The sequence below is a fragment of the Triticum urartu genome, chromosome 7A, assembly GCF_056163025.1.
Source record: "Triticum urartu cultivar PI428250 chromosome 7A, HENAU_Tu73, whole genome shotgun sequence".
Classification (NCBI taxonomy): domain Eukaryota; kingdom Viridiplantae; phylum Streptophyta; class Magnoliopsida; order Poales; family Poaceae; genus Triticum; species Triticum urartu.
In genome coordinates, this window is record NC_141879.1 from 717,536,508 (window position 1) to 717,608,596 (window position 72,089).

The window sequence follows — 72,089 nt, forward strand, 5'->3', positions numbered from 1 at the left end:
CTGGAAGCACCGCTGGGTGCCAGGTCTGCTGCTGGAGCAACACCGGATGTTATGAACGTCTAGCAGAGCAAAGCTGATGACTACTCGATAGTTCAGTGTGCCATGCTTTACGGCTTAGAATCGGGACTTCAACGACGTTTTGAACGTCATGGAGCATATGAGATATTCCAAGAGTTGAAGTTAATATTTCAAGCAAATGCCCGGATTGAGAGATATGAAGTCTCCAATAAGTTCTATAGCTGCAAGATGGAGGAGAACAGTTCTGTCAGTGAGCATATACTCAAAATGTCTGGGTATAATAATCACTTGATTCAATTGGGAGTTAATCTTCCAGATGATTGCGTCATTGACAGAATTCTCCAATCACTGCCACCAAGCTACAAGAGCTTCGTGATGAACTATAATATGCAAGGGATGAACAAGACTATTCCCGAGCTCTTCGCAATGCTGAAAGCTGCGGAAGTAGAAATCAAGAAGGAGCATCAAGTGTTGATGGTTAACAAGACCACTAGTTTCAAGAAAAAGGGCAAAGGGAAGAAGAAGGGGAACTTCAAGAAGAACGGCAAGCAAGTTGCTGCTCAGGAGAAGAAACCCAAGTCTGGACCTAAGCCTGAAACTGAGTGCTTCTACTGCAAGCAGACTGGTCACTGGAAGCGGAACTGCCCCAAGTATTTGGCGGATAAGAAGGATGGCAAGGTGAACAAAGGTATATGTGATATACATGTTATTGATGTGTACCTTACTAGAGCTCGTAGTAGCACCTGGGTATTTGATACTGGTTCTGTTGCTAATATTTGTAACTCGAAACAGGGACTACGGAATAAGCGGGCACTGGCAAAGGACGAGGTGACGATGCGCGTGGGAAACGGTTCCAAAGTCGATGTGATCGCGGTCGGCCCGCTACCTCTACATCTACCTTCAGGATTAATATTAGACCTAAATAATTGTTATTTGGTGCCAGCGTTGAGCATGAACATTATATCTGGATCTTGTTTAATGCGAGACGGTTATTCATTTAAATCAGAGAATAATGGTTGTTCTGTTTATATGAGTAATATCTTTTATGGTCATGCACCCTTGAAGAGTGGTCTAATTTTATTGAATCTCGATAGTAGTAATACACATATTCATAATGTTGAAGCCAAAAGATGCAGAGTTGATAATGAAAGTGCAACTTATTTGTGGCACCGTCGTTTAGGTCATATCGGTGTAAAGCGCATGAAGAAACTCCATACTGATGGACTTTTGGAACCACTTGATTATGAATCACTTGGTACTTGCGAACCGTGCCTCATGGGCAAGATGACTAAAACACCGTTCTCCGGTACTATGGAGAGAGCAACAGATTTGTTGGAAATCATACATACCGATGTATGTGGTCCGATGAATATTGAGGCTCGTGGCGGATATCGTTATTTTCTCACCTTCACAGATGATTTAAGCAGATATGGATATATTTACTTAATGAAACATAAGTCTGAAACATTTGAAAAGTTCAAAGAATTTCAGAGTGAAGTTGAAAATCATGGTAACAAGAAAATAAAGTTTCTACGATCTGATCGTGGAGGAGAATATTTGAGTTACGAGTTTGGTGTACATTTGAAAAACTGTGGAATAGTTTCGCAACTCACGCCACCCGGAACACCACAGCGTAATGGTGTGTCCGAACGTCGTAATCGTACTTTACTAGATATGGTGCGATCTATGATGTCTCTTACTGATTTACCGCTAACGTTTTGGGGTTATGCTCTAGAGACGGCTGCATTCATGTTAAATAGGGCACCATCAAAATCCGTTGAGACGACGCCTTATGAACTGTGGTTTGGCAAGAAACCAAAGTTGTCGTTTCTTAAAGTTTGGGGCTGCGATGCTTATGTGAAAAAGCTTCAACCTGATAAGCTCGAACCCAAATCGGAGAAATGTGTCTTCATAGGATACCCAAAGGAAACTGTTGGGTACACCTTCTATCACAGATCCGAAGGCAAGACATTCGTTGCTAAGAATGGATCCTTTCTAGAGAAGGAGTTTCTCTCGAAAGAAGTGAGTGGGAGGAAAGTAGAACTTGACGAGGTAACTATACCTGCTCCCTTATTGGAAAGTAGTTAATCACAGAAAACTGTTTCAGTGACACCTACACCAGTTAGTGAGGAAGCCAATGATAATGATCATGAAACTTCAGATCAAGATACTACTGAACCTCGTAGATCAACCAGAGTAAGATCCGCACCAGAGTGGTACGGTAATCCTGTTCTGGAAGTCATGCTACTAGATCATGATGAACCTACGAACTATGAAGAAGCGATGGTGAGCCCAGATTCCGCAAAGTGGCTTGAAGCCATGAAATCTGAGATGGGATCCATGTATGAGAACAAAGTATGGACTTTGGTTGACTTGCCCGATGACCGGCAAGCAATTGAGAATAAATGGATCTTTAAGAAGAAGACTGACGCTGATGGTAATGTTACTGTCTACAAAGCTCGACTTGTCGCAAAAGGTTTTCGGCAAGTTCAAGGGATTGACTACGATGAGACCTTCTCACCCGTAGCGATGCTTAAGTCCGTCCGAATCTTGTTAGCAATTGCCGCATTTTATGATTATGAAATTTGGCAGATGGATGTCAAAACTGCATTCCTGAATGGATTTCTGGAAGAAGAGTTGTATATGATGCAACCGGAAGGTTTTTTCGATCCAAAGGCAGCTAACAAAGTGTGCAAGCTCCAGCGATCCATTTATGGACTGGTGCAAGCCTCTCGGAGTTGGAATAAACGTTTTGATAGTGTGATCAAAGCATTTGGTTTTATACAGACTTTCGGAGAAGCCTGTATTTACAAGAAAGTGAGTGGGAGCTCTGTAGCATTTCTGATATTATATGTGGATGACATATTGCTGATTGGAAATGATATAGAATTTCTGGATAGCATAAAGGGATACTTGAATAAAAGTTTTTCAATGAAAGACCTCGGTGAAGCTGCTTACATATTAGGCATTAAGATCTATAGAGATAGATCAAGACGCTTAATTGGACTTTCACAAAGCACATACCTTGACAAAATTTTGAAGAAGTTCAAAATGGATCAAGCAAAGAAAGGGTTCTTGCCTGTGTTACAAGGTGTGAAGTTGAGTAAGACTCAATGCCCGACCACTGCAGAAGATAGAGAGAATATGAAAGATGTTCCCTATGCATCAGCCATAGGATCTATCATGTATGCAATGCTGTGTACCAGACCTGATGTGTGCCTTGCTATAAGTTTAGCAGGGAGGTACCAAAGTAATCCAGGAGTGGATCACTGGACAGCGGTCAAGAACATCCTGAAATACCTGAAAAGGACTAAGGATATGTTTCTCATATATGGAGGTGACAAAGAGCTCACCGTAAAAGGTTACGTTGATGCAAGCTTTGACACTGATCCGGACGATTCTAAATCGCAAACCGGATACATGTTTACATTAAACGGTGGAGCTGTCAGTTGGTGCAGTTCTAAACAAAGCGTCGTAGCGGGATCTACATGTGAAGCGGAGTACATAGCTGCTTCGGAAGCAGCGAACGAAGGAGTCTGGATGAAGGAGTTCATATCCGATGTAGGTGTCATACCTAATGCATCGGGTCCAATGAAAATCTTTTGTGACAATACTGGTGCAATTGCCTTGGCAAAGGAATCCAGATTTCATAAAAGGACCAAACACATCAAGAGACGCTTCAACTCCATCCGGAATCTAGTCCAGGTGGGAGACATAGAGATTTGCAAGATACATACGGATCTGAATGTTGCAGACCCCTTGACTAAGCCTCTTCCACGAGCAAAACATGATCAGCACCAAGGCTCCATGGGTGTTAGAATCATTACAGTGTAATCTAGATTATTGACTCTAGTGCAAGTGGGAGACTGAAGGAAATATTCCCTAGAGGCAATAATAAAGTTATTATTTATTTCCTTATAATCATGATAAATGTTTATTATTCATGCTAGAATTGTATTAACCGGAAACATAATACATGTGTGAATACATAGACAAACAAAGTGTCACTAGTATGCCTCTACTTGACTAGCTCGTTAATCAAAGATGGTTATGTTTCCTGACCATGAACAATGAGTTGTTATTTTATTAACGAGGTCACATCATTAGTTGAATGATCTGATTGACATGACCCATTCCATTAGCTTAGCACCCGATCGTTTAGTATGTTGCTATTGCTTTCTTCATGACTTATACATGTTCCTATGACTATGAGATTATGCAACTCCCGTTTGCCGGAGGACTACCAAACGTCACAACATAACTGGGTGATTATAAAGGAGCTCTACAGGTGTCTCCAAAGGTAGATGTTGGGTTGGCGTATTTCGAGATTAGGATTTGTCACTCCGATTGTCGGAGAGGTATCTCTGGGCCCTCTCGGTAATACACATCACATAAGCCTTGCAAGCATTACAACTAATATGTTAGTTGTGAGATGATGTATTACAGAACGAGTAGAGAGACTTGCCGGTAACGAGATTGAACTAGGTATTGTATACCGACGATCGAATCTCGGGCAAGTAACATACCGATGACAAAGGGAACAACATATGTTGTTATGCGGTCTGACCGACAAAGATCTTCGTAGAATATGTAGGAGCCAATATGGACATCCAGGTCCCGCTATTGGTTATTGACCATAGACGTGTCTCGGTCATGTCTACATTGTTCTCGAACCGTAGGATCCACACGCTTAACGTTACGATGACAGTTATTATGAGTTTATGCATTTTGATGTACCAAAGGTTGTTCGGAGTCCCGGATGTGATCACAGACATGACGAGGAGTCTCGAAATGGTCGAGACATAAAGATTGATATATTGGAAGCCTATGTTTGGACATCGGAAGTGTTCCGGGTGAAATCGGGATTTTACCGGATTACCGGGAGGTTATCGGAACCCCCCGGGAGCCATATGGGCCTTATTGGGCCTTAGTGGAAAGGTGAAAGGGCTGCCCATAAGGGCTGCGCGCCTCCCCCCTTCCCCTAGTTCTATTAGGACTAGGAGAGGTGGCCGGCCACCCCTCTCCCTCTTTCCCCCTTGGGAGTCCTATTTGGAATAGGATTGGGGGGGAGTCCTACTCCCGGAAGGAGTAGGACTCCTCCTGCACCCTCCTCCAGGCCGGCGGCCCCCTCCCCCTTGGCTCCTTTATATACGGAGGCAGGGGGCACCTCTAGACACACAAGTTGATCATTGAGATCGTTCCTTAGCCGTGTGCGGTGCCCCCTGCCACCATATTCCACCTCGATCATATCGTTGTAGTGCTTAGGCGAAGCCCTGCGTCGGTAGAACATCAAGATCGTCACCACGCCGTCGTGCTGACGGAACTCCTCCCCAAAGCTTTGCTGGATCGGAGCCCGGGGATCGTCATCGAGCTGTACGTGTGCTAAGAACTCGGAGGTGCCGGAGTAACGGTGCTTGGATCGGTCGGATCGGGAAGAAGACGTATGACTACTTCCTCTACGTTGTGTCAACGCTTCCGTTGCGATCTACAAGGGTACGTAGATCATACTCCCCCCTTGTTGCTATGCATCACCATGATCTTGCATGTGCGTAGGAATTTTTTTTGAAATTACTACATTCCCCAACACTATGAAGAAGTGATGGTGAGCCCAGATTCCGCAAAATGGCTTGAAGCCATGAAATCTGAGATGGGATCCATGTATGAAAACAAAGTGTGGACTTTGGTTGACTTGCCCGATGATCGGCAAGCAATAGAGAATAAATGGATCTTCAAGAAGAAGACTGACGCTGACGGTAATGTTACTGTCTACAAAGCTCGACTTGTCGCAAAAGGTTTTCGACAAGTTCAAGGGATTGACTACGATGAGACCTTCTCACCCGTAGCGATGCTTAAGTCTGTCCGAATCATGTTAGCAATTGCCGCATTTTATGATTATGAAATTTGGTAGATGGATGTCAAAACTGCATTCCTGAATGGATTTCTGGAAGAAGAGTTGTATATGATGCAACCAGAAGGTTTTGTCAATCCAAAGGGAGCTAACAAAGTGTGCAAGCTCCAGCGATCCATTTATGGACTGGTGCAAGCCTCTCGGAGTTGGAATAAACGCTTTGATAGTGTGATCGAAGCATTTGGGTTTGTACAGACTTTTCGAGAAGCCTGTATTTACAAGAAAGTGAGTGGGAGCTCTGTAGCATTTCTGATATTATATGTAGATGACATATTACTAATCGGAAATGATATAGAATTTCTGGATAGCATAAAGGGATACTTGAATAAGAGTTTTTCAATGAAAGACCTCGGTGAAGCTGCTTACATATTGGGCATTAAGATCTATAGAGATAGATCAAGACGCTTAATTGGACTTTCACAAAGCACATACCTTGACAAAGTTTTGAAGAAGTTCAAAATGGATCAAGCAAAGAAAGGGTTCTTGCCTGTGTTACAAGGTGTGAAGTTGAGTAAGACTCAATGCCCGACCACTGCAGAAGATAGAGAGAAAATGAAAGATGTTCCCTATGCTTCAGCCATAGGCTCTATCATGTATGCAATGCTGTGTACCAGACCTGATGTGTGCCTTGCTATAAGTCTAGCAGGGAGGTACCAAAGTAATCCAGGAGTGGATCACTGGACAGCGGTCAAGAACATCCTGAAATACCTGAAAAGGACTAAGGATATGTTTCTCGTATATGGAGGTGACAAAGAGCTCATCGTAAACGGTTACGTTGATGCAATCTTTGACACTGATCCAGATGATTTTAAATCGCAAACCGGATATGTGTTTACATTAAATGGTGGAGCTGTCAGTTGGTGCAGTTCTAAACAAAGCGTCGTGGCGGGATCTACATGTGAAGTGGAGTACATAGCTGCTTCGGAAGCAGCAAACGAAGGAGTCTGGATGAAGGAGTTCATATCCGATCTAGGTGTTATACCTAGTGCATCGGGTCCAATGAAAATCTTTTGTGACAATACTGGTGCAATTGCCTTGGCAAACGAATCCAGATTTCACAAGAGAACCAAGCACATCAAGAGACGCTTCAATTCCATCCGGGATCTAGTCCAGGTGGGAGACATAGAGATTTGCAAGATACATACGGATCTGAATGTAGCAGACCCGTTGACTAAGCCTCTTCCACGGGCAAAACATGATCAGCACCAAGACTCCATGGGTGTTAGAATCATTACTGTGTAATCTAGATTATTGACTCTAGTGCAAGTGGGAAACTAAAGGAAATATGCCCTAGAGGCAATAATAAATTTATTATTTATTTCCTCATATATCATGATAAATGTTTATTATTCATGCTACAATTGTATTAACCGGAAACATAATACATGTGTGAATACATAAACAAACAGAGTGTCACTAGTATGCCTCTACTTGACTAGCTCGTTAATCAAAGATGGTTATGTTTCCTAACCATGGACAAAGAGTTGTTATTTGATTAACTAGGTCACATCATTAGTTGAATGATCTGATTGACATGACCCATTCCATTAGCTTAGCACCCGATCGTTTAGTATGTTGCTATTGCTTTCTACATGACTTATACATGTTCCTATGACTATGAGATTATGCAACTCCCGTTTACCGGAGGAACACTTTGTGTGCTACCATACGTCACAACGTAACTGGGTGATTATAAAGGTGCTCTACAGGTGTCTCCGAAGGTACTTGTTGGGTTGGCGTATTTCGAGATTAGGATTTGTCACTCCGAATGTCGGAGAGGTATCTCTGGGCCCTCTCGGTAATGCACATCACATAAGCCTTGCAAGCATTACAACTAATGTGTTAGTTGTGAGATGATGTATTACAGAACGAGTAAAGAGACTTGCCGGTAACGAGATTTAACTAGGTATTGGATACCGACGATCGAATCTCGGGCAAGTAACGTACCGATGACAAAGGGAACAACGTATGTTGTTATGCGGTCTGACCGATAAAGATCTTCGTAGAATATGTAGGAGCCAATATGGGCATCCAGGTCCCGCTATTGGTTATTGACCGGAGACGTGTCTCGGTCATGTCTACATTGTTCTCGAACCGTAGGGTCCGCACGCTTAATGTTACGATGACAGTTATTATGAGTTTATGCATTTTGATGTACCGAAGGTTGTTCGGAGTCCCGGATGTGATCATGGACATGACGAGGAGTCTCGAAATGGTCGAGACATAAAGATCGATATATTGGAAGCCTATATTTGGACATCGGAATAGTTCCGGGTGAAATCGGGATTTTACCGGAGTACCGGGAGGTTACCGGAACCCCCCAGGGGGTTATTGGGCCTACATGGGCCTTGAGGGAGAAGAGAAAAGGAGGCAGGAGGTGGCCGCGCGCCCCTCCCCTTCCTAGTCCGAATAGGACAAGGGAAGGGGGGCGGCGCCCCCCCTTTCCTTTCCCTCTTCCTCCTCTTTCCCCCCTTCTCCTTCTCCAACTAGGAAAGAAGGGAGTCCTACTCCCGGTGGGAGTAGGACTCCCCCCTGGCGCGCCCCTCCCTGGCCGGCCGCCCCCTCCCCTTGGCTCCTTTATATACGGGGGCAGGGGGGCACCCTAGAACATACAAGTTGATCATCGTGATCGTTCCTTAGCCGTGTGCGGTGCCCCCCTCCACCATATTGCACCTCGGTCATATTGTAGCGGTGCTTAGGCGAAGCCCTGCGACGGTAGAACATCAAGATCGTCACCACGCCGTCGTGCTGACGGAACTCATCCATGAAGCTTTGCTGGATCGTAGCCCGGGGAGCGTCATCGAGCAGAACGTGTGCTAAGAACTCGGAGGTGCCGGAGTAACGGTGCTTGGATCGGTTGGACCGGGAAGACGTACGAATACTTCCTCTACGTTGCGTCAACGCTTTCACTTCGGTCTACGAGGGTACGTAGACAACACTCTCCCCTCTCGTTGCTATGCATCACCATGATCTTGCGTGTGCGTAGGAATTTTTTTGAAATTACTACGTTCCCCAACAAAACCATCCTTTGAGGGCTTTGTTCCGGGTATCTTCACCTCGACCGGAAGCACAAAGAGTTGCCCCTCAACCTACTGCACCTAGTGAAAATATTTATTATGAAATTCCTTCGGGTATGATAGAGAAACTGCTAGATAATCCTTATGCAGGAGATGGAACATTACATCCTGATATGCACCTAATCTATATGGATGAAGTTTGTGAATTATTTAAGCTTGCAGGTTTACCCGAAGATGAAGTGAAGAAGAATGTATTCCCTTTATCTTTCAAGGGAAAGGCATTGACATGGTATAGGCTATGTGATGATATTGGAGCTTGGGATTGGAATCGGTTGAAATTGGAATTTCATCAAAAAAATATCCTATGCATTTAATTCATCGTGATAGGAATTATATATATAATTTTTGGTCTCATGAAGGAGAAAGTATCGCTCAAACTTCTGGAAGGATTAAATACTTGATTTATACATGCCCCAATCATGAGCTCTCAAAAGAAATTATCTTACATAATTTTTATGCTCGGCTTTCTCATGATAATCAAAACATGCTTGATTCTTATTCGACTGACTCTTTTATGAAGAAAGCTATTGAGTTTAGATGAAATCTTTTGGAAAGAATTAAACGCAACTCTGAAGATTGGGAACTCAACATAGGTAATGAGTCACGTATAACACTTAAATTCGATTCTGTTAAATCTTTTATGGATACGATGCCTTTCACAAGTTTAGCACTAAATATGGACTTGACTCTGAGATAGTAGCTTTTTTATGAATCTTTTCCTACTCATGTTGATCTCCCTAAGGAGAAATGGTTTAAATACCATCCCCCTGTTAAAGAAAAGATTGAGGAGCCAGTTATAGTTAAAGATGAAACTATTATTTATAATGTTGACCCAATTGTGCCTACTGCTTACATTGAAAAACCATCTTTCCCTGTTAGGATAAAGGAACATGCTAAGGTTTCAATCGTGGTTAATAAAAGTAATATTAGAGCACCTAGACTCTATAAACAAATTAAAGTTTGAACCTAATTTTGCTATGGTTAAAGATCTCTTAGTTGATAATATTGATGGCATGTTATTTATTTATGTGGCGATGCTGCTAGAATTGCTAAACCTGATGATAAAGATAAGAATAAGCCTATGGTTGGCATGCCTGTTGTCTCTTTTAAAATAGTAGATCATTGTTATCATGGCTTATGTGATTTGGGTGCTAGTGTGAGTGCTATCCCATTTACATTATATCATGAAATTATTAATGATATTGCACCTGCTAAGATACAAGACATCAATGTTACTATTAAGCTTGCTAATATAGATACTATCACACCACTTGGGATTGTCAGAGATGTTGAAGTCTTGTGTGGGAAAATAAAATACCCTAACGATTTTCTAGTTCTTGGTTCTCCACAAGATGATTTTTATCTCGTAATATTTGGTAGACCTTTCTTGAATACTATTAATGCTAAGATTGATTGCGCTAAAGAAACTTTTAGTATTAACTTTGGTGATATGTCTCATGAGTTTAATTTATCTAAGTTTCATAGACAACCTCATGATAAAGTATTGCATAGTAAAGATGAAATTATTGGTCTTGCTTCTATTGTTGTACCTGCTACTGATCCGTTAGAACAATATTTGCTAGACCATGAAAATGATTTGCAGCTGAATGAAAAAAATGAAACTGATAAGATGTTCTTTAATCAATAACCTATTCTTAAACACAATTTACCCGTTGAAACTCTAGGAGGCCCTCCTCCACCTAAAGGGGATAATGCGTTTGAACTTTATTTTGTAAGTTTAATACTTTTATAATCTCTTCCCGAACCAAACATGAATCTTTCGATTCATTTGGCTCTCACACTCCTTTTTTCTTTTTTTGCTAGAGCTATTTCCATATTTTCTTAAGCAATGAGCCTATCCTATATCTTCTTTTTTTATGTTTATATTTCAATATACCGAAACCTATATAAGAATAGATAAATATTAAGAGGGCTCTTCCGCCTAGATAAAAATATATCATGGTCAGCAAAGTTGTTTCTTTATTTTTATTTGCCCTTTAGTTAATAATTTCAATTTCAGTAAGAAAACCTAACTAAATAAATGGAACATGAAAATTAATATAATTTTTTTCTTCAAATCCAAAAATTCTCTTTTTTATACATAGGTCGTCGATTCGGCATTGGTTAAAAAAGGGCAGGGTGCCTCCTTTTTTTCTAGTAAATAGTTCAAACCATTTTATCGATATGAGTGTTCTATATCAGATAAATTTTACATTAGCTATTTCCCGTTTAAATTCGGTATTAATAGTAATATAGTTGTATAAAGAGTACCTCCTTTTGCCTGGACCTCAAGTAGTTTAGCTTAACCGTGTTAATGGTCTCGCATTCTTGGTTTATAGAGAATCAAAGGTGATTTACCAATGAGTCGTGAAATGCTATGGTTCTTCCATATGATTTCTGAATTTATTCAGAAATAAATCATGGAAATCGTGCAACCTTTTCTTATTTATCCAAAATATACTAAAAAATATTATGAAGTGCAGCCGGATAGATCCAATCTATTCTTGAAATAGACAACTCGCACACACTCCCTTTTCAAAAAAAAAATCAAAACACCAACCACTATAGGTAGATTTATTAGATTTGTTGATAAAACATTTGTATTAAGCCCGAAACTACCAGCGGATGGCCAGTGAGCTAAAAAAATGAAAGAATGGGTTACATTTTTCATATGCCCTCCTCTTATATATAGGACGAACGAAGAACAAAGTTTTTCGATCACTTACTTCGCTCACCACTTTTTTATTGGTTTTTTAATGCAAATAGATTCGATCTAGTAATTTATTTTAGATTAAGTCTTATGTCTTGTTTGACCGGTGAAACACTTCCTTTGTTGAAATGCTATGTTCCCAAAATTCCGAAAATAAAAGGAAAAAACTTTCCACTTCTCTAAACTAAGGACGAGAAATAAGAAGGTGGGCATATCTTCTAAATTAATAATACTAAACTCGGCCCTTCCTAGAATGGGGTATTATATGTCCCGATAAATAGATAATTCCAGGAGTAACAAATAGGAGTAACTTAAATAAAGTATTGATATAATTGGAATTGCGGAAGCAAATACCAATTTACTAAAAAAATAAAAAAAGTATCTAATCAAAATCAAAAGATTTTTTTAAGATTAAACAAAAGGGTTCGCAAATAAAAGCGCTAGTGCCACAACTAGTCCACAAATTGTTAAAGCTTCCATTAAAGCTAGACTAAGCAATCAAGTACCTCGTATTTTACCTTTTGCTTCTGGCTGTCTCACACTACCTTCTACAGCTTGTCCTGCAGCAGTACCTTGACCAACTCCAGGTCCAATAGAAGAAAGCCCTACGGCCAATCCAGCAGCAATAACAAAAGCAATAGCAATTAGTGGATTCATGGTGAGTATCCTCGTGTCAAAAAGAAAAGAAATGGTTAAGGATACAATCAACCAATAAATTCTTACTTCTAAGCTCTATTGGGGAGAAGTAAAGTAACTAAAAAGTACAAATTGAAATGATAATGTGAATTGTCCGAACTACATAGAAGGGAATCCCATATCCATATATCAGATTATATAACGAATCTAACTTGGGAATATATAATATAATATCATACACACACACACATTTGTTTCTTCTATTTTGTTTGCATACTTTCTCATTTTATATTGAATCGGATTCTAAAATCATTGCTTAAAGCGGAAACCCGCATAAAAGAGGACTCCACTTATAGACATTTAGGATATTATACTATAGATCTAGCCTGACTCCACCCTCCTTAATGCATATCTACTTACAAAATTCCATAATATAGTCTATTCTATTTTCTCTCCTACAACTCTAGGCTATATATTCATATGCATTTCTAACTATTTGTTTGCAACCAAGAAGATTATCTGGAACCATGCATGAATTGAGCTAAGCTGCAAAACAATACTATTTCCAAAACTAGTCCCTCCATGGATTCACCTATATAGGTCATGGCTAATGTTGCCAAAAAAGATCTTGAATACCGCTTGTAAATAATCCAAGAAACATGACCGGTATAGGGATTACTAAGGGGACTAAAGAAATAAGAACAACAACGACTAATTCATCCGCCAATATATTCCCGAAAAGTCGAAAGCTAAGCGATAATGGTTTTTTGAAATCTACTAGGATGTTAATTGGTAAAAGTATTGGAGTTGGTTTAATATATTTCTCGAAATAGATCAATCTTTTTTTGCTAAGACCATCATAAAAATATGTTGCTGACATGAGTAGAGCTAAAGCAAAAGTAGTATTTATATCATTCGTGGGCGCTGCTAATTCCCCATGGGGTAACTCTATAATTTTGCAAGATAAAAGAGCACCTAACCAGTTCAAAACAAAAATAAAAAGGAACATAGTTCCAATAAAGGGAACCCAGGGACCATATTCTTCTCCAATCCGAGTTTTGCTCAAGTCTCGAATAAACTCAAGGACATATTCAAAAAAAGTTGACCGTCGATCGGGATGGTTTGTGGATTCCGAACAGCTATGACAACTGAACCTAGCAAGATAGTAATTACGACCCAAGAAGTGATGAGTACTTGGATATGAATTTGGAAACCTCCTATTTGCCAATAGAAGTGTTGGCCTACTTCTACACCCGATATATCATATAATAATTTGCCCTTTGATTTTGATTGAATATACTCCCTCCATTTTTGTATACAAGGCCATTATGAAAAACACATTTTGCATCTATACAAGGCCACCAACAGTAATCGAGGCAAATATTGTCAGGACCCCGATTCCAAGTCACATCGATCTAGCTGGTGACACCTCATATCACTTTGCGGCCTCACGCACGGTATTCCCACGGGTGTCGCCTTACCATGGCCCGGGACCGTTTGTGCCTTTTGGCTCACGTATATGATAGTGTCGCTAGCATCCATATGACAGAGAACCCGGGCCGACATGGCTAGTCGTGAACCCAAAGCGGCACTAACCCATGGAGACAGGCATACTTGAATCAACTTCGAGCGTGTCGATCAGCAGCGTGTGAATCCGGGCTGTAGCACTGGGCTAACAGGACTCCGGTAACCCGGGCTGTAGCAGGCTAGGCAGGACTCCGGATGTCACCGCGTGACATTTCCCCGAAGGGACAGACACAGGGACGAAGTGAAACACATGCCGGCCAGTCAAGTGTCCTGAGCAGTAGTGCTGGGCTAGCAGGACTCCGGTGAACCGGGCTGTAGCGGACTACTATGGCTCAAGGAAGCACTAGACTACATTTCCCCATAAAAGAGGCTGCCAAGGATAAAAAAACTAGATTGTCGGATCCCACACATACCAAGCATTTCAATCATACACACGATATGCTCGATATGTGTAAATACAACATGGCATCACAACAAGACTCTACGACTCAAGTATTTATTCAATAGGCTCCGAGGAGCGAGATATTACAAACATGGATTTCATGACCCAACATTCAGAGCATACAAGTCAAAGCACATGCGGAAGCTTAACATGTCTCAGTACAGACATCTACAAATGGAAAGGGCTGAGAAGCCTGACTATCTACCAGATCCTGCCGAGGCACAAGATCGTAGCTGAGGTAACAAGCTAATCATCGAAGTCCACACGGAACTACTAGCGAGACTGACGTCTCTCTGCAAAACATAAAATAGGCAAACGTGAGTACAAATGTACCCAGCAAGACTTACATCAGAACTAACTACATATGCATCGGTATCAACAAAGGGGGTAGACTACAGCAAGCCAGCTTTGACTCAATGGCTAACCTGAACTACGACTGCAAGTAACTCTTTTGAGGTGGCGTACACGAGTCCACATATTCACCATATCAATACACCACTATGGATCCGCTCCCGTCTACCTACGAGAACGCCATCCATAGCACTCACGCTTATCTTGCGTATTTTAGAGTATCCACTTTCACTTGTCTATGAACTGTTATAGGCAACCCAGAAGTCCTTTACCGCGGACACGGCTATTCGAATAGATGATGTTAACCCTGCAGGGGTGTACTTCTTCACACACGCTCTCACCACTTATCACCGTTTACACGACATGTACTCGAAAACCTTCAAGCGGAAGCCCAGCGAGGGTGTCGGCCACGGCCTACCTAAACACTCAAGTCTCTAGTCCAGGTTTATCGCCTATTCAGGTTCCATCCGTAGGGAGTCCGGCCGAGGTTTCCACATACGGCCTCGAACGATGTGTACAGGGTTCCGAGACACCAAACGGGCGCCCGGCATGCCCGGCCACGTGCCTACCACAACATAGCCCACCCCTTAGGTCAGCGCTGCGCACGGCCCCCAACATACTACAAACACCAGAAACTACTTGCAACTCCTGAACAGAGGACAAGGGTGATTAAGAAGCCGAGAGAGTCAATTAAGGATCCAATGTGTGGTAGTAACTGTTTCATGGATCACAAACACAGAACTCAGTTCCTGAGGACGGCTTCAATGAGACAACCCACCATGTACTCTTACATGGCCTCTCACCGCTACCTTTACCAAACCGTGTTCACACACTTAGCTCACACACAGTAGGACATGTTTACACACCTGCAATTCATCCCCGATGAATCAGACCTGACTTAACTCTAAGCAGTAGCAGGCATGACAAACAAGCATGAATGAGTAGGCACATCAGGGCTCAAACAACTCCTACTCATGCTAGTGGGTTTCATCTATTTACTGTGGCAATGACAGGTCATGCAGAGGAAAGGGGTTCAACTACCGCAGCATGTAACAGTTGAATCGTTGTTGTCCTAATGCAGTAAAGAGAGCAGGAGCGAGAGAATGGGTTGTATCGGAATGAACAAGGGGGTTTTGCTTGCCTGGCACTTCTGAAGATAATATAGTTCTTCATCAGTGTCATCGAACGCATCGCCGAAATCACATCTATCGAGAGGGGACAGATAGCGGCAAACAAAGAGGAACACAATCAATGCAATGCAACAATTATGATGCATGATAATGTCATGGAAATATGCTGTTGATTGAGCTAATGCAACTAGCAACCATATTAAATGAAGTTGGTTTGAACCAAGGGTTCAAATTCAAACTCCATGTTAGGCATTTCAAATGCCATTTATTCAAATTGTCTTATACAGCAGCTTTAAGTTGTTCAAACATGCATGAAAATGGTACAGATGGAAATATTGAATTTTTCTGATCATTTTTCATATATAACTTGTTTCAATCTGAGCTACGGTTGAATTTATATGATTTTTAGAAGTTAGCACTATTTTCTGAAATTTCCTGAATAAGAATAAATTCAGAAAATAAATAACTGCGTTAACATGACATCACTATGATGTCAGCAGTCAACAAGGCCAGTCCAGGTCAAACTGACCAGTGGGACCCACTGGTCAGTGTCACAGTTAGCTAGCTAACTAAATTAGTGTTAGATTAACTCCTAATCTAGGTTTGACCAGGGGGCGGGCCCACATGGTCAAATGGGTCAAACCCACTGGCGACATGACGCCGGCGGGGCCAGACGCGACGGAGGGGCTCGGGTTTTCTGTTCCGACGACCAAAAGGGACGGCGGAGGCATCAGCGTGAAGCTGGGAGTGCCCCGCGTCTTTCTGTGCGGTTGGGACGGGCTGAGATGGCCCGAGCTCGCCGGGGCGAGGCTCGCGGCGGTGGCCGGAGTTCGGCCGAGGTCGGGGTTGGCGCTAGGGGGCACAGCAGGTCAAACGGGTGGGCGCGCCCGGCTCCTGGGAGAGTGCTGAGCACGGGGCAAAGCTCGGGCGTGGGTGGCGGCAGCTGTGGCCGCGGCGGCGATGAGGCACGGCGCCGGCGAGCTTCGGCGTCCGCGCAACTACGACCTAGAGGAGGCGGCGAGCAACGGGGTTTGGGGGAGGAGGAAGAGAAGCTCACCGCAAGCATGATGGGAAGGTCAGTGGGCGCGGGGGAGGTCCGGAGCAAGCAGGGCGACGATGGCGATCTCGGCGACCCGAGGAGGAAGAAGAGGTCAGGGCCGGCGCTTCGGGGCATTTGGCGTCACGTGAGTCGACAGAGAGACGTCGGCGATGGTTCCGGAGCTCCTGGGCATGTCGAAGAGGCGAGGGGGAGGCGGTGGCGACGGCTATGGCGGTCGGCGGCGGCGAGCACGCTCCGTTGTGGTGGGGAACGGCGAGGGAGAGGCGTTGGGGGCGAATGGAGGGGTCCAGGAGGTCGAGGCGACGACGTGGAGGTCGTCCAGACGTCGAGGGGCGCGGGCAGCAAGTAGGTGGCGCTGTGGCGAGCTCAGGCACGCCGGCGCTCACCTCTCTTCCTGGCTGGCGAGAGGAAGCAGCTGACTGGCCATGGGCCAGCACAGTGCTGGGCCGCCAGGTAAGCCCAGGTGAGGTTTCTCTCCCCTCTGCCTTTCCTGTTTTTGTTTTCTATTTTTCTGCTGCTGTTTTGGCTTTAGTAGAAATACTAAAGCATTTTGTAAAATGCTGCAATAATTTGTGGACACTCTTTGGATTATTCCAGTGGCCCACATTTAAATTCAGCATTATTTGAGCATTTAAATTATTTATAGTGTTTAAATGCCCAAATTCAATACGATATGATTTAATTCAAAAATCCATGAATGACCTTGAAACATGTGCATCATTTTTGTCAGAGGTTTTAACCTTTTCTAAAAATGATGAACATTTTTGAAGGCATTTTGGGTTTATTGAAAAGACTTATGGTTGACCCTATTTGATTTAATTTTTGGTGCTAGGGTTTGTCATCCCCATTTCAACTTTCTGAGAAATTTAAACATGATGACATGAATTCCTTAATGCAACTAATGACAAGCAAATTCTAGGGCTGTGACAACTCACCCCCACTAAACAAGAATCTCATCCCGAGATTCAAGTCGTGAGTTAGAAGACACAGGGGACACTAGCTAACACGATCTTCACGATCCAGGTTGCACTTCATAAGAATGTTGATACGATCACCATCTTTGTCTCGATGTCTTGCTCTGAGAACGCCAGCTAACATGACAACGAGAGGAAAGGGAAAACTCTAGGAAGATCGATCTTCTCGAAGATCGAACAACTGACGATCAACTCACAGAACGAGACATAGCGACAACTGTCGAGATGAGACACGATACACACATCAAGAATGATGTAAATGAGCATATGACAAGGTTTAAATAAGTAGCGGAATTCCCACACCTAGGAGGGTGGTGAACGGTGTCAACGTAGCGAGGAGTTGGGTTGCCATGATACCACAACGAGACACCTTAAGGAAGGTGACTCACAGAAATATTCCTTTAAGTGGCAAAAAGAATTACTTTTGATTCAGAGATCATTGACACTCTTTGTACCAGCCTAAGGCAAACCACAACAATCGTTTGGCGGAGTACAAAGGGATGGCATACCCGGACTAGAATGGATGATGTGGACTACCTTGTTGAAGACAACGCAATGAATGATTTTTACTTTATCATCGGAAATGGATGGGACCCATGGTAGGACCAGTTTTGAAGATGATCCTGACCAGAGGTTACCGAGAAGGGTAGTCCATGGTAGAATGGCACAATGGTGGTGCAAGCTAGGAACAAAATGCTAATGCTGGGAATGATTCTAGTAACGGGGGAGAAAACTCAACAAACGAGAGTGATTCCACTGTTTGAATGGTTATGGTATAATCGAGGAAACTGAGAGCACAAGGATCCCTAAGGAGCAACTTCGAGAATAAGTCGCACGAAATCCTCATGGAGAAGATGGTCAAATAGATAAATAAAGATACTACAATGATAGATCTTCCGGCTAGGTGTGTCGGCCAGACATCAACCTTGTCGGGACCTACATCATAGATCTTGGAAAAGTTCCAACCATCATATCTGCCTGAGATTCAGATCTGGTTGGTAACGGAATATTTCAGACAGCCTGTCTGGAAAAAGAAAGTTTGCAACACAAATCGATGAGATGGCGTTGCGAGATTCTCGGGAAATGAACTACGATAACAAGCTCCAAAACATGAGCTGATTCTGCTACATACATGTGAACATGGTGTCCAAGACAAGCATGATCATGTAGAAGTCTTACAACAAAAACACTACCGAGTTCAGGTGGGGAACCATCATCGAGGATATCGAAGTCCTCGTATAAGTCTTGCTCTTAAGAAGGAGCTTCTTTTCCTTGAACAAATCAATCAGTGGCTTGGTGTGCTAGGGACACATATAGAACGAAGGTTGCAAGTCTCCGAACCATGGAATACTTCGCACGTATGCATGACCGATTTGGGATGATTCCAAAAGAAGCGACATTGACTTTCTCGAATCCACGGCGGCGACTTGCATCAGATGCACATGAATTAGAGGAAGTCACTACTTTCATCCAAACATATGCTTCATGAACGAAACACGAAGAAATGCTTACACAAGTTTCCAACACTAAGATGATGTTCAACACGAATCATGGGGGAGACAAAATGCTGCTGACGGGCTCAACAACAACTCATCGGAATTTCCATATCACTGGACTTCCACCATCATGTGAACACGGTGATAGCATTGGTCAAACCAAAGGATGTAATGGTTGCTCGAGGGATCAACCACGAGTAAGACAATATTACGAACATCGTTGGTTCTGATATGATTTGACGATAGCCCATACTCAAATCAAAGATTGGTTACGACAATAGCACCGACAATTGATCACGAGGACCAATCGATGGAGATATCATCTTTCTTCAACACACACACACACACAAAAGGATATCCCTTAACATGAACTAAGTCAGACAAGCTTTTATCTTCCAACTCTCCAGGTTGTTGTCTAGCTCAACCAACTAGCTCAGGGATATCCAACACAGATTCTTGGAGAAGGGGTGATTTAAGAAAACCAACTTGATCACGAGCTCAACATAGCGGTCAGGTGACAACCAGGTAATACTTCCGAGAAGATCTTCGGAGAATCATGAACCACCGATATGTTACTAAGCTCGAGAACAATCTTACTTTTCAGGGTGATTATAGAAAACCAACTTGATCACGCTCGGTTGTGTTGGGGAACGACGAGGGAGAGGCGTTGGGGGCGAATGGAGGGGTCCAGGGGGTCGGGGCGACGACGTGGAGGTTGTCCAGACGTCCGGGGCGCGGGCGGCAAGCAGGTGGCGCCGTGGCGAGCTCAGGCACGCCGGCGCTCACCTCTCTGCCTGGCTAGCGAGAGGAAGCAGCTGACTGGCCATGGGCCAGCACAGTGCTGGGCCGCTAGGTAAGCCCAGGTGAGGTTTCTCTCCTCTCTGCCTTTCCTGTTTTTGTTTTCTATTTTTCTGCTACTGTTTTGGCTTTAGTAGAAATACTAAAGCATTTTGTAAAATGCTGCAATAATTTGTGGACACTTTATGGATTATTCCAGTGGCCCACATTTAAATTCAGCATTATTTGAGCATTTAAATTATTTATAGTGTTTAAATTCCCAAATTCAATACGATATGATTTAATTCAAAAATCCATTAATGACCTTGAAACATGTGCATCATTTTTGTCAGAGGTTTTAACCTTTTCTAAAAATGATGAACATTTTAAAAGGCATTTTGGGTTTATTGAAAAGACTTATGGTTGACCCTATTTGATTTAATTTTTGGTGCTAGGGTTTGTCATCCCCATTTCAACTTTCTGAGAAATTTAAACATGATGACATGAATGCCTTAATGCAACTAATGACAAGCAAATTCTAGGGTTGTGACAAATATTAATGACGTTTCCTCGTACTAGTAACTCATCATTTAATTACTAGCATGCATGTAGTGGATGATAATGACATGCTCACCTACTTCCTCCATCACGGCCACTAAGTTTCCTCTAATGTGCATGCACCCTATTAATTAACCCGGTAACCGAGAAAACAAATTGGCATGTAAAGCACGCTTTAATTTTTACCTTGATACCTGTTATTTGAGTTTGTGGCCTTGTATATGAAAATGGAGGGGGTACTATTTTTCCGCCTTTACCACACATTATTGTATGCGCTTGTAGAGAAGTATCTATCCAGGAAGTAAATTCTAACCGGTTTCTTTTGAATCCAACTTCAAATCTATTATATATAAAAAGTATTTGACGGGTTAACCGGAAAAGGATAAATACGCTAGAAATTACCACAATAATTAGAAACATCCAGCCGTTAATTTCAATAGACTTTCTTTTATGGCCATTAGATAGGATTTTAACTTAAAAAATTACCCACCATTGCCAATATAATTATAGTGGAGAAAATCAGACTGAAAAAAGGAAAATAAGACAGCAAAAAATTAAAAGAAACCCTAACCATCATCCTCTCACGTTGCCGCCGCCGTCCAAGATTGTAATTGATGCGATCTCACTAGCAATCCCAATCAATCCTCACTGGCGTGAAGTCCCTGGCCGGTGCTTTTGGCCGTGATGGACGTATCCAGCAAGAAGTACATGTATGTAGCTTGCTTGTTTCTTGGGGCCGGCCAGAAACGGACACACCTCAACTCAACATCAGCGGGTCAGAAGATCATGTCAATAATTTATTGGTAATCCTGCATGCACATTAGAAGTTTCAGATTAATGGACTAATCCTTCATGCACATCGTTAGTTTCAGGTAAATTAAGATTTGATGCATGCACATCTGCGTGGTCGGCCAGGATGACTTGCAGCACGCATATGGCCAGCTGATGGAGCTGCTCTATGCATTAGCTGCTCTATGGAGCTGCTCTATGCATGGCCAGTTGTTCCGCAATGGATGTAAGCAAATCAGGTGCAGGTTGGGCAATAGTAAATAAATTCCCTTTAGTACAGCAGCTAGGAGCGATCACCACATGCTATCTTTATTTTTTCTGCATCGCCAGTTGTTCCGCAATGGATGTAATCAAATCAGGTGCGGGTTTTGGCAATAATAAAATAAATTCCCTTTAGTACAACAGCTAGGAGCGATCACCACATGATATCTTTATTTTTCCTGTCATATTATATTCAGAAACTATGCATAGAAGAAAGGTAGGTATGAAAAAAATTGATTTGTGGCTGGAGTATTTCCAGCACTTCGCTGTCAACCTATTCTTTTTATTGAAGTATTTGGGTTTCCTCCACTTCAGGCCATGATTGACTATGGTACCTCATGGTATAAAACCTTTTCACAGATGGATGAAGGCTGAGAGTGAGATGACACAAGAGTCTGTGAAAGATAAAACATGACGAATAAGATACCATGCAAGTGTCATGCGGCAACCCATGAGTCAAGGTCTAGACAGGGAGACAAGGTTCCTTGAGGAAGCCATTCCTCAGACATGAAGTCTTCACACTATCAAAAAATGTTGCGGACTGAGGAGGGGGAGTTCATACGTGGCGTTGTTGTTTGAGGTGATGACGGGTCAATGACAAGGGATCCAACTCAGGCTTGGTTTGAAATTAGCAACAAATTCAATGTTTTTTAGGCAAATACAACAATATCAATTTTACTTTCCTAATCTAGATATTTTTCATAAGATTAGTGGCTAAAGTTTTAACGTTGCGACAACAAATGTACTTATCACCCTAAACATCAGAGGTACTTGAGAATTATGAGAAAAATCACGTTTCAAACTTTCATGGAGAACCAGTTGCAACATCGCTGAAAATTAACAGCTTTGTAGATTGGATGTGTGAGGATGTTACATCTGGATTGGTCTAAAAAATAATATGATACACATATCTTTGATTCAAATAATACATTAAGGCACTACCCAACAAAATAATATGTGTTGATCATTGTGTCCTGTTTGACTTCCACGTGACACTCAAGGGTGTGGACGACGGTACCTACATAGGTGCCAACATCCTTCACCATCGGATTTCTATAACTGGAAATGTAAATATGATACACATATCTTTGATTCAAATAATACATTAATTATATCAATATATAGTCCCATTTTCGTAACAATTTAATGCTAAAATAATATGTTTTAGAGGTAATTTATTTTTATATTAGAGAGGGTATCGAAACATGTACTATATTTCAGTGGGAACTCATAGAGAAAAAGCAATATATGGTGATATACTTGGCCTCTTCCACATAGTTCACTAATTAAATATATGGTGATTATTACTTTTCACTGAAAAATGACATTTATTTTTTAATCAAAGAGATATATTATCAGAACGTCAAGTTATCAGTTACCAAAAGATTTTGCCAAATTTAAAATCATTGTTCCCATGACTAAGTAAATTGTAATTACTCCTATGTATTTCATATACCAATCAAATGTCATATAGCATGTTAAAATTAAATAATCATTCACCATTGTTATATTATTGTTAATATGAAATCATGTTTCTACATGATCACACCTTCATGTAATATGTACTAAAGCACACAATAATAAAATATTGGTATGCTCAAAATTCTCACGGAAAGTCAATCAGTTTTTTTTTCATTTGTACTAATGCAAAATTGCATAGAATTCTAACTTGAATTTGGTTCTTAATATTTAGTTTTTTCAAATGGTAAGCATGAGTGGCACAATTTTATATAAAAAAGGTGTCATTCAACAAGGAAAGGAAAGAGATAAGGTAAATTTTCTGAAAAAGCAAACAAACTATTCAATTGTTAATCAAGTGAATCTTTTATTAACTAAAGGATCAAAACCCATACTTCTTCATTTTCATATTAAATACGTTAGCAAGTCCCTGCATATGACCATCATAAATCTATCAAAGTGGATGGGAACATAAGTCACTACCAATATGCAATCATGGTTTGCACGTGACTGGATAAAGATCTTAGCATCTAGCAACCAACACACCTTCACAGTTATACAGAAAATAATTTTCATATGATAATCAGAACAAATAAATAGAAAACATTGAGCCTTTTAAAGAACTACCTTTTTTTAATTATACTACATTATTTTTATGATTAGAATCACAATACCCATAATATGTATCAAACAGATATATTTCCATGAAAATATTTATACTCATTTGAGATTTTTGGGTTCCAAAAATGATGTTTCCCATCACAAATGATATAATCGCAGTATAAACATTCAAAAATTCCAACCCGCGCATCGAGCGGGCCACTTTGCTAGTTAGATTAGAAAGATAGAAAGGCCCTGAGGGTGAAAAAATCAAAATAAATTTTTTTACAGAATCTTTTTCAAACTCAAAAATACAATACAATAGCGAAAATCCAATTCGGTGCCCAGGCTCATCCGCACTCGGTCAGAAAAAATCAAAACAAATACTAAAAAAATTCAAAAAATACATTTTTTGTGTGATAGACAATTGTATGCGCGAGGTTCTCTCCAAATTTCAACTTATTTGGACATCTGAGCAGCTCTCAGCAAAAAAAACAAATCAGGTCAAAATAGTTTGTTAATAGTAAACTTTTTTACAGACACTGAATTTGTCTTTTTTGCTGAAAGCTACTCAGATGTCCAAATGAGTTGAAATTTGGAGCGCACCTCACGCATAAACTTACCTACCACACAAAAATAATTTGGAATTTTTTGAAGAATATTTTTAGTATTTGTTTTGATTTGTTTCGTCAGAGGGGGTGAAGATGAGCTCAGGAGCAGAAACGCCGCACTCATACAGTAGTCAATATACCTTATAATCGATATACTTAATTATATCATAATAATCTTAATATATTTTGAACTAGATATAAATAGTAAATTTGAACTGAGAGACCTATTCCATGACGGATTTAAACTTACCTTCTATTTTCGTGCCTTTAGTAGGCTTAGTATTTCCGGCAATTGCAATGACTTCTTTATTTTTGTATGTGCAAAAAATATGATTGTCTAGTATTTTTTAATGTAAGTAATATAATATGGTAGGGCATGTGGCTTTTTCTACACACAATTGCTACACACAAATGAAAAACAGTTATGGATGCAGATATAGCCTACGAGCATAAATGCATGCATATGCAGAGCCAGGTATAGCACGATTTTATTTTATTTATTTTAATTGAATCAACGAATATTTTTTGAATAGAAAGTCAATGTATCTAACCTATTATTTCACAGGAGTACTAGTTGCTGAAGGCGATTTCAAAATGAAAAGAGTAAAGTCAAAAATATTTAGCTTATTCTCATAATTTCAATCGACCGCGGTTGGATTTAGTATATCTAATATGAATTGGCGATTAGAACACATATGGGTAGAATTTCTTAAAGTTTCTCGAAAAAGGGGGTAATTTTTTTCTGGGCCTGCATTCTTTTTCTAGGTTCACTAGGATTCTTATCGGTTGGGATATCCAGTTATCTTGGTAAGAATATTATATCTATAATTCCATCTCAAGAAATTATTATTTTTCACAGGGGGTCATGGTGTCTTTCTACGGAATCGCATGCCTATTCATTAGCTCCTACTTGTGGTGTACTATTTTGTGGAATGTAGGTAGTGGTTATGACGGATTGGATAGAAAAAGGGAATAGTGTCCATTTTCCGTTGGGGATTCCCTAGAATAAAACGTCGCATATTCCTTCGATTCCTTATGCGGGATATCTAGTCAATTAGAATTCAGGTTAAAGATGGTCTTTATCCTCGTCGTATTCTTTATATGGAAATCCGGGGCCAGGGGATAATCACCTTGACTCATACTGATGATAAATTTTTTACTCCATGAGAAATTGAACAAAAAGCTGCCGAATTGGCCTATTTCTTGCGCATGCCAATTGAAGTATTTCGAGGTATCCTTTTTGAGCCGAGTTGAATGAAGAAAAGAAGAATTGGAAGAAGAAAAGTTTTCTCAACACGGGGAGGAAGTCCCTTCTAAATTGGATTTGTTATTGTAAGGGGATTTTTAAGTATTTATCTAAAGGAAGGAACAAACGAGGATAAGAGAAATTTGCTTTTAATCTTTTTATCCAAGTGAGATATATCACATACTATACTTCCTTTTTCATCCAAAAGGGCCTTCTTTAATTCTATTTCACTATTTCATCCCATCTAGATCTAAGAAAGAACCCAATGCACTGAAATTCCACTAATATACAAAAAAGAAGAATAGATACAGAGTATCAAACCTATAGAGTTTTTGCTTCAAAGAAATAGTAATATCATGAAATAGAAATATCATCATATAGAGTCAGGGAATGGAATAGAGTCAAGAATGACACATACTCATTAACAACTCTATTTACAGATAAAAAATAAAAAATAAAGCATTGCCTTCTTTTATTATATCTTGTATTTATCGTACTTTTGCCTTAGGGGTCTCTTCCTCATTTAACAAATGTATGGAATTTGGATTAGGAATTGGCGGAATACCAGGCAATTCGAAACTCTCTTAACTGATATTCAAGAGAAAAGGATTCTAGAAAGATTCACAGAATTAGAAGAACTTTCTCTCTTGGATGAGATGATAAAAGGGAAACTAAAGACACATGTATAAAAACTTCCTACAGGAATACACAAGGAAATAATACAATGGGTCAAAATAAATAATGAGGATCATCTCCATACCATTTTGCATTTGTCGACAAATTTAATTCGCTGGCTATTCTAAATGGTTCTTTTTTTCTGGGTAAAGACGAACTTGTCATTTTGAATTCTTGGGTTCAGGAATTCTTCTATAATTTCAATGACTCGCCAAAACTTTTATTCTTTTTATTAGTTATTTTTTGTTGGATTTCACTCCACCTGTGGTTGGGAACTAGTTATTCATTGGGTCTACAACGATTTTGGATGGGCTCCTAACGAGGTTATTTTCACTATTTTTGTTTGTAGTTTTCCAGTAATTCTAGATACATGTTTGAAATTTTGGGTCTTTTTTTGTTTAAACCGTCTATCTCCTTCGCTTGTAGTCATTTATCATTCAATTAGTGAAGCATAAATTCTTTTGATCTCCCTATATTAATATTAATCAAATTAGCAAGCATCTTTTTTAGAAAGAAAGCCCTTTTCCATTTTAGCAAAATTCTTTCTATTTATACCTACTTTAAGGTATTCATCATTGCAGTACGACTGTTGCAGTAGAATGACAACAGATTCATGTATACGGAACTAGATTAGCTTAGCTACCTATCTAATTTATTGGAGAAATTCTGGGATCTGCGATTGGACATGGAAAATAGAAATATTTTTTCTTGGGTAAAGAACAAATAACTTGATCGATTTCTGTATCGATCATGATATATGTAATAACTCAGTTATCTATTTAATTTATATCCCATTTTTGCGCAGCAGGGTTATGAAAACTCACGAGAAGCAACTGGAATAATTGTATGTGCCAATTGCCATTTAGCTAGCAAGCCCGTCGATATTGAAGGTCCCCAAGTTGTGCTTCCCGATACTTTATTTGAAGCAGTTCTTCGAATTCCTTATGATATGCAATTGAAACAAGTTCTTGCTAATGGAATAAAGGAAGGGTTGAATCTAGGTGTTGTTCTTATTTTTCCCGAGCGATTCGAATTAGCGCCGCCCGATCGTATTTCCCCGGAGTTAAAAGAAAAAGATAGGAAATCTTGCTTTTCAAAGTTATCGTCCCGATAAAAAAACATTCTTGTGATAGGCCCTGTTCTTGGTAAGAAATATAGTGAAATTGTCTTTCCCATTCTTTTCCCCTGATCCTGCTACGAAGAAAGATGCTCATTTCTTAAAATTTCCCATATATTTAGGGGGAAACCAAGGGAGAGGACAGATCTATCCTGATGGTAGCAAGAGTAACAATACAGTCTATAATGCTACGTCAACAAGTATAGTAAGAAAAATACTACGTAAAGAAAGGGGGGGTATGAAATATCCATAGTTGATGCATCAGAAATATGCTTATCTTAATGAAAAGAAGATATATCCTGTTATTATTAGTGCTAACCTTTCAGAGCATGAAGAAAAGAGATTATTAAAAGCTCTGAGGAAGCACTGTGCTGCTATTGGATATAATCTTGATGATCTTAAAGGCATTAGTCCCACTCTATGTCAGCATAAAATTAATATGGAACCTGATACTAAACCAGTTGTTGATCACCAACGGTGATTAAATCCTAAGATGAAGGAAGTGGTAAGAACTGAAATAATAAACTCATGAGACATTTCATTAGAGTGGTAGTGGTAGTGGTAGCGCTACCGCTGTTCGTCGTAGCCGCACTACTGCTATTAGTTTAGCAATAGTGTGTTTTACCCGAGACACAGTACTGCTACGGGTAGCCCCGGTGGGTTAGGTCGGGACGACTTAGCAGCAGCGTTGGGCGGGCGACCAGCACTACTGCTATTTGGTTACCTGTAACATTTGTTTACACCCTGCGCTACCACTAAGTAGCAGTAGCGGTTGCCATGTACCCCGTTCTACTAATAAGGTCCTACCTATAAGGTTTCTCCTAGTAGTGCAAGGACTAAGATCCATCACGAGGATGCCACTACCACGTCATCCTTACTTAAACAGACCGATTTCCAAATCCATACTCAACCATAGGACATATCGCCTTGTCGGGGAAGGATCCGAAAATTTTTTATTCAGTGTCGTCATCGCCACGCGGAAGTCAAGACGACGAACAATCTAAAAACCTAGACTATAAGGGACTAAAAATGATTCACATGCATGGCCGACGACCTTGAGCCGCCGAAGGACAACGACGGAAGAACTCTCCTAGTGGCCGGAGATCGCCTTTCTTTCTTGGGGTGGAAACCCCTGCGTTCCGACTTGGTTGTAATGATGAAGTCATGAAGATGCTCATAGGGGTAGGGTATGTGTGTGTGTTTATACAGGAGAATGTATGCGCCTATATATGAGCACTTGCGTCTGTACTATGTTAAAAAAAGAAGTCATGAAAAAGACGCTGCCGCGATCGATGGAGTGGACCTACGCATGAAGGATCTGCATGCATGACGTCAGATACGCCATACGTATGACGTCATATGCCGAACGAAAATCGTTTCCTTGTTTCCCTATAATAACACGCCTTGGTATGGGTCTGCATGCATACGCGCCCGGGTTTTTTTAAACACAGTATAGACACAAGCGCTTATATACACGTGTATACACTCACCCCTATAAATGTACACACGCACACCCTATCCCTATGAGCACCTTCGAAAGACGGAGCCGGCATATCATCTTGAAATTTATGAAGTCACCGTAGGCACCTCGTCATCGACGGGAACATCTCCTCCATTGAATGTGCATCACCGAAAATTTTAAAATAAATTCAGGAATAAATGCGAGCAACAGGATTTGAATCTTAATGGGCTAGGAATACCACGGTCCCTCTAACTATCCAACCACAAGTTGGTTCGCTGCGCGCCCAGGTTAGCAGCTCCCCATCTTTGCATGTCCAACCAACATACGTGTCTATACCAAATATCTGAATACAATACGGACCGTGTTTCCATCACTCCGATACACGAAATATGCATGACAAAAATCTATACAGGCGTCGCAAAATCTATATATATTTCAGATTTGCTATTTCACATCTAGATGTGAAATAATATCTCACATCTAAATCTTCCACCATTCAATCTATTTTGTCGCTTGTTTCTTTCGTGCGAGCGCCTGATTCCCGTCGATGGCTGCGTTGCGCGTCGTTGTTTCGTTTCTTCGGCCCATTACGTGTCTTGTGTGTTGTTTTGTTCCTTAGCAGTTGTTGTGGGCCTGTTATCCCCTGAGTCAGGGCTTGGGCTTGTTTTTTTTCTATTTCTGCCGTTTGTCTCTTATGCTCGTGCAGTCTCAGTCGTTCCGTTCGGTCGTGACTGAGTTGTGTGTGCAGATCTCTGAATGTATCACGGTCTTTTCTCACTTTGTTGTGGGCTTATCCATCTATTTGTACGTGTATTTTTTTGTACATTTACTTGGATCCCACAAGAAGGTTTGGAAGAGAATAAAACAGTGAGAGAGAGAAAACACATTACCTTGTGAGCTTATCCATTCCTTTTGTCTCTTCCTCCCTTTCTTTTTTTCCTTTTTTTTTTGATTTTGCGTGTCCATGGCCAGTTTGTGTTCTCCGCTGCCACTTTTTTTTTAAGAATTTCGTACTGCTTTTATATCTTTTGCTATTTTTTTTATATTTTCCATTTTTCGTGCCTTTTTTCTTTTCTTTTTTTCCCTTTTAATTCATGATAGTTTTAGTACGTGAACACTGTTGAAAGGGTACAAACGCTTCTTGAACAGGAATATTTAACAAAAATTGTGAACACTTTTTGAATTCATGTTTTTTTAATTCATGAACATTCCTTAAATTCATGAATAATTCTAAAATCTGTAATATTTTTTATGAACATTTTTTAAAATTGGATTAACTATTTGCTAATTCTCACCACATGAATTAATTGTTGTAAGATTCATCAAATCCACCCTTCGATAAGCAACATTTTGGTTCTAGTTGCATGCCCACCACCGACATGCAACTAGACCCGCTTTTTTTAATCAGAATAGCTATTCCACATCTACATATTATATACTACCTCACATCTAAGTTCAGGACTGTTCATCTTTGTTTGTCTTCAAAATTTGCACAACGTGATTGTCTCCCACATGCTCGTTCATCGCGTTGACGCGACCTGGGTTCACGTCCACGTGAGTTGGGATGGGCCGTTGTTTGGTTTTCTTTTTTGCAAGCCCAGGCTGCCGCCGTTGTTTGTGTCGGTTGTGAGCTTCTTTTTATGCATTTTTTTGCGGATGATCTGTCCTTGTGGTTTGGCGGCTGTATATTTTTGAAGCAATGTAATTGAGAGCGGAGAGAGGCAAGACAAAGTATATGTACACTACGCGAGTTATAGGACACTAGGGCGCCAACTTGTAGTTTTTGTTCGGTCTTTTGGAACAAGGCTCTTTATTTTTTTCCTTGTTTTTCTTTTCCGATTTTCTTTCTGTTTTTAAACTTTTGTTTTTTGTTTTCTCTTTTGGTCGTTCTAAATTCCATGATTTTAAAATTTTCATAAGTATATTTTAAATTCACAACTAATTTTTAAACGATGTCTCATCTAAATTTGTCACTGTATGATTTAGTTTTCATAGTTTTCGTACAAATGCTTTATCTTTCGCCTCGTTTGTCACTTTTAATTGTTGTGTATCATGTTTGTTTCCCTAAGTCTGTTTGGACTTTCTTTTGTCGACCCATTATCACAGCCACTAACAACTTGTTCCCCGTGTTGTTTCTAAACGTAGAATTGGAACAGACAAAAAATCTCCATCGTGGTCGCTGCTTTCCGGTTTATTTTAGCATTGTCTCTTATTCCTTCTAAATTTCAACAAGATGAGATTTAGCAATGTCTCATCTAAGTTGATGTCTGTTGGACCTTGTTGGTGTAATTTTTCACACAAATTCTCGATCTCGAGTCATCGTCTAATGTATTCATGTATCACATTTTTTATTTTCTCCACTTGTCCACCTATTCACGGTGCATGTCTGTTTTTTTGTCGGATTTTTTTTTGCTTGCACCCATTTTTTATCTGGTCTGTATTGTAGAAGTGGAAGAGACAAGCTAAGTCGCTTGTCATTGCCGTTTTCTATTTTCATTCAAGTTCGATGTCGAAGAAATATGCTTTATAGAAAGAACAGACTCTGCTTTTGCGGTCAATTTGCAACTAGGCCCAGCCAATTTTTTTGTCCCAATTGCAAATTCATCCTCAACACAAAACGTGGGCCATCTACTTTTTCTCCTAGTTGCAACTTCAGCCGTAACATGTAATTTTCCGGTTTCATTTGTAAGTCTACCTTCGATAGCAACTGGCCCGACCAATTGTTCTCTCATTTGAAAGTCCACCCTCGATACACGATTAGGCCGATCCATTTTTGTCCTATGCAAATCAACCCCCAAGATACAATTGGGCCCGCCTTCTTTTATCCTACTTACAAGTCCATCCATGATATGCAACTAGGCCCAACTCATTTTGTCACATTCGCATGTCTAGCATCGACACGCAACAGGGAGGCCAACCGTTGTTTGTTAGAGTTGCAACTCCACCCCCAACATGCAATTGAGGAGCCGCCTTTTCTTCCTAGTTGCAAGTCCACCTCGACTTGCAACGGGGGCCGATCTTTTTTTTTTCCAGTTGCAAGTTCACGCTCGACTCGCAACTGGGGCCTGACCTTTTTTTGTCCAGTTGAAAATCAACCTCGACTCGCAACTGGAGCCCGAACTGTTTTTCCCAACTACGATCCCACCCTCGACTCGCAACTAGGGTCTGATCATTTTTTTTCACAGTTTGCAAGTCTACCCTTGACTCGCAACTGGGGCCCAACCTTTTTTGTCCCAGTTGCAAGTCCACCATCGACTCGCAACTACAGCCCGATCTTTTTAGTCCCAATTGCAGGTCCACCCTTAACTTGCAACTAAGTCTTGACCTATTTTTGTCCCAGTTGCAAGTCCACCACCCAATCGCAATTGGAGTCCGACCTTTTTTCCGAGTTGTTAGTCCAACCTCAACTCACAACTAGGGGCCAACCTATTTTTCCTAGTTGCTAGTCCAACCCTGACTGATAATTGGGACCCTCCCTTTTTTGTCCTAGTTGCAAGTCCACCTCGACTCGCAACTAGGGCCAAAATTTTCTTGTCCCAGTATCAAGTCCACCCTCGAATCGCAACTTGGATGCGACCTTTTTTTACTTCCAGTTGTAAGTTCGTCCTCGACTCACAACTAGGGCCTAACCTATTTTTGTATCAGTTGCAATCCCACCCTCAACTGGCGCCTAGGGCTCGACCTTTTGTTTTGTCTTAGTTGCAAGTCCAACCTCGACTCGCAACTAGGGCCGACATTTTCTTTGTCCTAGTTGCAAGTCCACCCACGACTCGCAAGTGGGGCCTGACTCTTTTTGGTCCAAGTTGCAACTCCACCCTAAACTCGCAACTGGGCCGACCTTTTTTTGACCCAGTTACAAGTCCACCCTCGACTTGCAGCTGGGCCCATAGCTTGTCCATTTCCTAGTTGCATGTCCATCCTCGACTCGCATCTGGGCCTGTGTTTTGTTTTTCATCCCAGTTGCAAGTCCATCATCGACTCGCAACTGAGCTCATAGTTTACTCGCAACTGGGCCGACCTTTTTTGTCCCAGTTACAAGTCCACCCTCGACTTGCAGCTGAGCCCGTAGTTTGTTCGTTTTCCAGTTGAATGTCCATCCTCGACTCGCATCTAGGCCTGTGTTTTGTTTTTCATCCCAGTTGCAAGTCCATCATCGACTCGCAAATGGTATCATAGGTTTGTGTAGTTGTCTCAGTTGCATGTCCACCCTCGACTCGCAACTGGGCTCGTAGTTTTTAGCTGTCCCAGTTGTAAGTCCACAGTTGACTCAGAACTAGGCCCATAGTTTTGTAGTTATCCCAGTTGCAAGTTAACCTCTCTTCTCACAACTTGGTCCATAGTTTATTTCCAACCCAGTGAAGTCCACCCTCGACTTGCAACTAGGTCCTTTGTACCAGTTGCATGTCAACCCTTTTTTCGCAACTAGGCCCATATTCGTTTTCATCCCAGTTGCAAGCCCATCCTTGATTCATAATCGGGATTGTAGTTTATCTTTTATCTTGGTTGCAAGTCACCCTCGACTTGCAACTAGGGCTCGTAGATTGTAGTTATCCTAGTTGCAAGTTTACCGTTGATTCACAACTGGTATCGTACTTCTGTTTAGTTGTTTCGGTTGCAAGTCCATCCCGGCTCGCAACTGGGCCTATAGTTTTTTCATCTCAGTTGTAAGTCCACCCTCAACTTGCAACTAGACTCATAGTTGTACGAGTTGCAGGTCCACCCTCGACTCGCAACCGGTCTCGTATTTTTTGTGTGTTGTCCCAGTTGCAAGTCCGCCCTCAACTCACAACTTGGTACGTAGTTTGTTTTTATCTGAGTTACAAGTCCACCATCAACTCACGAATAGGCTCGGTTTTTTTGTTGTTTCAGTTTGTAAGTCAACCCTCGGCTTTCAATTAGCATTGCCCATTTTTTTTATCTGCGCTCCTAGTGGCATGCCCACTCTTTACTTGCAATCATGCTTTTTTCCACCCTTTTTTTGTTGCCTTAGTTACAAGCCCATCCTTCTTTTGTGAGTAGGCCATACTTTTTATTCTTTGTCCCATGTGCAAGTCCTACACCGACTTGTGCAATTTGACACCAAGTGGTTTTTGTCGTAGTTACATGTCCATCATCGACATGCAACTCGCCCCGACCCAGCCCAATTGCATGTCCAACCTTGACACGCAACTCATCCCGTCCCAATTGCATGTCCACCCTCGACATGCAACTCGGCCAACCCGGCCCATTTTCATGTACATCCTCGACACGCAACTCACCCTCACAGAGTTGCATGTCCATTCTTAATATGCAATTTTTTATATATATATTTGATTTTTTTCACTCATGCGAATTTAAACAACTTTCTTTTTTAGCCAAGACTCTCTTGGGAGAGACCTACAGCAGGGCCGACCATTTTATTTAAGGATCAACCCTTTTGACATGAAACTGGGCTCTTTGATCTTTTTTCCTCAGTTTGCAAATCCATCCTTTGACTCACAACTAAGTCTATATTTTTTTTGCCTCAGTTGTAAGTCCACCATCAACTCGCAAATATGGCTGATTTTTTTGCCTCTTATGTGACTAAGCCCAACAATTCATTTTCTGAACGTGGAATTTTCTTTTTGTTATGCGCATGTCATCACACTAATACTTGCATTAGTTGATCCTTAGATGAGCTGTTCACGTGCATGCATGTCAAGGTACCCACTAGTACAAGCATATATGCAAGGCCAAGGTATAATAGGCATACACGACGATCAGCGCATACAAATACACAATAAAAGGCCACAAAGGTTCACCATATGCTAAAAAAGATTAGTTTGTTAAAGTTCATGTTCATTGTATATTAAAAATAGTTCATCCTTCCCAAAAAAGTTAAATTTCATAAGAAATTAATATGAATGTCAAAACATGTTTCTATTTAAAAAAACGCATTTCAAAAAGAATGTCCATGTTTTCATAGAAAATGTTCAAATTTTCAAAAAAAAATGTTTGGGAATCTTAAAAATGTTCCCATATTCGAAAAAATGTGTTTTTGGTAAATTGTTCATGTTTCCAGGAAAAAAATCAGAATTTTCAAAACTTGTTCGCACTAAAAAATATATGGACTTTCAAATTTTGTTTGTGTCTTCAAAAAATGTTCAGAACTACAAATATTTGTTCATCCTTTAAAAAAATGGGGTTCCAAAACTTCTGTAAATTGTCAAAAAAGATTCTACATTTTCAAAATTATTTACATTTTCTCAATGTATGTTCAAAAGGGATTTCAGATCTGACGCTGAGCAAGTAATTAAAAGTTCGCGTTCACTATTATGCAAGAATAGCCCTTTGTTCCATTGGCTATAACTGCGTGCTTAGGAATAGTACGTACGAATTTCGACTCCTAACGAGAGCTTTGTTTTTTCTGCGCCTTTTTTTCCCCAGAAACTAAGCAGGATAAAAAAAACAAACAAGCAATAAAACAGCAGCTTAGCTGGACAATTAAAACAAACATAGGGCCACAAACAGGGATGGATTTTCCTAGAAACTAAGCAGGATAAAAAAACAAACAAACAATAAAACAGCAGCTTCGCTGGACAACTAAAACATAGGGCCACAAACAGGGATGACATCATCTTAAATGTGAGATATTATCTCACATCTAGATGTAACATAGATAAACCCTATATATATATACACGAAACATGCATGATCGGGTTCCCATCACAAGGACGTGATCATGCCAACTTGCTGTAGGACTCCATAGGAACCAGAATCCGGTTACAGATATGATCCAGTCCCGACCCGGTCTCGAATTCCCTCCCCGGCCGGCCTACATATATATACTGGCGCGTGCGCGGGCATCCTCGATCGCCTCACAGCATATATAATTGGTAGCACGTCGACAATGGGTGGCACCGCGAGCCGATCGGCGCCGATGACGTGCGACGACTTGCCGGTCTTGTGGTACTCCAAGCTGGTGCGGTCACGTCGCGTGCTGAATGTGGGCAAAGTCTTCTTCGACGGCCTCGTCTGCAACGTCGAAATTCTGCCCATGTGTTTCGACAAGGATGGCCTAGCCAACGTCTTGATCGTCTCGGTGGGCGTCATGTTGGATCGTCACCTCAGATCATTCGCCGGCACCCACGTCTCGCTCGAAATCCTGGACGCGGCCGGCCAGCACACCGTGTTCCACAAAGACAGCGACCAAGAAGAGGACCGTTTCACAACGCGCCGGCCGCCGCCACCTGCCATACCGCGTCCCCGCTGCCGCCATGGCCTCTTCAAGAGGCACGCCCCTCCCGCGTCTCGCGCGGTGGCGCGGCCGGCGATCGAGGCGGCGCTGGTGGAACACACGGCATTGCGACCTGCGCAGGGGGCTCGCGAGGTGCGGGTTCCACAGGAGATCTGCACGGCGCAGGCGATGCGCGGTGGCGGGTCTGGTTCGCTTCGGATCTCGTGGCGGCGAGGCAGATCTCGCTGCACGACGGCGTGCTCTGGCTCCGCCGTGAGGCGCTACGCATCGTCCTCCTTGACGATCGTGGGGCGACGGTGGATGCGCGGTTCCTCCGGGAGGGTGAGTCCTTCGACATCGGTGATATCATCGCGTTTCCTTGCCATTTTGCTCGTGTGCGTGACAGGATTCCGGCGCCAATCATGGCGGTTGCCGGTGCGAGCTCGTCGGCGGAGACGCCCACAAGTCAAAAGGGTGCGGGCGCTCGCGGCGGGGGCCATCCCATCCATCTGACAGGAGGGCCGTGGATTTTGGGGCGTGGCCCGGGTCACCATGGCCCCGATGTTTGACACGTGGGGCGGGGGGGGGGGGATCGGACCGCCATGGATCTCTTGACCCTAGGGTTTCCCTGTGCTCCACTCATATAAAACAGAGCCCCGCCCCTCCTCCCAAATTCTGGATCTCGACGAGAGCCTCTCCCACTTCTGGGGCGCGCTGTCGCCCCCTCGATCTAGGGTTCCTCGTTCTTTCTCTTGGTGGGAGGGAAAAATCCGGGGTGATCCTCGTTCCTTTGCTCAAGTTGTTAGTTCTCCATCTTCTCCCACCCCTACTCCGATCTGTGAGGAGAACACCATGAGAGAAGAGGGCTTCGGCGCGGGGAGACATGGTCGGGGGGCTGGTCGTTTCGATCGGGGCCGGGGTCGCGGCCGAGGCTTCGATCACAACGTCTGGAAGCGCAAGACGGATTCGGGAGGATCCTCGACTCAGAAGGCTTCTGGATCTGGTGATGCTGGATCCAGGAAGTGGGATGAGGCTGCCGGCGACAAACACGCTGCTCCACCTCGGCAGGGGAGGTGGGGAGATGATGATGGAGACACAAGCGAGCCGCGCGCGGTGGAGAAGATCCCTGCATCACCTCGGGCGCGTGGGCCTCCTGAGCATACTGGTAACATCGCTCCCTTCCCACACCCATGTCAGATCTGTAATCTGACTGGGCATCCCACTGCTAGATGCCTGCAAGCAATTTGTGAGCGGTGCAAGAAGAAAGGACATCTATCTGTTATTTGCACTGAGTTCTTACCTTGGGAATTTTCTCCTGCTATGTGTGCTTTTCAAAGCAAAGGGCAAGGTTTCTTCTACATTCCTGATTTTAGTATCGATAGGCAGCCTAGAGAGAGGATTTACAACATTGTAGTCACCATCACCGAGGGGGCTGCACTGACCAAGGATATAGAGCATGAACTTAGTGTGTATGTGGGGCAGGGATGGCGTTGCTCTGCAAAATTTTTCGCTCCTCAGATGTTTGTGATGCGTATGCCTAATCCTAGAGAAGTTGATCGTGCTCTGTTTGTGGAACATATTAAGTTGAAGCAATGTGGTGTTTTGGTCAAGTTTTCCCCTTGGTCCGAAGATATTGATTCAGAAGGGCTCCTGGAAGTTGCTTGCGTGAGAATTGGAAAGATCCCCCCTAACAAACGCCGTGAGAAAACTGTGGCTTATGTGGGCGGGCTTGTAGGCATAACCCTTGAAGTGGATATGTCCACTATGAATCGCCCATCTTCAGTTAGGGCAAAAATTGGGTGCAGATCTGTGAAGCAGCTCCCGGCCACAGCTGAAGGGGTCTTGGAGGGCCGTTTCTATAAATTCACTTTTGAAGTTGAGGAGATTCTGGTGATAAACCCTGTTCGTGAGGAGACCATTCATGTGGATGCTAGAGAGGCTTCCACCAAAACTGATCAGACTCCTAAATGTAGATGAGATGATCAGGGATTGGAGGGAGATCAATCTAGCCCTAAAAATGGGGAGAAAAGAGAGTCATCTGCTCGTGGGGGCAAGACCTGTCGTCTGTCACCACAAGAGCAAGAAACGTCCATGTCTTCTGATAGTGATATTGATTCTTCTCTCCTTATTGAGACTATGGCTAAAGAGCATGAACTTGCGATGAAAAAGACTGATCAGGAGGCCTCCAATTGGATGGTAACTCTAAAACATGCTGGGAACTGCGATCTGGTGGAAAAATCTGTTAACCAGGAAGTGAAGGTAAATGCACCATCTACAGCTCGTCGATCTTTATCATACGCCGATGTGGTTTCTAATTCTCCTCAGATTGTGGAAGTGGAAGGTGACGTTGACTCAGGCCTGAAGGACAATAGTGACTACGTGGTACAACTCCCACCTTCTGAATGCAGTGATGAGCTCATCCTCACCCCTCCCCTTGCTCCTGAAGCGGTTATTAAATTCAGCAAGCGCAATGTGCAGAGGATGCAGGAGAATATTGAGACAAAAGCCATTCGTCTTGCTCAGAAACCAGACCAGGGAGGTAATAGTCACATTTCTTGCAGTAACTCTTTTGATACTCTTTCCAACACTGAATTACTTAGTAGAGTTGCTTGCATGGGAGTGGATATACCTGATGATGATTTCTCTTGCATTAATGTTCTTAGAGAGTTGGAGAGGGTGAGAGAGAACCTGGATGAGAATAATAGGATGGATGAGAATAAGGAAAATAATGCTGATAATGGGGATGATATTCTAGTTACTAATGGGTTGGGGAAAACTGTCCCTATTAATCTTACCTGGCTTGATCAGGAAGATATGTTACATGAGCAGGTCCCATCTGGTAAGAAAACTAGAAGACTTAGGAAAAAATCTGCTGTTAAGCTACCTAGACCTGTGACTAGGAGTCAGAAAAAACATAGCTCCAATGAAGAACTTATCTGTAGCCCTGCAAAGCCTCCTGGCAGGGCTACTCGATCTCAATTCCACAAAAAGCGTTCCCAATGAGAGGTCTCATTTGGAATTGTAGAGGGGCAGGCAAGAAAGGAATGGCCACCTGCCTCTCAGACTTGATTAGTGACCATTCCCTGGATTTCATTGGGTTGCAGGAAACTATGAAGAAAAAAATTACTCCTAAATGCATTAGGAGGATTGATCCCTTTGGTCTGTTCCATTGGGAATGGATTCCATCTATGGGGAAATCTGGGGGCATCCTGGGCGGTGTGAGACATGATACTTTTGATTTCGTCTCCTGTAGCAAAGGCAAATATATTCTGCCAATGGTTATACGTGACAAGAAGAGGAAAGTTACCTGGGGTCTGTTGGCAGTTTATGGGTCTGCTCATGAGGAATACAAAGAGGAGTTCCTAGTTGAGCTTGCTTCCATGTGTAGTAATATGAAGGTCCCCTACATTGTAGGCGGTGACTTTAATATCCTGCGCAGCTGTGATGAGAAGAATAAGAAAATGAGTAACAGTAGATCCACTGATCTCTTTAACTCTATTATCAATGCCCTGGCCCTTAGAGAGATTCACACTAGCGGGGGGAGGTATACCTGGACTAACAACCAAGCCCATCCCACTCTAGAAAAACTTGACCGGATTTTGATGTCTGAGGACTGGGAAAGTCTATTTCCGTTAGTATCTGTTAGAAAATTGGTCCGGGAACTTTCAGATCACAGCCCCCTGCTGCTGTCCAGTGGGGAGGGAGGGCGTGAAGCTCCTAAACCTCGTGAGTTTCGTTTCAATTTTGCCTGGGTCAAAAATGAAAAGTTCCTGCCCACTGTTGCTAAGATTTGGGCAAGAAAAGTTTTTTCATCTGATCCTATTGACATCTTGAACATTAAACTGAAAAGATTCAAGACTTACTTCAAAGGTTGGGGTTCGGATAAATATGGCCACGATAAGAAAAGGAAGGAAGAACTTAGGATGGAACTGGCCATGCTAGAAGAACTAGAAGAAAATGGTCCCCTGTCCCCTGAGTTGTATGGCATTAAGGTGGATGTCGGCATTGAACTACATGAGCTGCTGGTGAATGAGGAGATCTTTTGGCTTCAACAATTTCATGAGCGTTGGCTTTTGAAAGGGGACCTAAACACTGACTACTATCATAAAATCGCCAACGGGCGGAAAAGAAAAAACACAATCCACTCCCTGAAGGCTGGGGGGATTGAAATTGAAGGTACGGATAAGCTAATTGCTCACGCCACAGACTTTTACAAAAAACTATTTGGGCCTGAGCCGGGTAATTTGTTCCACCTAAGACCTGACACTTGGGCTGATGAGGAAAAACTTAGTGCTGACGATAACTCAGATTTGTGTCGTGAGTTCACTGAGACAGAAGTAAAGGAAGCTTTGTTGTCCATGGCACATAATAGAGCTCCTCGTCCGGATAACATCCCTGTAGAATTTTATCAGGTGTGTTGGGACATAGTTAAAGAAGATATCATGAGGCTTTTTGAGCATTTCCATAAAGGGATACTTGATGTCCAACGCCTCAACTATGGAGTGATAACCCTTTTACCCCAAAACTACTGATGTTGATAAAATTCAGCAATTTAGGCCTATATGTCTCCTGAGATGCCCGTATAAGTTGATTACCAAAGTGCTGGATTGTCGTGTTGAGAGGTATGCTGACAAGTTAATTAGCTCAACCCAAAATGCTTTTGTTAAAGGGAGGAGCATTATGGATGGCGTGCTCTCCCTACATGAGATTTTAAACTATACTCATGTGAAAAAAAGGGTGGGGGTCGTCCTGAAGCTTGATTTTGAAAAAGCCTATGATAAGATAAACTGGGATTTTCTCCTAGAATGTCACAAACTGCGAGGTTTCAATGAAACCTGGTGTGGGTGGATTAAACAAATCTTGCTTAATGGGACAGTGAGTATAAAGCTAAATAATGAGGTTGGCCCATATTTCCAGAGTGCCAAAGGGGTTCGACAAGGAGACCCCCACTCCCCTTTCCTGTTTAATCTGGCTGCTGACTGCCTTGCCAAAATGATCACTAATGCTCAAAAAGAAAAAATGCTGGTGGGTCTGGCGCCTGATCTCATTACAAATGGAGTTGCGGTGCTCCAATACGCGGATGATACTATTATCTGTTTGGATCATGATATGGATAAGGCAGTGAACCTGAAGTTACTGCTTTACACTTTCGAGCTTATGTCTGGGCTTAAAGTCAATTACCAAAAGAGCGAGATCTTTACCGTGGGTGGGGATGACAACACTGTTAAAAACTATGCTGAGTTGTTTAACTGTGATGTGGGCAGTTTTCCTTTTAAATACCTTGGTATGCCCGTTAGCTACACTGCCCTTAGAGACTCAGACTGGGATTTCATTGTGGCTAAATACCTCAAGAGGTTTGAGGCTTGGATTGGCAATGCTGCCTCCATGGGGGGAAGACTTACCCTATTGGATTCGGTTGTGACACAAATTTCACTGTATCATATGTCTATGTGGTTAATGAGCAAGACTTTCGTTGAAAAACTTGACAAGCACAGAAGAAAATTCTTTTGGCAAGGGTGTAACAAGAAGAAACGATATCACCTTGTCAGGTGGGGCAGAATCTGTAGATCAAGAGAGAAAGGAGGCCTGGGAGTTAAAGATCTTCGGAAACAAAACATTAGTTTGATGGTCAAGTGGTGGTGGGAATTAGAGACCAAAAATGGGCTTTGGCAAGACATTGTGCGTGCGCGATATTTGAATAACAAAACTGTGGCTACGATTCAACCCAGATTCACTGATTCGCCGTGCTGGAAAGCTCTCCTTAAAATCAAAAATATTTATATGGCTGGCAGGAGAATTAATATGGGATCTGGGAACCTCACAAGGGTATGGAAAGACCCCATCAATGGATCAAGCCCTTTCCAGGAGAGATATCCTTTGCTTTTGGATATTTCCACTAACCAAGATTGCACTGTTGCTGAGTTCAAAAATGTGGAAATCAACACTTTCTTCAGGAGAAGACTCACTCCGGACCTCCAGAAACAATGGGAGGAAATGAGAAACAGCATTAACAAACTGCAACTTAGTCCTGATGGGGATCGGGTGTATTGGGGGCTCAATGGGAATGGTAGATTCTCTACCAAATCAATGTATAAATGGTTGGAAAACCCTCTTAGTGGCTGTCACTACAGATGGATTTGGAAGGCCAAAATTCCTCTAAAAATCAAAATCTTTATGTGGCAGTTGTCCCAGGATGCTGTTCTTACTAGGCAAGTTATGAAAAAAAAGAGATGGCTTGGGAACCCCAAGTGCTCGTTTTGCAATGAGGTTGAGTCCTCCAACCATCTATTTTTTACCTACCCGGTTGCTAGAGTAATTTGGAGATGTGTTGGAATGGTTCTGGGAACTGACCTATGCCCGAACAATTACTGGCAATATTTCTCTTGGTGCAATACTTTCCTCCCTGCTGGAGGAAGGTACTATACTGTGGGTCTCGCTGCTGTTTGTTGGGCGATCTGGCTTGCTTGAAACCGAGCTACGTTTGAGAATAAACAGATTAAAACTTCTTTTGAGATTGTTTTCTTCATGGTTTCCTTTTTGTTGTACTGGGCAGGTTTGCAAAAGGAAGAGGGTCTCAAGGAGCTGCGGAGCGGGGCGGAGATGGTCAGGGCGAGCACAATGCGGCTGATGAAGATGTGTGAAGCGGTGAGGAGGCCAATCGAGGGAGAATGATCGCAAGCATGGCTCTTCGAGATCTTGCTTTTGTCTGGGCCAAAGCTCTAGCTTTTCGTACTTTTGCCTTCTGTGCGTTGGTGCCTGGTTGTAATAGACTTATTAGTGTTGGTTGAACTATAGTGCTGTTAGGTTTTCGCCCCATGGCGTTCGTTACGATGACGAGCGGACGCAGTGGGTTTCCTGGCAGTGCTCGAACTCGCTGTACCTCTTTCCTTTCCTCCTGCTGTTCTCGGAACTTTGTATTTCCGTTCATTTGCAAATGGAAAGGGGTCATGCCCGGTTCGAAAAAAAAAGAAGAGGACCGTTTCTACAGGCTGACCATGTACGTTCGCAGGTGCGAGCTGGAGGCGTCATCGTGCATGTGCGCCCGCCGCGACACACTCACCATCAGGTGCACCCTGGAGAAGAAGCAGCTGGCGACAAAGCGGCCGCGCCTGCTCGGAATCTTTTTCAAACCCAACGCGGTTCAGGAGCCGCCGCAGGTCGCCATGGACGGGTCCTACACGCTCATCGTTCGCAGCTTCTCCGAGCTCAGTGCGGCGCTTCGTGCCGAAGGGGACGGCATCTACTCCAGGCACTTCGCCATAGGGGGGAGCAGATGGTACCTCAAATTCTGCCCCAAACACCATAGACGGTCCTTCTTGTGCCTCGGCCGCGGCCGCATGGCCAAGGGTGAGATGCCGATGACAGTGGAGTTCAGCTTCGACCTTAAAGGGGTGGTGAACCACCAGTCCCAGAAGATGACGCACACGTTCGACCGTGACAACGATGACTTCTTCTACGATCTAGAGCAAATTAGAAGAACGTCGCCCATGCAGGACGATAGCCTCCTTGTTCGGTGCTGCCTCACCATTGTCATGCCGGAGGAGACTCCGATCGCCGTCCCAATGTGCAGCAGCGAATCAGTGCTCACTCCTCTACTCAGCGCCATGCATGGCTAGCTAGTTTGGGCTACAGAAGACAGGCCCACACAGAACTAGTATAGCTCTGCAATCAACAGGTTAGTCAACAGTCATACCGGCAACTCATTTGTGATTCGAAACTACTTCACAAACAACATTTGCTTGCACGATCCTGAGCCGATGCCAAATCCAACAATTTTCTGTACGTTGGCGTCTTGAATGGATGGTGTGAGATGGAGTGTCATGCTGAAATCGTCAGTGAATGTCGTCTGTATAGCAGTTCTCTTCTCTTTGTGATTTACTTCCTTCGTTTCTTTTTAGTCTGCATATAAGGTTTGGTCAAAGTCAAACTTTGTTAACTTTGACTAAGTTTATAGAAAAATATATCGAGATTCACAATATGAAATCAATATTGTTGGATGCATCATGAAATTATCATACCATATATCTTTAGTAATGTAGATATTGATATTTTTTCCTATAAAGTTGGTCAAACTTTACAAAGTTTAACTTTGATCAAATCTTATATGCAGACTAAAAAGAAACGGAGGGTCAGAATACACCCCCAGCTAACCGCGAGGCTCAAAATTCAACCCTGGTCTTGCTTCGACGGGGAAGGAGAGGAGGGAGTTTTTCTTTTTCTTTTTTTCTTATATATATAGAAGGGGTCAAAGCTGGCCCGGTGGTGCCCAGTCAACAGTGAACATAGTCAATACCGGTTGACCGTAGCAAAACCAGGATCAAAGTTGAGTTTTGAACCTTGTGGTTAGTTAGAGGCGTATTTCGACCGGTTTCGTAGTCCAATGTCGTAAGTCAAACCGAGTGGTTAGTTCGAGGTTGAAATGTCGATTTTTCTCTTTACTAAACAGTTTGTCAGCTACCATCTTGTATAAATCCAGTTACACCGTATTGTTCTCATATACTCTTATATGCAGCCTTTTCTCATGTCATGTCATGTTCATGAAAAAAAATCATGCATGAAAACTAGCACCAAGCTTATTCGAGTTAAATTTGAACTCTTGTGATCTAAATAGGCCTTGCAAGAAAGGATCATGAATAGTTTGCCTTGTGACGGCAATTCATTGTTGGAACCGCAAATTCTTCAGTGGCCTGAAAAAAAATTGTTTTCTAAGATTTTCACAAGCCATTGGATTGAAATCTAGCTAACGCAAGTCCTTCACCTTCAACCGCCTAGAGCACATTGTTCCTCTTCCTCCTTGAAGCGATTTCCTTAGCCACAACATGACGCTTCGCTTCTGGCAAGATCATGTCTAAACATTCATCTGCGACACTACTAGAAAAAGCCTTATAGATAAACTCGAAAGAGTGACAAACGCGACGAGGCACCTGCCACTCCAAGTTAAGAGAAGTAGCAGTGGCGGGTAAAACAACATAACCGCCAGAGCTACAGGCACACCAGTGGCGGGCGAAATACACCACCCGCCACAAAACAAGCACTGCTGAGCTTGGCTATGCTATGAATGCTTGCGGCGGCGAGCGGGTAGATGTATCCGCCATTGGTGTTATAGGCAGCAGTGGCAGGCAAGCCAAAGGCCCCGCCGCAGATGAATGACTGCAACCGATTAATTTTTGTGTGCAGATATTAGCTGTGGCGGGTGTCCAATCGTGCCCGCCACATATAGGTTAGCTCTGCACTGTCAAAATTCAACTCAAAGATTGCCGCCCGCCACCCCAAATTAGCAGTGGCGGGTCATCTGCCGCTGTCCTCGCACGGGATGAAAACTATTTGCACACGTGTGCCCCTCCCCTACCCCACTTCACTCTCACTCTCCCTCATCTCGCTCTCTTCGCCGCCCTCGTCCTCCACCGTGTCGCTGCCCATGTCATCGTCGATGTCCTACTTGCCGTCCGCTGCCGCCGTCGTCCTCAACGTACTCGTCGCCGCCCTCGCTCTCCACCACGTCGCCCCTGCCCTTGATCCGCCGCACCATCGCCCTCGCCCTCGATCCGCCGCCCCGCCGCCCTCCGCTCCAGCAGGTAATCCATCGCCATCCCCGCCTCTCTTTCTGGCCCTCCTCGCCACCCGCGGTCGCGGCCGCCACGCACACGGACAGCCACGATAGCAGCCACGTTTGACTAGAGTTAGGGTTAGGGGTCCTACTATATGCCTCAGTTTCACCCTACTCAAGAACAACCGCTTCACCCTCGAATTCGAGCGTGAGGGGGATCTCAGGTTCATCCTCAACAATGCGCCATGGACCCATAAAGGAGATGCCTTCCACATGGTGGCAGTGGACGGAAGTGCGAGGCCTGGGGATGTGGAGGTCGCCCACATGCCTATGTGGGCGCGCACCTACGACGCTCCCCCGATCATGCTCTTCGAGTCGGTGGCTAGAGCCCTCGGCGCCGAGCTTGGTGAAGTCCTGGAAGTCGATGCAGACAACGAAGGCAGAATTTGGGGCAACTACATGCGTGTCCGCGTCAACCATGACGTAGATGAACCCATTAGAAATAAGTTAGAGACTTATGATAATGCTGAGGGAAAATTGTATATATTGAATGTAATGTATGAGAGGCTCCCTAGGTTTTGTACTGCATCTGGCCATCTAGGGCAGGGGCAGCGCGACTGTAAGAACCCATTAGAAATAAGTTAGAGACTTATGATAATGCTGAGGGAAAATTGTATATATTGAATGTAATGTATGAGAGGCTCCCTAGGTTTTGTACTGCATCTGGCCATCTAGGGCAGGGGCAGCGCGACTGTAAGCTTCCAGAGGATCTCCAAGAGATGAGATTCTCGGCGGCATTACGCGCATCTCCATTTAAAAGAAGTAGCATGGGAGGAGGGGTCAGCGTCCCGGATACGAGTAGTGCTTGCCGGTTCCTGCACTTTGAGCCAGAGAATAGGGGGCAGCAAAGATGATCTTACTGAAGAAGGCTCCAGAGAGGTATGGCAGAGTTACGGAGAAGGTGCTGGCAGACCCATTGGTTCAGGCTGCTATAGCAGCAGTCAGCAGCATCAAGCTGGACTCGGGCAGCGGAGAGGATGGGTGCTCGGGCGGCGCTGCTAGCGGCACCCAGAACCTGGAGATGACTGCCCGGACTGGGGCGGTGGATGGTTCAGATGACAAGAGACTGACAACAACTCATACCCTCCTAATCCTCAGCACCCTTCTCAGGTTTGTGTAGCAGCTAGTAAGGGGTGCGTGGAGTCAGAACTTGATTTCCCTCCGGGTTTTGGTTCCCATCCATGCTATGGACCGAACTAGACACAAGGAGTGGGAGGGGCGATGCAGATGGTGGAGTCATAGCAGCTCCGGGAAGCAGGGCAGTGGATGGCCGTGGAGAAAAGGCAAACACAGGAGAAGATGCAGCAGTCTACACCGTCGCCGATCCAGCTGGGACACCGACCACTGAAACTACTGGCTTGAAGCAAAGAACTGTGGCCGAGAGGGACGAACAGAGCAGCTAGAAGGAAAAAGGGGAGTTGAAGGCAAACAAAAGTGAGCCAACAGTGTATGAAGCTATAGGTGGTGGACCGATAGGTAAAGCAAAAGATGTTGAGACCCTGCAGGTGAAACGGATCCCAGGGGGAAGGCTAGCGGAGGGCAAGGATCAGTACTTGGGAAAAGGGGAGATAGAGGCGCAGGCAATGGGAAAGTAGGGGAGGAAGACACCAACCTGAAGATGGATGACAAGATTAAGAAGAAGAGAGGAACTGGTACAGAGGGAGAGGGCAATGGCATGGAGGGCTCAGGAGGCATGGAAGCGACCGGTCCAGGGGCTACCGGCAAACTGACGGGTGCTAATGGCGGCACCCGTCAGGAGCCATGATGGTCCTAAGCTCGAACTGCCAGGGTCTTGGGCAGCCCCGGACAGTTCAGAAACTTGTATGCCTTGTGCATACCTACAAGCCCAAGCTTGTGTTCCACTCTGAAACTCGGTAAAGCACCTCGTATGCTAATAAGTTGAGATGGAGGCTAGGCCTCAAACACTGTATTGCGCAGCCTAGCATTGGCAAAAGTGCTGGTATCGCGCTCTTCTATGATGAAAGTGTGGAAGTAATAAAGCTTGCCGTTAGCCCGAGGTACATCAACGTGTTAATTCGTTTGAATCCAAATGAAATGCAGTGGCGAGGTACTTTTGTCTACGGTGAACCGAAAGCTCATCTAAGACATAACATGTGGGAGCTGATGCACAAAATAAAACCCAACTCCAGCGCTCCCTGGATGATGATAGGTGATTTCAACAAGACAATGTGGCCTCTTTGACCCGGGGTTTAAGGGACCAGTTTGGACATACAATAACAAACATGATGGCCATAGCAACGTGAAGGCAAGGCTAGACAGAGGGGTGGCGTCCCCGAGTTGGTCAGATCACTTTAAAGATGCTTACATCGAACACATATGTTCATCTCGATCAGATCATCTGCCGGTGCTGCTGCACGTGGGCACGCACAAAGTCTGGAGGCAAAAAGGATGCAAGGGGCAGCGACCTTTCCGATATGAGCATATGTGGGAGCGTCCAGCGTCCCTGTCACCAACGATCGCGGAGGGGTGGGGGCGGACAGTCCCAGCTAGCAACCTGGAAGATGTGTGCAGTAAACTGAATAATATGGAGCAAGTGCTAAAGGGTTGGGCTGACAGAGATTTTGGCTCCATTATAAAGAAAACGACTAAGATTAGGAAGAGATTAAGCGTTCTATGGAACTACCCTCATGCAGCAGCAAATCTGGGAGAAATCAAGCGGCTCTCGGCGGAACTCGACGAACTGCTCTTCAGGGAGGAACTAATGTGGAGGCAGAGATCAAGAGCCACGTACTTGCGAGAAGGGGACGGAAATACCAAGTGGTTCCAATGGAAAGCAATCTGGAGGAAGAAGAAGAATGAAATAACAAAACTGAAGAACCAAGAGGGTATGTGGGTTGAGGATAGAGAGGGCTTGCACGTGTCAACAAAGGATTTCTTTAAAGAACTGTATAAAAGAGAGGACATTGTGGTTCCGGGCGAGCTGTTAAACCTAATCAAACGGAGCATAACTGAGGACATGAACAGAGCATTGAAAAAACCCTTTTCATCAGAGGAAATCAGTGACTCACTGTTTCAGATTGGGCCGCTTAAGCCGCCCGGGCCGGATGGTTTTCTGGCACGTTTCTTCCAGCAAAATTGGGGGGTGATGAAAGAGGATGTGATAAAGGGAGTCTTAAGCTTCTTCAATGACGGGATCCTGCCATAAGGAGTAAATGATACAGTGTTAGTACTCATCCCTAAAGGAAATAACCTGCAGTCACTGAGAGATTATCGACCCATCAGCCTTTGCAACGTCATCTACAAGGTAATTTCAAAATGTCTGGTGAACCGACTCCAGCCTCTCCTGGATGAGATAATCTCTGAAACCCAGAGTGCCTTCATCCCGGGACGCATGATCACAGATAACACCACCATCGCGTTTGAGTGTTTCCACAAAATTCAACACATCAGAAACATCCACAACACCCATTGTGCATATAAGTTGAATTTGGCAAAGGCGTACGATAGGGTGGACTGGAACTTCCTTGAAGGAGCGCTAGAAAAGACTGGCTTCAACCAAAAATGGATCGCATGGGTCATGATGTGTGTGAGGTCTGTGAGATACTCGGTACGGTTTAATGGTGAGCTTCTGGACCCCTTCATTCCCTCATGAGGATTGCGGCAAGGAGATCCTCTCAGCCCTTACCTTTTCCTGTTTGTGGCAGACGTCCTGGTTATGCTCATGAATAAGGAGATAGAGGAGACAAGACTAACACCCATCAAAATAGCAAGAAATAGCCCAGGCATATATAACCTCCTTTTTGCGGACTATAGCCTGATCTTTTTCAAGGCTACGGTGGATCAAGCTAAGACGATGAAGAAGGTGTTGCACACTTTCCAAAAGTGCACAGGGCAGCTATTAAGTGAGAGCAAGTGCTCTCTCCTATTCAGTGATCACTGCCCTACAAACGTCAGAGATGAGATAAAGAGGGTCCTAGGAGTTGTGACAGAATCCTTTGAGAGCAAATACCTAGGACTCCCCACTCCGGAGGGCAGAATGAAGGACAAGAACTTCCAACCTATCATGGATAAATTCAGGAAAAGATGTAACGATGCCTCCGATAAGTTCATGTCATATGCCGCAAAAGAAGTGCATGTCAAGTCTAGGGTTCAGGCCCTACCATGCTATACCATGGGTGTATTCCTTTTCTCTAAAGGTTTCTGTGAGAAATATGAGAAAATGATTCGAGACTTTTGGTGGGGAGACGAGGAAGGCCACCGGAAGGTGCACTGGATGTCCTGGGAACAGATGATACGACCAAAACGGGCGGGAGGCATCGGATTCAGAGACATGCACCTATTCAACTTAGCTCTCCTAGCCAAACAGAGTTGGAGACTAATACAGTACCCGGAGAGCCTTTGTGCTAGAGTGATTAAATCCAAGTACTACCCCAATGGCAATCTCATTGATACAGTTTTTGCCAAGGAATTATTTGGAGGGTAGGCAATGGAAAAAGCATCCAGATCCAGAGGGACCAGTGGCTACCTCGGAAGGAAGGCCTTAAATCTGCCACTTTTATCAGGAGATCGAGACTTTGATGGGTTAACCAGCTGATAAACCAGGACAGTAAAGAATGGAACATGGAGCTCATTAGACAGAATTTTCATGACTTTGATGTGGAAGAGATTAGGAAAATTCGCAACCCAAGGTCGAACATGGAGGACTGTATAGCTTGGCATCACGAAAAGAATGGGAATTTTTCTGTGAGAAGCGCATACAAACTGGCAGTCTCCTTGCAAGGTCAAGTTTCTCAGAGCCCGTCAACGTCGTCAAGTGGGGCGCACGATCGGAGCATCTGGGATCTCGTCTGGAAAACAAATGTTCCCCCCAAGGTTAGAATTTTTGGTTGGAGAGTAGTACCGAATACTTTAGCAACAAAGAAGAATAAGTTTAAATGGACTCTGGAACTGGACAGCACATGCAACATCTGCGGCTGCGAGGAGGAGGATGAATTTCATGCGGTTATTGAATGCACTAAGAGCAGAGCCCTAAGAACCGCCATGAGGAAGGAGTGGGACATCCCACATGAAATATGGTTTCGGCGCACGGGACCTGACTGGCTTCAGCTTCTACTTGCGTCCTCCCTGAGGAATCGCGAGTGCGGGTACTCATGCTCCTCTGGAGGTGCTGGCATCTGCGCGATAACTGTATTCATGGAGACGGAAAAGAGCCCATCATGCAGTCTGTTCTCTTTCTCTTGCGATAAGAGGAGGACCCACTAAAAGCTGGCCAAGATCAACCATCGTTTTCAGAGAATGAGGGGAAGATACTGACTAGTCAGGATCCTAGCACTCCTGCCCGGATTCATATGCAGTGGACAGCTCCAGTCCGAGGCACGGTAAAACTGAATTCTGACGCATCATTCCTACCTGATAGCAGGGGGTCCTGGATTGGTGTTGTTGCCAGAGACCATAATGGACAGATTATTTTGTCGGTGGGCAGACAAGTAGCAAACTTAAATAATGTGGAAGAGGCGGAGATGCAGGCTGCGCTGATTGGCCTCCAAACTCTGGTGAATGTGTACACGGGCCCAGCCGTGTTGGAGATGGACTGCAAAATTATGATTGAAGAGATCATGGACTCGGGGCAGTCCCGGTCCCCATGCTATGGTATCACTCGCGATATCAAGTCAGTGTTGGCTGGATTCAGATCACACAAGTGCTCTTTTGCCGGAACAAATTGCAACAAGCTGGCTCACGAGCTTGCGGCTACGGCCAGGCGAACAGGCGACTTTTTAATGTTTGGCAATGTGCCTGCTAGTCTCATTCCTCTGATGTGGTCCGAGTGTAAATCCCCCCTTGAGTAATTTCTTAATCTTGTTTCTCAAAAGAAAAACAAATTGTAGTTGTTGTTTATAGCTGCAGTTTGATATTTATTTATAGTCGTAGTTCCTAGTTGTATAGTTTTTATTGCACACATAAAAACAATTTGTAGATTGATAGATGAGTTCGGCAATCAAAACTAATCTTAATTTGAACTCAGCAGCCACATACGTTACCATCAACGAGGACATATATCATACTGTTGTGTACATTATTTCTGTTCATTCATACTGAGTTCAATATTATGATGTAGTAGGACCCTTCATTTCTTTACCGGGATACATTCTATAAGCGCTAAACTTTTGGCGAAACATTGATTTATTTATGTTTCGCCAAATTTCTCTCACTTAATGTGTCCATTTTTATGTCGGGTCATGGCAAATTTCTTTGTTTATTTTTTATTCATATTGTGATGTAGTAGATGTCTTAAGTTCTTTAAAGGGGTTCATACTATAAGCGCTATAGTAATACGAAGAAGGTAAACGCTTCATATGTATGAAGAACGTGTGTATAACTTCCCAAGAATATTGCAATAATATGCCGATTCTAATAAGGAGTGTTGATGACCGATTAATACCAGATTTACTACTGGCGTTGATTGAAAAATTATTACGTTGGTGAAAACTCATCATAAAATTGATCATTTACTACTAACTGACTATAGCAATATGCCTTAGAGCATCTCCAACAGCCGCGCGATATAAGCGCCGCGCTGAAAAAAATCTGTTTTTTGCGCGCGCACAGCCGCTCCGGGTGCTCCAGCAGAGGCGCAAAAAACGCGCGCGTGGCATAAGTAGTTCAGCGTGCGGGGCGAAACGGCATCCGCGCCACTTAGTTCGTGCGCCCGCTTCCGCGCAATGCACACTCGAGCGCCCGCGCCGCACCATCTCCGTCGTGCCGCTTTCGCCCCGCCCTCACTGCCGCTGGCAAATTCGCCCGATGGACGGCCGCACCGACATCCTCCTCACCCCTCCCTACACCCGCGACCCCTCTGCCGCCACCGCAAACCCTAGCGCGGGGAGCTTTGGCTTCGCCTCCACCTCCAAGCACCGGTCTCGCACGTGGAATTTTCTTGCCGCCACGGATGACCTCGGCGGCGGTTGGCGTCACGCCGGCCCCCGCCATGAAGCCATGTGCCGCCCTCTCGAAGCTCCCAAATGCGGTGCGGGCGAAGGTGGGGAAGGTTTCCGGGAAGAAGAACAAGGCGGCGGACGACTCCTCACTACAATAAAATACACTTCCGTGATGATACGTGTTTGTCATAGTAGGTCACGTTTTCTATCATGCATGTACATCCATGACAATTTTATGACAGAATCAAGATAGTCATACCTGTGCTGTCGTAGAAGTATTCCATGACATTACCAAAATTATCATCACGGAAGTGTCCACTTCCATGACGATAAATCGCGCGTCACAGAAGTGCTTTCGTCAATGGTGACCGACATGTGGCATCAACCATAACGGGTCGCGGTTAAGCTATCGGATCCGGTTTTGGATCCGATAACCCATTAACAGCCCGGACCAATGGGAAATTTCCACGTGTAAAATTCTGATTGGCCGGAGGAAACACGTGTCAGCTCGTCAGTGGGTCAGATAGGCGCCTATGATATGTTGACACGTGCAACGGCCCACCACCGGCCCATTTAGCTTACAAAGGCCGGCCCGTTTGACTTGGTCAAAAGTTAGCGGGCTGGCCCATGAAAAGCCTGTTAACGGTCTCTTCGCAAATAGCCCATTTTACGGCCCGGTAACTCACGCCCGTTAGGGCCTACCCGAAATCGGTCCAACAACGTCATGTGGGCCGTCGAATATAACACCAGCCCGTATCACTTTTGGCCCATGTATGGCCCACGACGGGCCCGTATGAGGCCTTCGTATCTTTAGGCCCTTTAAAGGCCCATGATGACTAGCCCAGAATGAACAGTAAATTTCTTTGTACCCGTTAACGGCTCATGATTCACATGGGCTGTTTCCAGCCCATGTTAGCTTTCGGCCTATTGACGGCCCATACGTTTTTGGCTCCTTTCCGGCCCTTGATTACTTTCGGCCCGTTACTGGCCTGTTCCCCTAATGGGCCAAATTCGGCCCGTGGCAAGAGTCGTCCCGTTCCTGGCTTGTTAACCCGTTGCGCCGTTTCCAGCCCGTCCTATATTCTGGCCCATTAACGACCCGTTATGCCTGTGACAGAATTAAGTCTTTGCTGTCCTCCGGCCTGTTAACAGCCCGTTACCGTGCTGGGCCGATACCAATTACGCCCGTTTACGGCCCATGTAGACCCATTTAACCGTCGGCCCGAGGCACACCGATTCTAAGGCCGTGCTGGAGGCCCATTTAAAGACGGCCCATAGGAGGCCCATGGATCCTACGGCCCGTAGCAGGGTCATGGTTACCACGGTCCGTATATGGCCCATGGTTGTTGCAGCCACTAACAAACCAGGGAAAAAGAAGATTAGGAAATAAATAAGCCTGAAACTAACGCTAGGCTATTAAGGCGATTGCACAGATTACATCCACTGGGCATCAAAGATTGCCACCAGTGCAAATATAGGGAACACCCTACACAATACAAAAATGGCTTGCTGTTTTCTTCAGCCGGTGGCTACACGTTAAGAACAAATTTTGTATCGCAACAAAACAAATTACAACTATAAAACAAAAGGAAGGTTAGCATAAAAGTTAACAGTCTGGCAGATAAATGCACCACCAGAAGTTCAGAAGCTCAGTTCATTTGACCTGACTGTTACGTTTTCATGCTGTATTGTCCGATGGAGCACCATAATCTTTGCCTTCATTTCTCCTAGGCTCCTGAACAACATAGCAAATGTCTGATAGTCTGGTTTCAAAACCATGCATATCTCGACGACATCGAACAATGTCTGTCCTTGTTTCACAAAGGGTCCCTGTTAGGGAACGGACTTGTGTCTGGAGTGCAGATATAACATTGTTTTGAGCTTGCATATCTTGATCATGAGGCAGTTTGGATGAGATTGCCTTAACAACCAACCCAGTATTATGCAGGAACGTGCTTTTGGCACTGTTAGTGGACAGGTACTGACCCACTGCAGCAAGAGCTGACATTGCGGTTATAGTTGCCTGGCCACCTTCAGAAGGTGGCGGTTCCACCATTTTTTCTATAGCTTGTTGAAAAGTTGAGTTTTTACATTAGTACCAGAACAGAAGATATTAAGGAGGCAGCAAAACAAAACAAAATAGCTTTGGTCTATATACAGAAGTTATTCTGGTGAACCCATGTAAAATATTAGTTGTATTTTACTGCAAAGTGCATAATAAAACCAGTTTCCGAACATATGACCATGTACCATGGCTAATGTATTGTCTATTTCTTCACATTGTATTGACAGCTAAGGATAAACAGACAAAGTTTATAATACAGTAAGCATAATATGACATCATCCATATCACAAAACAACTGAGAACAGACAAACAGGCAATTTGACATTGTGTGGGCAAGTCCAGCACGGAACTAGATTACATGTCAAGATCAAAGGAACATCACTCCTTTCTTTTAAACCTTGTAAGGTGAATGATACACTAAGACAATTGTGTATAAAATTGAAAAGAGTAATAGACATTGGCTGCAAACCATGCAGTTCAAGGCAAGAGTCAGAGTAAGTAGTAGTTAAAAGGCATGAGGATTAAGGACTTACAACAGCGGCTTTGACTGGTGTAGTCATGCCCTTCGTCTTGCTGGTGTGATAGTCCTTGAAGATTTCCACAACATTTTGTTCACGTACTTTTTGGTCCTTGTGGGCTTTCCTCTGCATTTGGAACAAGTCAACATAGATCTGATAATATGGTACAATGAAAAGAGTGAAACAGCAGATAATTACAAGAGCCTCGCAGTGTGCAATATAGCTACGAGATCCTGTCGTCTGTTGGAATTTCACTTTTGTACGGTTGGCCTTGTTCTTTGAACATTTCACCTACAAGAAGATAGATTTGTGTGGCACATGCATAAATAGGACTTGAACATGTGATCTGATCACACATATATAATGTACCTGATACTTCGGATTGGACCAGTGTTTAATGAGGCCTCTCCAGTCTTCATCCGATATATTTTCCACTGGAGATGTTTGGGAAAGTTCACTGTTAGCCTTGCCTTCAAAGTGAGTTTTCCTCAAGTTATACCGATACTGTCATAGAGCAGACTTGAAAACATGGGTGCAAGCTTGTCTGGTTGCATCATCTTGGCTATCCAACTTGAACCTCATCTGTTGAAAATTATGGGAGTCTCATTATCAGCAACCTAGAAAGTATTGGAGAGAGCAAGACAATATTACTAGTTTCCATACATAACCATACTTACAGATAAATGGTCGAGGAAGGTGTTGAACTGGGTTTCGTCTTTTTCATTCCTGTACTGAATCCATGTTGGGAGGATACGTACATGACACCTAACAGCAACCGCTACCTCTGATACTAACTTGGCTGACTCTGTAGCATCACGTGGCCTTTTTAAACCTGCCTCAAAATGGATCTCCATTCTTCCTACTCTAGATTTAGTTAACCTATCGAGCATTATCCCCGATGTTTGTTTCCTCTTGCGCCTAGGTGCTAATCCAACAACAAACATAGGAAGTGTTAGTGTACATCAAACTGTGAGACTACATATAAAGAAGCATGCAACTATAACATGACTCCAGCAACTACCTTCTTTTCGTTGAAGCTCACAAAGTTCATCTGATCTTGCCAACTCATCTTGTGTCAAGAGTGCTTCGGAAGTAGTTTCAAGTGGCAAGGGAGCTTGAGAACGTGCTGCTAGCTGAGTTGTCCAACGAGTAAATCGTGCAGCTGGTGGTACTGTGGAAGGTGTTGCAACAACTAGGGATGTCTCTACTTGTTTGGTGGCAGCTATTTGTTTCTGTTTGGCTTGTTCTGCAGCTTGTGTAGCACGGGATACCCTGTCGGTACAATTTTCCGCTGGACTTTGACCTTCTATTGCACCATCAATACCAGCAGAATCTGCAGGATTCTTCCGCTTCCCTTTCCCTGTCGTTCTGTGTTGCTTCCTCTTTCTCTGTGCCATGTTAAGTCAAGCCGACAAGAAAAACGAATAACAATTTAGTTCTTTAGAACAAATTGATGCGTGATATAGATGAACTGAACTTTGATGTTAGAAAACCACATGATAGGAGGATGTAATATGTACGAAAAACAGGACGGCATGAGATAACCAGAACTATGATGTGTAAACTAAGAGGAAGACATTTCACTAAATTAGAAGCAATGCAATGGAAGGTAGACACCATATAAAAGATGCTACAAATATCGCTCTGCCAAGTTAACAGTGTCTCATCATAAATGCCGTTTTGATACGTCTCCAACGTATCTATAATTTTTGATTGTTCCATGCTATTATATTATCTGTTTTGGATGTTTAATGGGCTTTATTATACACTTTTACATTATTTTTGGGACTAACCTACTAACCGGAGGCCCAGCCCAAATTGCTGTTTTTTTTGCCTATTTCAGTGTTTCGCAGAAAAGGGATATCAAATGGAATCCAAACGGAATGAAACCTTGGGAAGATTTATTTTTGGAACAAACGCAATCCAGGGGACTTGGAGTGGACTTCAAGAAATAAGCGAGGAGGCCACGAGTAGGGGTGGAAACGGATCGGATGCAGATCGGATAGTGCTCTTACCACTTCCATTTTCATATTTTCAAAACGAATACGAATCCGAAAACGGATGTTATCGGATATGGATGCGGCTCGGATATTATTCGAATACGGATACGTATCGGATATTTTCTTGATTCGGAACGGATACGAATAATCTCTACATATTGATTAAGTAAATTAGTCGATAGCTATGTGACCTGAATAATCAACTTGTGACATACAATAAGTCAATGATAAATAGGTTTGTGAATAAATACCATTGTAATGCATAATAATTTATCAGTTTAATCATATAAAGAGTAAAATTTGACCCCTTATTTGGCTTTTATGATGGATAATTGGAATATTGGGTCTAGAATTTTGAAAATTACCTCCCATAATCTTATTCGGATACGGATATATCCACTTCCATATCCATATTTGTGTCAAAATCTCCTACCATATTTTATTTTTTACTTGTGTAATAAATTCAGATACGGATAATTTCCATTTTGGTTCGGATGCGCATGTTTCGGATACGAATAGGCATTTTCTCGAATACGAATATCGGATATTTCGGATTATCCGCTACCACTTTCCACCCCTAGCCAGGAGGTAGGGAGGCGCGCCTGCCCCCTGGGTGCGCCCCCACCCTCGTGGGCCCCTCGCAGCTCCACCAACCTACTTCTTCCTCCTATATATACCTACGTACCCCGAAAACATTCAGGAGCACCACGAAACCCTATTTCCACCGCCGCAACCTTCTGTACCCGTGAGATCCCATCTTGGGGCCTTTTCCGGCGCTCCGCTGGAGGGGCCATTGATCACGGAGGGCTTCTACATCAACACCATAGCCTCTTCGATGATGTGTGAGTAGCTTACCTCAGACCTTCGGGTCCATAGTTATTAGCTAGATGGCTTCTTCTCTCTCTTTGGATCTCAATACAAAGTTCTCCTCGATCTTCTTGGAGATCTATTTGATGTAATTCTTTTTGCGGTATGTTTGTCGAGATCCGATGAATTGTGGGTTTATGATCAAGATTATCTATAAACAATATTTGAATCTCCTCTGAATTCTTTTATGTATGATTTGTTATCTTTGCAAGTCTCTTCGAATTATCAGTTTGGTTTGGCCTACTAGATTGATATTTCTTGCAATGGGAGAAGTGCTTAGCTTTGGGTTCAATCTTGCGGTGTTCAATCCCAGTGACAGAAGGGGAACCGATACGTATTGTATTGTTGCCATCGAGGATAAAAATATGGGGTTTATATCATATGATTGAGTTTATCCCTCTACATCATGTCATCTTGCCTAATGAGTTACTCTGTTCTTATGAACTTAATACTCTAGATGCATGCTGGATAGCGGTCGATGTGTGGAGTAATAGTAGTACATGCAGAATCATTTCGGTCTACTTGTCGCGGACGTGATGCCTATATACATGATCATGCCTAGATATTCTCATAACTATGCACTTTTCTATCAATTTCTCGACAATAATTTGTTCACCCACCGTAATACTTATGCTATCTTGAGAGAAGCCACTAGTGAAACCTATGGCCCCCGGGTCTATTTTCCATCATATTAATCTTCCTTCAACTAGCTATTTCTTTCGCCGTTTATTTGGCAATCTTTACTTTTCAATCTATAAAACAAAAATACCAAAAATATTTATCTTATTATCTCTTTCAGATCTCACTTTTGCAAGTGGCTGTGAAGGGATTGACAACCCTTTATTGCGTTGGTTGCAAGGTTCTTATTTGTTTGTGTAGGTACGAGGGACTTGCGTGTGGCCTCCTACTGGATTGATACCTTGGTTCTCAAAACTGAGGGAAATACTTACGCTACTTTGCTGCATCACCCTTTCCTCTTCAAGGGAAAACCAACGCTGTGCTCAAGAGGTAGCAAGAAGGATTTCTGCGCCGTTGTCGGGGAGTCTACGCACAAGTCAAGACATACCAAGTACCCATCACAAACTCTTATCCCTCGCATTACATTATTTGCCATTTTCCTCTCGTTTTCCTCTCCCCCACTTCATCCTTGCCGTTTTATTCGCCCTTCTTCTGTTCGTCTTTTTCATTTGCTTTGATGTCTTACTTGGCTCGTTTGCACGTTTGGTTGGAATAGTTGTTTATTTATTGCTAAACAGAGAACCTAAGATATATGGATCCTCATCCGCTTGCTAATCTTTTTAAGAGATCAATTATGATGAACCAATTGCTAGTGAGTTTTGAGCACTAGATTATCTTTATGAAGTTTTGCTTGAAATTCGTGAATCTGAAAATTGTGATGAAGAAATTTCTGAAGAGATTCACGATAGCTCCTTGAATAAAAAGCATGATTGCAATGATTTTACTATACATTCTCTTGATGTCAATTGTGCTACTAATATGCAAAACTCTAAGCTTGGGGATGCTAGTTTTGCTATGTCTACTACTTGCTGCAGTGATTATGATTGGGGTGATTCTTCTTATGATCTTGAAAATTTATTGAAGTCCCATGATGATGTTGGAAATATGCCCTAGAGGAAATAATAAAATGGTTATTATTATATTTCCTTGTTCATGATAATTGTCTATTATTCATGCTATAATTGTATTAACCAGAAATCGTAATACATGTGTGAATACATAGACCAAAACATGTCCCTAGTGAGCCTCTAGTTGACTAGCTCGTTAATCAATAGACGGTTACGGTTTCCTGACCATGGACATTGGATGTCATTGCTAACGGGATCACATCATTAGGAGAATGATGTGATGGACAAGACCCAATCCTAAGCATAGCACAAGATCGTGTAGTTCGTCTGCTAAAGCTTTTCTAATGTCAAGTATCATTTCCTTAGACCATGAGATTGTGCAACTCCAGGATACCGTAGGAATGCTTTGGGTGTGCCAAACGTCACAACGTAACTGGGTGGCTATAAAGGTACACAACAGGTATCTCCGAAAGTGTCTGTTGGGTTGGCACGAATCGAGACCGGGATTTGTCACTCCGTATGGAGAGGTATCTCTGGGCCCACTCGATAATGCATCATCATAATGAGCTCAATGTGACTAAGCAGTTAGTCACGGGATCATGCATTATGGAACGAGTAAGGTGACTTGCCGGTAACGAGATTGAACGAGGTATTGGGATACCGACAATTGAATCTCGGGCAAGTAACATACGGATTGACAAAGGGAATTTTATTCGGGATTGTTTGAATCCCCGACATCGTGGTTCATCCGATGAGATCATCGTGGGACATGTGGGAATCAACATGGGTATCCAGATCCTGCTGTTGGTTATTGGCCGGAGAGATGTGTCGGTCATGTCTGCATGATTCACGAACCCGTAGGGTCTACACACTTAAGGTTCGGTGACGCTAGAGTTGTTATGGGAAATAGTATGTGGTTACCGAAGGTTGTTCAGAGTCCCGGATGAGATCCCGGACATGACGAGGAACTCCGGAATGGTCCAGAGGTGAAGATCGATATATTGGACTAAGGGTATTGGAGTCCGGAATTGTTCCGGGGGTACTGGGTGACGACCAGCGTGTCCGAAAGTGGTTTCGGAGGCCCCGGCAAGCGTTGGGGGGCCTTATGGGCCAAGGGGAGGGGGCACATCAGCCCACTAAGGGGCTGAGCGCCCCTCCCACCCCATCTCACGTAACCTGGAGAGGTGGGGCGCCTCCCCTAGGGCAGCCACCCCTCCCGGCTTGGGCGGCAAGTTTCCTAGGGGTGGGGACGCCCAAACCCATCAAGGGTTTCCCCTGTGGCCGCCGCCCCTCCCCTAGGGAACCCTAGGGCGCCTCCTCCTCCCCCCTTCCCCCTATATATAGTGAGGGAGAGAGAGGGCAGCCGCACCCCTTCCCTGGCGCACCCCCTCTCCTCCTCCAACTCCTCCTCCTCCGTAGTGCTTAGCGAAGCTCAGCCGGAAAACCACGAGCTCCATCGCCACCACGCCATCGTGCTGCCGGAGCTCTTCCCTCAACTTCTCCTCTCCCCTTGCTGGATCAAGAAGGATGAGACGTCCCCGGGCTGTACGTGTGTTGAACGCGGAGGTGCCATCCGTTCGGCGCTAGATCGGATCTTCCGCGATTTGAATCGCCGCGAGTACGACTCCATCAACCGCATTCTGGTAACACTTCCGCTTAGCGATCTTAAAGGGTATGAAGATGCACTCCCTTTCTCTCGTTGCTAGCATCTCCTAGATTGATCTTGGTGACATGTAGGAAAATTTTGAATTATTACTACGTTCCCCAACAGTGGCATCATGAGCTAGGTTTATGCGTAGATTCTATGCACGAGTAGAACACAAAGTAGTTGTTGGTGATTATTTGTTCAATTTACTTACCGTTACTAGTCTTATCTTGATTCGGCGGCATTGTGGGCTGAAGCGGCCCGGACCGACCTTACACGTACTCTTACGTGAGACAGGTTCCACCGACTGACATGCACTTGATGCATAAGGTGGCTAGTGGGAGTCTGTCTCTCCCACTTTACTCGGATCGGATTCGATGAAGAGGGTCCTTATGAAGGGTAAATAGCAATTGTCATATCATCGTTGTGGCTTTTGCGTAGGTAAGAAATGTTCTTGCTAGAAACCCATAGTAGCCACGTAAAACATGCAACAACAATTAGAGGACGTCTAACTTGTTTTTGTAGGGTATGCTATGTGATGTGATATGGCCAAGAGGATGTGATGAATTATATATATGTGATGTATGAGATTGATCATGTTCTTGTAATAGGAATCACGACTTGCATGTCGATGAGTATGACAACCGGCAGGAGCCATAGGAGTTGTCTTAATTTATTGTATGACCTGCGTGTCAATGAAAAACGTCATGTAATTACTTTACTTTATTGCTAACCGTTAGCAATAGTAGTAGAAGTAATAGTTGGCGAGACAACTTCATGAAGACACGATGATGGATATCATGGTGTAATGCCGGTGACGAAGGTGATCATGCAGCGCCTCAAAGATGGAGATCAAAGGCGCAAGATGATACTGGCCATATCCTGTCACTTTATGATTTGCATGTGATGTTTGTCATGTTTACATCTTATTTTTTTAGAACGACGGTAGCATAAATAAGATGATCCCTCACTAAAATTTCAAGAAAGTGCTCCCCCTAACTGTGCACCGTTGCGAAGGTTCGTTGTTTCGAAGCACCACGTGATAATCGAGTGTGATAGATTCTAACGTTCGCATACAACGGGTGTAAGCCAGATTTACACATGCGAAACACTTAGGTTGACTTGACGAGCCTAGCATGTACAGACATGGCATCGGAACACAAGAGACCGAAAGGTCGAACATGAGTCGTATAGTAGATACGATCAACATGGAGATGTTCACCGTTGATGACTAGTCCGTCTCACGTGATGATCGGACACGGCCTAGTCGATTCGGATCATGTATCACTTAGATGACTAGAGGGATGTCTATCTGAGTGGGAGTTCATTGAATAATTTGATTAATTGAACTCATTATCATGAACATAGTCTAAATCGTCTTTGCAAATTATGTTGTAGATTAATAGCTCGCGCTTTAGCTCCCTGTTTTAATACGTTCCTAGAGAAAGACTAAGTTGAAAGATATTGTAAGCAATTGTGCGGACTAGGGACGTAGTCTGAGGATTGTCCTCACTGCTACACAGAAGGCTTTTGTCCTTGATGCACCGCTCAGTGTACCAACCCCTCTGGCGTCGTCTGTGGATGTTGTGAACATCTGGCAGACACGTTCGGATGACTACCAGATAGTTTAGTGCGCCATGCTTTGCGGCTTAGAGTCGGGGCTCCAAAAGCGTTTTGAACGCCATGGAACATATGAGATGTTCCAAGAGCTGAAATTGGTATTTCAGGCTCATGCCTGTGTTGAGAGGTTTGAGACTTCTGACAAGATCTTTGCCTACAAGATGGAGGAGAATAGCTCGGCCAGTGAGCATGTGCTCAGAATGTCTGGGTACTTCAATCGCTTGAATCAAGTGGGAGTTAATCTTCCAGATAAGAGAAGTGATTGACGGAGTTCTCCAGTCACTATCACCAAGCTAACTAGAGCTTCGTGATGAACTATAACATGCAAGGGAAGTTGATCCCAGAGCTGTTCGTCGTGCTTAAGGCCGTAAAGGTAGAAGTCAAGAAGGAGCATCAAGTGTTGATGGTTAACAAGACCACTAGTTTCAAACAAGGGAAAGGGAAAGAAGGGAAACTTCCTGAATGGCAAGCCAGTTGCCGCTCCAGTGAAGAAACCCAAAGAACCCAAACCCGAGACTAAGTGCTTCTATTAGAGGAACGGTCATTGGTAGCGAAACTGCCTCAAATACTTGGTAGATAAGAAGGCTGGCAACTTCAACAACAAGTATATTTGATATATGTGTTATTGATGTGTACCTTGCTTGTACTCCTAGTAGCACGTGGGTATTAGATACTGGTTCAGTTGCTATGATTGGTAACTCAAAACAAAAGCTGCGGAATAAACGGAGACTAGCTAAGGGTGAGGTGACGATGTGTGTTGGAAGTGTTTCCAAGGTTGATGTGATCACCATCGCACACTCCCTCTACCTTCGGGATTAGTGTTGAACCTAAATAAATGTTGTTTGCATTGGTGTATGCGTTGAGCATGAACATGATTAGATCATGTTTATTGCAATACGGTTATTCATTTAAGTCTGAGAATAATGGTTATTCTGTTTACATGGATAATACCATCTATGGTCATGCACCCAATGTGAATGGTTTATTGAATCTCGGTCGTAGTGATACACATGTTCATAACATTGATGCCAAAAGATGTAAAGTTGATAATGATAGTATCATTTTATTGTGGCACAGCCACTTAGGTCATATTGGTGTAAAGTGCATGAAGAACCTCCATACCGATGGACTTTTGGAGTCACTTGATTTGGAATCACCTGACACATGCGAACCATGCCTCATTGGCAAGATGATTAAAACCCCGTTTTCTGGAACAATGGAGCGAGCAAGTAACTTATTGGAAATCATACATGCTGATGTGTGCGGTCCGATGAGTGTTGACGCGTGTAGTGGATATCGTTATTTTCTCACCTTCACCGATGAATTGAGTAGATATGGGTATATTTACTTAATGAAGCGTAAGTCTGAAACGTTTGAAAAGTTCAAGAAATTTCAGAGTGAAGTTGAGAATCATCATAACAAGAAGATCAAGTTCCTACGATCTGATCAAGGGAAAAGTATCTGAGTTATGAGTTTGGCAATCACTAAAGACAAGGTGGAATCGTTCCATAGTTGACGCCACCTGGAACACCATAGCATAATGGTGTGTCCGAACATCGTAATCGCACCCTATTGGATATGGTGCGATCTATGATGTCTCTTACCGATCTACCGCTATCATTTTGGGGTTATGCATTACAGACAATTACATTCACTTTAAATAGGGCACCATCTAAGTCCGTGGAGACGACATTGTATGAAGTATGGTTTGGCAAGAAACCTAAGTTGTTGTTTCTTAAGTTTTGGGGCTACGATGCTTATGTCGATAGGCTTCGGCCAGAAAAGCTCGAACCCAAAGCGGAAAATTGTGTCTTCATAGAATACCCAAACAAGACGATTGGGTATACCTTCTGTCGCAGATCTGAGGGCAAAGTGTTTGTCGCGAGGAACAGGTCCTTTCTCGAGAAAGAGTTTCTCTCAAAAGAATTGAGTGGGAGGAAGATAGAACTTGATTAGGTTGTTGAACCTTTACTTCAACCTGAGAGTAGCGCAGCACAGAAAAATGTTTCTGTGGCACCTACTGAAGGAAATATGCCCTAGAGGCAATAATAAAGTTATTATTTATTTCCTTATATCATGATAAATGTTTATTATTCATGCTAGAATTGTATTAACCGGAAACATAATACATGTGTGAATACATAGACAAACACTAGTAGAAAACGGGCCATTAGCACCGGTTTGTAAGGGCCTTTAGTGCCGGTTATGGAACCGGCACTAATGTTTCGGCACTAAAGGCCCCCCCCCTTTAGTACCGGTTCAGCATGAACCGGTGCTAAAGGGGAACCACGTGGCACAAGCCAGCTCCGGGGGCCGGGAGCCCTTTAGTACCGGTTGGTAACACCAACCGGTACTAAATGGTTGTGGGTTTTTGTTTTATTTTGTATTTTTCAATTAAATTTGTGTTATCAATTTAATTTAGGATTGTTTTACGTTATAATGAGTTGTAGTCGTCATCATCATCATCATCATAGCATATTAATAAATAAATAAACTCTAGCTAGCTAAAAATCATCGTAGTCGTCTAATTACCACTATTTAATCATCATAGTCATTACCGCGCTAGCTATCTAATCATCATCAACGCTGGCTAGCTTAAAGAGGAAACATTCACTTTGTAACAGAAGCAAAGATATCATCAAGTTCAACATAATCGTCACCAAGATCGAAGTTCAGGACACGGACATGAGACCAGTACTAATTAAGAGCATGAACTAGTAGCTACTGATCCTGCTTCTCCCTCTCAGGTAGAATAGCATAGAACATGTATAGCTCTCCTGATTCATCATACTGGAGCATGCAGATGAATCTGTCTCCTAATCTTGGGTTGCGCTTCACCTTACTGCCCCCTAGTACTTCTTTGCGATCGTTAACAATTTTGCTCCAATCTTTCACTATTAAGCATTCTTTGCTTTCAGAAATCCTGAATGCACTCATGTGCAATGTAGGAAATCTTGGTCGTAAGCTAACCATTGACATGTGACCTTTTGTCTCGATCCACTGAGGCACAACTGTCATCGGAAGTCCCTGTTGAACAACATCGTATAGTAATTAATATACTAAGCATTGAAAGTTTAGCTTCAAAAATAATATATGCAAAAGATGCACTAATTAAGGACAAATATTTAAAATCTTACCATCTTTTGATTATAGATGTGACCGTAGTTCAATACGATCACCATTGGTCGCACGTTTTGAGTACTAACATTTCTAAGTTTAGGAAAAAAATTTGTCTTGACAGTATTAAGATCCTCAAGCCATGAAACATAATGACTTATCTCCTCGCAGTTTAGTTGAACCCCGGGGCAGTAGTAGGTCCTGTCTACCAAGCGCCGGACATGTTTGCTTGAACCGAAATAAGCTGACAATACAAATTAGTTGTCAACTATTTTTGAATAAACTGTATGAAAGACATAAACATATGCATGCATGGTTGAGAAAAACTCACCAAATGGTAGAACTGGAGGCGTTTGCACATCGACCCAGATGTCTATATTACCTTTAATATCATCTTCCGGACGAATATCAAAGGTGATAACCATATCAGGCTCAAATGCATAAGCCTTGCATACTGCTTGCCAAGTTTTGCATTCAAAATGGGTGTATGTGTCTCCATTATATAATTTGACGTTGAAAGTATACCCATGCTCCGTCTTCAAGTAAACTCTCTTTACCTTCATATCATCTATAGCACTAAAACCTATCTTATCCAAGACAAAAATTCTTGCATGGCAGGGGATGCGCTAGTAGAATAGTGAAAATTTAAAATTATAAGTTGAAGCAAATGAAGCATAAGTTTTGCATTCAAATAATAATTGACAAAGTGACTTACTGTATCAACTTCGAATGTCTCATCCAGCTTGATGCTGAAGCGCCTACCATCAACAAGGAAATTTTGGTCGCACAGGCCGCGCTGGTCTTCACAGTGTTCGCACAAAATAAAATGTTTTTCGTCGTCAGATGACATTTCCTATGTTCATATAGGTGAAACATTAAACACCTATATCTAGCCAAATATATATTCATCTAACATTTGACATTAATATATCTTACTATATATTCAATTGACATTACTATATATTTAACTTTTCTATCTAATTCATCTAACATTCGACATTAATCTAACATTTATATAAACTCAAAATATATAAAAAATTAAATAAACAGAAAAACTCATTAACAAATAATATTTTAATTAGATCATCAAATCTGATATACCTAAATTTTCTTACTAAAATAAACTAGTTATATTAATTATTCAACTAGTTCTAATCTCATATACCTAAATTTTCTTACTAAAAATAAACTAGTTATATTAATTATTCCACTAGTTCTAATCTCATATACCTAAATTTTCTTACTAAAAATAAACTAGTTATATTAATTATTCAACTAGTTCTAATCTCTAGTTCGACAATTTTTCTATCTAGCTAGCTAATTCATCTAACATTCGACATTAATCTAACATTCGATCATCTAATTAACTTTTCTAAAAAACAAAAAATAAGTAAAAAAAATGTGTGTGTGTGTATGTGTGTGTGTATGCATGTGTGTGTATATATACGTATATGTGTGTACGTATGTGTGTATGTGTGTGTGTATGCGTGTGTGTGTGGTATGTGTGTGTGTGTGTGTGCGGCCCCGTACGCCGCCGCCCCGTACGTACGAGCGGGGGCGCCGGCGTACGGGGCGGGGGCGCCGGTGTGTGTGTGTATGTGTGTGTATGTATGTGTGTGTATGTGTGTGCGGGAGCGAGAGAGAGACGTACGGCCGCGGCGATGGCGACGGACGGCGGCGGCGTTCGGGGCGGCAGCGCGAGACGACGACGACGACGGGCGGCGGCGGGGACAGCGACGATGACGACGGACGACGGGCGGCGACGACGGGATCGAGCGGCGCGCGCGGCGGAGGTTGGAGACGAAGTGGGGATGAAACTGAAATTTTCGTAAGAGCTATATATATAGGATGGGCCTTTAGTAACGGTTGGTGGCTCCAACCGGTACTAAAGGCCTATTTTCGCCAAGCCAAGCGGCGGGAAACGAAGGCTTTTAGTACCGGTTGGAGCCACCAACCGGTACTAAAGGGGGGGCCTTTAGTACTGGTTGGAGCCACCAACCGGTACTAAAGGCCTTGCGCTGCCACCCCAAAGTTTAGTCCCACCTCGTCCGGCGAAGGGCAGCCGCACTGGTTTATAAACCCAACCGCGGCTACCTCTTCGAACTCCTCTATATAGCAGGCTTCTGGGCCTAATTAATTAGGGCACGCTGCCCTGTGAGTCTGCTGGCCCTCCTGGGCCTGCATTTGCACACCCTAGGTCTGGTAGGCCCACAGGGCAGTGTGCCAACAAATTTGCTATATAGTTTTTTCTTTTCTGCATTACTTATTTTCTTTTATTTATTTTTGAGTAGTTTTTATATAGTTTTTTCTTTTCTGCATTATTTATTTTCTTCTATTTATTTTTGAGTAATTTTTTTGTATGGTTTTTTTATTTTCTGCATTATTTATTTTTGTATAGTCCGAAACCCTGATACTCGGAAAGAGTTTATCCAATTTGTACACGAAGTGCGTCCTGTTTTTGCCGTGACCCTCTCTACTCTTTCGCGCATGCTATGCGGGTGATATGATGATACATGCCAAGTTTCAACATTTTCAGGATTCATTTTGTAGTGATTTTTAATTTCACGGTCATTTAGCTCTCTAAACAATTAGGTAAATGACCGAAAAACAACAAGTGATGTCAGAACATGTTGGAAATTGATGACGCCGCTTTAAATGCTGCATACTGAACACAAAAGAAGTCCGGAGTTTAAATAAGTTATTAAAAATAAAAAAGAGGTGCAATGCTGGTTAATTTGCTTCAAGCCATTCGGAATAATGTAGACTGCACTGCACATAGCTCAGTGCAATCTATGCTATTCCGCAAGGCTTGAAGCTAATCAACATGTAGGTGAGCATTGCAACTCTTCGTCATTGTCTGTGCACTCACGGCTTATAAACCGCTCATACTGCCTCTCTCTTGGCGAAGATCACAAGATAGTTTGGTTAAATTGCATTACTTGTAAGTCCAGTTAACATGGATGCTTATGATGCAAGAGCAACAGCAAAAGTGAAAATTTGGCACAAATAGGTAGTTGTGTAACTAAAATAGGTAGGAGGAGAGATAGCTCTTATGTCACAAAAAAGAAGTTGTATCAAACCTTTTATGTCGGATCTAGAACAAACCAATCGATATCGCCATCATACAGCCCAACCGCGGCTCGGGATGCATATATATGCATATCAAATGCACGGTTGGACGTATGATGGCGAATCCGAATGATTTGTATTCAGTCGATGAACTGGTAGATGTATGCAGTCGATGAACTGGTAGATGTATGTAGTCGATGAACTGAAAGACTTATGCAGGGAAGGCGAGAGGTGGGCTAGCTATATATAGGGTCGTCTGGCTCACAAAGTGATTGTGGTAGTTTCGATCCAACGACTCACATGAGCTAGGAAGAAACACACCCTTGATCCAACGACTCGCAAGAGCTAGAAAGAAACACACGATCCGTGTGATTCTTCCTGATTGGTGGGATGCACATTAGTACCCACTCCGGACTCCGAAACCCTAATACTCGGAAAGAGTTTGTCCAGTTTGTACATGAAGTGCGTCTAGTTTTTGCCGTGACCCTCTCTACTCTTTCGCGCATGCTATGCGGGTGATATGATGATACCATGCCAAGTTTCAACATTTTCAGGATTCATTTTATAGTGATTTTCAATTTCACGGTCATTTAGCTCTCTAAACAATTAGGTAAATGACCGAAAAACAACAAATGATGTCAGAACATGTTGGAAATTGATGACGTCGCTTTAAATGCTGCATACTGAACACAAAAGAAGTCCGGAGTTTAAATAAGTTATTAAAAATAAAAAAGAGGTGCAATGTTGGTTAATTTGCTTCAAGCCATTCGGAATAGTGTAGACTGCACTGCACTTAGCTCAGTGCAATCTATGCTATTCCGCAAGGCTTGAAGCTAATCAACATGTAGGTGAGCATTGCAACTCTTCGTCATTGTCTGTGCACTCACGGCTTATAAACCGCTCATACTGCCTCTCTCTTGGCGAGGTGGGATTAAAAACAGCTTGCCATAACCTCATTAGTACCGGTTCATGGTAAGAACCGGCACTAAATGGTGATGGTGGGGCCATAGCCTGACCGCAGGCTGATGCAGCCTCTTTAGTACCGGTTCGTGGCATGAACCGGTACTAAAGGTTCGCCACGAACCATTACTATTGATCGCCGCCACGAACCGGCACTAATGTACACATTAGTGCCTGCTCTAATTCAAACCGACACTAATGTACTTCACGTTTGAACCTTTTTCTACTAGTGAAACAGAGTGTCACTAGTATGCCTCTACTTGACTAGCTCGTTAATCAAAGATGGTTATGTTTCCTAACCATGGACAAAGAGTTGTTATTTGATTAACGGGATCACATCATTAGTTGAATGATCTGATTGACATGACCCATTCCATTAGCTTAGCACTCGATCGTTTAGTATGTTGCTATTGCTTTCTTCATGACTTATACATGTTCCTATGACTATGAGATTATGCAACTCCCGTTTGCCGGAGGAACACTTTGTGTGCTACCAAATGTCACAACGTAAATGGGTGATTATAAAGGAGCTCTACAGGTGTCTCCAATGGTAGATGTTGGGTTGGCGTATTTCGAGATTAGGATTTGTCACTCCGAATGTTGGAGAGGTATCTCTGGGCCCTCTTGGTAATGCACATCACTTAAGCCTTGCAAGCATTGCAACTAATGAGTTAGTTGCGGGATGATGTATTACGGAACGAGTAAAGAGACTTGCCGGTAACGATATTGAACTAGGTATTGGATACCGACGATCGAATCTCGGGCAAGTAACATACCGATGACAAAGGGAACAACGTATGTTCTTATGCGGTCTGACCGATAAAGATCTTCGTAGAATATGTAAGAGCCAATATGGGCATCCAGGTCCCGCTATTGGTTATTGACCGGAGACGTGTCTCGGTCATGTCTACATTGTTCTCGAACCGTAGGGTCCGCACGCTTAAGGTTTCGATGATAGTTATTACGATTTTATGAGTTTTGATGTACCGAAGGAGTTCGGAGTCCCGGATGAGATCGGGAATATGACGAGGAGTCTCGAAATGGTCGAGACATAAAGATTGATATATTGGAAGCCTATGTTTGGACATCGGAAGTGTTCCGGGTGAAATCAGGATTTTACCGGATTACCGGGAGGGTACCGGAACCCCCCGGGAGTCATATGGGCCTTATTGGGCTTTAGTGGAAAGGTGAAAGGGGCTGCCCATAGTGGGCTGCGCGCCTCCCCCCTCCCCTAGTCCTATTAGGACTAGGAGAGGTGGCCGGCCACCTCTCTCTCTCTTTCCCCCATGGGAGTCCTATTTGGAATTGGATTGGGGGGGGGGGGAGTCCTACTCCCGGTAGGAGTAGGACTCCTCCTGCGCCTCCATAGGGCTGGCCGCACCCCTCCCCCTTGGCTCCTTTATATACGGAGGCAGGGGCACCTCTAGACACACAAGTTGATCATTGAGATCGTTCCTTAGCCGTGTGCGGTGCCCCTGCCACCATATTCCACCTCGATCATATCGTTGTAGTGCTTAGGCGAAGCCCTGCGTTGGTAGAACATCAAGATCGTCACTACACCGTCGTGCTGACGGAACTCCTCAACGAAGCTTTGCTGGATTGGAGCCCGGGGATCGTCATCGAGCTGTACGTGTGCTAAGAACTCGGAGGTGCCGGAGTAACGGTGCTTGGATCGGTCGGATCGGGAAGACGTACGACTACTTCCTCTACCTTGTGTGATCGCTTCCGCAGTCGGTCTGCGTTGGTACGTAGACAACACTCTCCCCTCTCGTTGCTATGCATCACCATGATCTTGCGTGTGCGTAGGAAATTTTTTGAAATTACTACGTTCCCCAACAGTGGTATCAGAGCCTAGGTTTTATGGTTTGATGTTATATGCACGAGTAGAACACAAGTGAGTTGTGGGCGATATAAGTCATACTGCCTACCAGCATGTCATACTTTGGTTCGGCGGTATTGTTGGACGAGACGACCCGGACCAACCTTACGCGTACGCGTACGCGAGACCGGTTCCCTCGACGTGCTTTGCACATAGATGGCTTGCGGGCGACTGTCTCTCCA

At 43.3% G+C, this 72,089-nt stretch overlaps 3 protein-coding genes across 3 annotated transcripts; all 3 read left to right on the top strand.

Moving 5' to 3' along the window:
- The first annotated feature begins 35,751 nt into the window (after positions 1–35,751).
- LOC147962126 (uncharacterized) lies at positions 35,752–43,694 on the top strand. Its single transcript, XM_087535445.1, has 2 exons — positions 35,752–36,064; positions 43,051–43,694. The coding sequence occupies exons 1-2, from the start codon at positions 35,752–35,754 to the stop codon at positions 43,692–43,694; spliced, it is 957 nt and encodes a 318-aa protein (XP_087391571.1).
- LOC147962127 (uncharacterized) lies at positions 36,268–42,750 on the top strand. The gene is made up of 3 exons (XM_087537631.1): positions 36,268–36,420; positions 38,404–38,617; positions 42,632–42,750. Exons 1-3 carry the CDS (start codon positions 36,268–36,270, stop codon positions 42,748–42,750), a joined length of 486 nt encoding a protein of 161 aa, XP_087393757.1.
- Positions 43,695–45,898: 2,204 nt separating the features above from the next.
- Positions 45,899–46,270, top strand: LOC147962128 (uncharacterized). Its single transcript, XM_087534061.1, has one exon. It carries the CDS (start codon positions 45,899–45,901, stop codon positions 46,268–46,270), a length of 372 nt encoding a protein of 123 aa, XP_087390187.1.
- Positions 46,271–72,089: the final 25,819 nt, after the last annotated feature.

Bases quoted from the DNA above. Each gene is read 5' to 3' on its own strand.
- LOC147962126 (XM_087535445.1), top strand. From the start codon at position 35,752: ATGGGTGGCACCGCGAGCCGATCGGCGCCGATGACGTGCGACGACTTG. The intron at 36,065-43,050 runs GTTTCACAACGC...AAAAAAAAGAAG, and splicing joins CAGCGACCAAGAAGAGGACC to AGGACCGTTTCTACAGGCTG.
- LOC147962127 (XM_087537631.1), top strand. From the start codon at position 36,268: ATGCGCGGTGGCGGGTCTGGTTCGCTTCGGATCTCGTGGCGGCGAGGC. The intron at 36,421-38,403 runs GTGAGTCCTTCG...AATTCTCCTCAG, and splicing joins TGCGCGGTTCCTCCGGGAGG to ATTGTGGAAGTGGAAGGTGA. The intron at 38,618-42,631 runs GTAATAGTCACA...TGTACTGGGCAG, and splicing joins TCAGAAACCAGACCAGGGAG to GTTTGCAAAAGGAAGAGGGT.
- LOC147962128 (XM_087534061.1), top strand. From the start codon at position 45,899: ATGGTGGCAGTGGACGGAAGTGCGAGGCCTGGGGATGTGGAGGTCGCC.